Source organism: Lithobates pipiens, unplaced genomic scaffold (genome assembly GCF_037356315.1).
Source record: "Lithobates pipiens isolate NorthernLeopardFrog02 unplaced genomic scaffold, aLitPip1_a1.2 Scaffold_157, whole genome shotgun sequence".
Taxonomy (NCBI): Eukaryota; Metazoa; Chordata; class Amphibia; order Anura; family Ranidae; genus Lithobates; species Lithobates pipiens.
In genome coordinates, this window is record NW_027507746.1 from 348,337 (window position 1) to 419,991 (window position 71,655).

Genomic DNA, 71,655 nt, shown 5'->3' on the forward strand with positions numbered 1-71,655 from the left:
ATCAGTTGTATGTGATCCAGTCATTGTGTATCCTTGTGAGATTCCTCTCCTCCATGCAGCTTGTGAAGCACACTCCATGTGGACCTGTCTCTCCCATCTGATTCCAGCATGAAGGTGAATCTAATTATCATCTCCAGTGGATCTCCAGGGGGATGAGGTGACCTCCATTATTGGTTCCATCTCCCATCCATCATGTATAGTCCCAGCCATTGGGTGTGGTGATGATTGGCCCCAGCTGGGGGTATCAGTGGTTGGTGGGAGGGGTATAAAGGACAGCTCTCTCTCCCTCATTCATTGTGTTGTGTCTCTTATGAGCAGGATGGATTTTCTGGTGAAAGGTGGTTGGGTGTTGCTCCTGGCTGTGACCTATTGGTCAGGGTTTGGCTGTGATGGAGTCTTGGTGAGACATGGCCGCCAGTCAGATTGGTGGAGAAGCAACCAGCGGGCTCTACCTGGCCAGGGCTCTTCTAGATGGGGCTCAAGAGACAGGAATGCTAATCGCCCTGTTGTGGGTGTTGGGGCTCCTAGAGGTTCACATGCTGGACGTGTTGGTGGGGTTCCACGAGATTTGCTGCAGCCTGGGAGCTCCCCTATCAGCATCCAGTGTGGAGAGGACAACATGGGGGTCAATGTCCAGAGGGATTTCTATGGGATTGGGAAGCTGGTCAAACCCTCTGACCTGAGCCTGGGGCCCCAAGGCTGCAAACCCAACCCCCAGAGTACAGATACCACTGTCACCTTCCAGATCAACCTCCAGGACTGCGGCAACACAGTGCAGGTAATCTTCAAATGTTCCCCCTGTGTCCATGTATTCTAGTCAAGGGCCCCCCATAGTGTCCCCATCTTCCAGTAGTTGTGTATAGAACCTTCTCTCCGGGGTTCTTTTTTTTTTTTTTTTTTTTTTTTTTTTTTTTTTTTTTTTCCCCTCACCTGGAGTCAGCTAGTTCCTAATGACCTTGTAGATGTTCCATTGAAATAGACTAATGTACACAAAATTCTAATAATGCTGCAGCCTATCCACTCAAGTTCCCCTTCACTTCCCCACCAGCCAGAGTAGACTTCAGATCTCTGCTTACCAGAGTAAGACGTGTACCATCCCTTCAAGGCTTGATTCATAAGGCCGCTGAGTAGGGGGTGTACAGGAACTTTAAAGCCCCACCAGCTCCACTTTTGGGGAAAATGAAGGTAGAAGTTAAGACAGTGCATTTGAATAGGGTGCAGGAGGGTTAAAAACTTTGTTGGGGTTTTTTTTTCTTCCTATTGGGGATTTCCTTTCACTTCCTGCTTCGTAGCCAGAAAAGGTGAGGCAATTCCTGGCTGTTACCAGAGCAGCTGTCCCCATAGAATGCAGATGGAAATAAAAACCCAATAGGGTTCTAACCCATGCCACTTCATCAGTTACACTTTAAACCCAGTTCCTGTGGGGTCCCATCTCCTTGTTCTACCCCACCCCCCCCTCAAAAAAAAAAAAAAAATTTGCCCACACCAAGGACATGAGCAGTTCCCATATCTGGGATTGCTGCTCAGTCACAGGACACCATGTTGCAGCACTGTCGGTACCCCCTGTAGTTTGCTTTGTTGCCCAGATCTGTGGCAATACCCCTGCTCAACCATGCTGTTTGGTAGGGATCTGGAATGTGGGGTACAGATGGAGAACCACCAGGAGTGTCTGGTGGGAGAGGACCCTCCAGACCATTAGTAGGGGTGATTGTATGCGTAGCTGGACAGGTAGTGGGATCTCTGTTGTGGGGTTACTTTAAGTAGGTGCCAGCAGACTGAAGACTTGCCTTTTTGTAGACTGAGTCTTCGAAGACCAATCACCAGGTCAACATATCTCTTTATCATTTTTATTCAGGTTTACTTTTGTGGAGACTGCTGTTGGGTGCTGCTATCTTGGGTGTGATGTCAGAAGCCTCGGAGTTGCCACTCCTCCCCTGACAGCTACATGGGGCTTATGTAGGTGGAGGAGCTGGGCCAGCACAAACTTATTGTACACTCCAGAAGAGGGATATGTATTGGGTTGACTTCTGGAATGTCAATTCCACATGGAAAGGGAAAACCCTGCATGTCAACATTTGATTCACTTTGAAGTGTTTAACCCTAAAAAAAGAGAGATCCTGTTCATTTCTAAAGCATGTTTATACAGCATAGTGCATGTTTTATTTAATTTGGGCCCCCTCTATAACCTGAGATGCCTGGTTCTTCCCTCCCCCTGTAAACTGACCACGGTTTATTATGGCTGCTGAGCCATGACCCCACATCTCAGCTCAGTCCACTCCATGATCCTCTCCTCCTACTGGTAAAATTGTATGTTCCTACAATCCACTCTTACAAAATAACATTTTGGTATGGGCGTTTTCCTTGTTTATCCCCGTGATGCCAAACCTGCCTGCAGCCCCCTGACAGCAACAGAATTTTGTGACCATCTCAGTTACTTGGGAGCCACAGATCTGTCTGGGTTTCAGGCAGACTGAAACCTGGACACAACATTCCATACCCAAACTGGACAGGTGGCAACCCTAGTTCTAATGCTGGAAGTGCATGCATAATGGCTAGAGGGCAGGTAAGACTGGAGGGGGGGGGGGCTCAAATGCATAGGGGAGCACTGGACACCCAGCATATAAGTGTGCAAACTAAACCCCAATTTCTAAGGCAGACTGTCAGATGGCATAAGTTGGCTGTTTGCAAGCTGGTTGTGCTGGGAATTTTTTCTTTAGTTTTTGTTTGCAAGGTAAAGGGGTGGGGGATAGGGGTTTAGGGCCTGGCCTTCAACACTGGGGCTGGGCAATGGTGGGCTTGGGGCCTGGTCTCAGAAAATGGACTAAACAATGTCAGCTTTCCATGTTTGTAAGTCTGTCTCCTTGTCTGCACAGGTGACTCAAGACTGGCTAATCTACACCACCAACCTGGCCTACAGCCCAACCTCCTCCATTCCAATCATCAGAACCAACTCAGCTGTGGTCCCCATAATGTGCTTCTACTACCGGTGAGTCAACACTACTAGATCAGCTTACACTAGGGGGCCATGCAGGTCCCAGCTGGTGCTCAGCATCTGGTCAATGTTTGGCCAGTGTGGGCAGAAAACACAACTAGGGGTTCTTGCCAAGAGATTTTCATGTGTAATATTATCATTCCTGGTTAAGGGTGTGTTGGCAGCCTATTTGGTGTAGGGGCTGCTGAGTGTAGTAGTCTGTCACCCAGCCAGGCACACATCCGCCACCCCCCCCCCCCCATGGGGTTGATCACAAAGATATATGTATGTACATTACTGACCTTGATTCTGTTCTCTGTAGGCACGGTAATGTGAGCAGCCAGGCCATTAAGCCAACGTGGGTTCCATTCAGCACCACTGTGTCTTTAGAAGAAAGGTTGTCCTTCTCTTTGGTCCTGATGACTGGTGAGGAAGATGGGTGATCGGGAGGGAGGGGTTATGTTGGGTCTTTTACTAATCCCCCTTTCCTTATGTATACAGAGGATTGGAGTGGTCCCAGAAGTTCTCCCATCTATCAGTTGGGGGATATTCTCTACATACAGGCCTCTGTGGATACTCGCAACCAAATTGAGATGATCCTGTATGTGGACCGTTGTGTGGCCACCATATCTCCTGATGCCACGTCTTCTCCAAGTTATGACCTCATTGCAGACAATGGGTATGTTTCGGGGGGGAGAAGTGGGGTTGGGTTTCCCATATGACCCAAATTGTAAGTGACCATCTTCTGCAGGTGTCTGGTGGATGGAACACAAGCTGACGCCTCCTCAGCCTTCATCACGCCAAGGGTCCAGACAAACACTCTACAGTTCATGGTGGATGCCTTCCGGTTCCTAGGGAATGATGTATCTCTGGTGAGGACTGTTTGAATTGATTGCACAGATTGGTGCCTTCTAGGAATGTTTAACCTATTAAAACCTTCTATTCCAGATCTACTTGACCTGTTACCTGAGAGCTGCTGCTGCCACCCAGGTCCCAGATCCCATGAACAAGGCCTGTTCCTATAGTAAAGCCACAAACAGGTGAGACTTTTTAAAATGCCTGTTGGGTTGCTGACACTTCTATTTTTTGGACCCAACATGGTGAATTCCTAAAACAATGGTATGGAAAGGGCCCCACGGAGTATGTCTGTGTACCATTATGTATTTACACTGGTAAAATGGCTAGCCAGGTAAATGGCCTCATGGGGCTGAAAGTTGGCCTAAAACAGGGGTAGGCAACCTTGGCCCTCCAGCTGTGGGGTAACTCAATCACAGGCATGACTCCTAGAGGCATGATGGGATTTGTAGTTTCACCACAGCTGGAGGCCAAGTTTGCCTACCCCTGACCTAAAATCTCAGGTGCCAGCATGATCAGAAATATGGGTATGGTGTTTGGACACCTTGTGGTCAGCTGTAAATTCAATCCAAGGGGGCTCAATCTGGCACTGTAAATAGAACTAGACAAAACTTTCATTTTGTCTAGTGCCAAGGAAGGGTTGTAATCCATCAGACTTCTCTCACCTCCTGTGTTCCATTACAGAGATTTGCCTTCACTTCCTGTCCCATAGCCAGACAGGAGGTGAGAGGAAATCCCTGTAAATGAATGGAATTCCTTTGTACCCAGAAATTAGTTTTCTCGCATTCAATTATGGTAAACCGGACAAATGGTGTGAATCTCCCTAATGGGACACAGAAGGCAATAAAAACCGTAATTATCTCCACTGTGCATCTGGAGGTATGAGCCTTAAGCAGGGTTGCCACATCATCCTGTAGCAGCGGCAGCTCCTGAAGAGCATGGGTTTTGTGTGTTTGGGGTTGTGTTTTTTCTCAAGTCGTCTTCCAGGACGGCACCCTGAGAGATGACTGGTCCACCTGACAGGAAACACAATCAAAGAGGTTAAAAGCCCCCGCCCCTCCCCGTGCTCCTCAGTTTTTGATTGTGTTTCCCCACAGCGAAACCGTTTGTTATTTTTTCCTAGACCCGAAGCCTGGGGCTGGTGGTCTCCCCCTGGGAGCCAGACCTAATGCCTGGGAAGCCTCTAGGTCTGGCAGGATGTTCTCATCCTTCCTGGGGGGTTCCCCTATATTTTCCTCAGGGGGGGCAGCAGAAACTGGAAGAGCCCCCCTGAGCGCTGAAGGACCCTGGGTACAGTGGTGTACCCAGAACTTCAGGGGCCAATTTTCCTCTCCTCTCCTTACCTGTGCGGTGGCCGTGCAGAAAAGGAGCCTGGTGTCCCTTTTTGGCTCAGGGTATCTCTCTGAAGACTCCAGGTCCAGCAATCCAGAGGGTTCTTGGTGCAGCTGGAGGCAGTATCTCCCCTTTGCAGCAGAGGTGCTCAGCTTTCTGGGGAGGTTTGGCACCATCTTCCTGGAGCTTGGTGGAGGAATGACATCACTTCCTCCACAGAACAGGAAGTGAGCTCAGAGTTCGGGTCATTTCCTGTCTACAGCAAAATGGTGGCCGTATCAGCATGGAGGTAACCACAGCCTCAGCCTCACAGCTGATTTGCCAAATCGGGGACATAAATCCAGGAGGAGCAGGCGCCCACTTCTCCCACAGACCGGCTGCCTTCGCCTGTGTTAGCTGTCCGAAGAAGCTCACTGGTGCCAGCAGCATGGAACGTGAGGAGAGACCCGCAGGGTCCATGGCCATGGAGGAGACCACGGGGTGAGTCCGACCGGCCGCCGGAGGTTTAGATGGGGGAGGGTACCCCAACTCTTCTCCTCTGGGTGGTACAGTGCTGTATTGTAATGCCTGTATGTTTTTGTTTCAGGGGACGATGCCACTGCCCTTGGGGTTGCCAGCCGTCCCGTGAAATCTTCCACCCGCTCTAAGCGTTGTGGAAACTGTAATGCTAGATTACCCCCAGATCATCCTAAACCCTTCTGCTTTAAATGTATACAGAAGCTGACAGGGAAGGAAACCTCTCAGATAATGGAGAAGTTTCTCACAGTACAAACTGAGATGCTGTCCACTCTGAAAGCCTTTCAGTCCTCCCTTAAGTCTAGGGATTCAGAGGCTCACACCAGCAAGGACGCCTCCTCCCAGGAGGGCTCCGCTTCCTCTAGGGGGTCTAGACGGCGGGCAGACAACCCAAGGTATCTCCAGTCTCAGGATTCAGAGGAGGAGTATGAGTCCGAATCCCATGGGCAGGGATTCTCGGACGAGGGTGTGTTGGACAGCCAGGAGGAGGATGAGGGGGAGGACTCCAGGTCTAGCAGGCATATCTTTTCAGCCGATGACATGGAGGGACTACTGAGGGCGGTTTACGCTTCTGAAGGGATTCAGGAGCCCACGGCACAGGTCTCTGCCCAAGACAAAATGTATAGGGGCTTAATTAAACCACAGACCAGGGTTCTTCCGGTACATCCTGCACTCAAAGATATTATCTTAAGGGAGTGGAAGGATCCGGAGAAGAGGCTCCTAAAGTACAAAACATGGAAGCGTAGATGCCCCTTTACTGAGGAGGATGAGGAGAAGTTTTTCAAGACTCCTAGGCTAGACGCCTCCCTGGCACAAGTTTCTAAACAATCCGATCTTTCCTTTGAAGACACTGGGAACATCAAGGATCAGATGGATCGGAGGGCAGAAACTATTTTGCGCAGGGCCTGGGAGGCCAACGCGTCGGCTATGAGCCCCGCGTTGGCCTCAGCCTGCATCGCTAGAAATGCGGACATGTGGATCTCTAAGCTGATAGACCACATCTCCCAGACTTCCAAGTCTAAGGAGGTCTTAGATTCATTGGAGGTCGTAGGCAGCGCTGTTGCATACCTAGCGGATGCGGCCGTGGAGACGGTGCGCACAACCGCCAAGTCTGCTGCCTTACTAAACTCGGCTCGGCGAGCCCTATGGGTTAAAACTTGGGACGGGGATGGCTCATCTAAGACCCGTCTATGTGGCCTCCCTTTTGAGGGTTCCCTCCTTTTTGGTGCTGGCCTAGACCAAGCCCTTGCTAGGTCGACCGAAAAGGGGAAGAAATTCCCTACTAAACCGAGGAGGGATAGGAAGAGGTTTTTTCGTGGCCCCCAGGCAAAGAACCGCTTCTCGGAGAAAAAGGTCTCCCCTAATAGACGTTGGGGGGCTGGGAAGGATAAGCAGAAGTCAGGCATTCTCTTTTCCAGCCAGAAGTCAAGCGACAAGACCTCCAAATGACATTCCAGTGGGGGGAAGGCTTTCCCACTTTGTCCCTCAGTGGGAAAGGGTCACTCAGAGCCCCCATATTCTACAGATCATAAAAGAGGGTTACAGGTTAGAATTTCTTTCCCCTCCTCCCTCCAAATTTCTCTTGACCCACCTTCCCAGGGATCCTGGCAAGGCAGCAGGAGTCCTACAGAATATAGAAGAACTGGCCAGGCAGGAGGTCATAGTGCCTGTTCCAGAGGGCCAGCAGGGTCAGGGGTTCTACTCCCATATATTTGTGGTACCAAAGCCCTCAGGAAGATATCGCCTCATCATAAATCTAAGGCATCTCAACGTCTTCCTGCGGTACAAGAAGTTCCGCATGGAGAGTGTTTATTCTCTCAGGAGACACCTTCTCAGGGACGTGTTCATGGTAACCTTGGATTTAAAGGACGCCTACCTTCACGTCCCTATATTTCAGAACCATCAGGTCTTCCTAAGATTTGCAATTGCCTCTCCAGAGGGAGTTCAGCATTGGCAGTTTGCGGCCCTCCCCTTCGGGCTGGCATCCAGTCCAAGGGTTTTTACAAAGATCCTGGCAGAAGTAGTGGCCTTCCTGCATCTCCAGGAAGTAGCGCTGATTCCCTATTTGGACGACATTCTGATTTACAATCAGAATCGGGATCAGCTCCTTTTGGATCTAGCCAGGGTAGTGGAGACCTTAGAATCCCTGGGATGGATCATCAGCAAGGAAAAATCCTCACTGATTCCGGCCCAGACGAAAATGTATCTGGGATTCCTGGTGGATTCCGCGCAACAGAAGTTAGTTCTACCCCAGAGCAAGGTAGAGGGTATAATTTCAGCGGTCCTTTCTCTGTTAGAGGCAAAGACATCTCCATACAGAGGGATTATGAGGGTGCTGGGCCTGATGACGGCAGCTATCCCAGCAGTTCCTTGGGCACAGCTGCACTCCAGGACCCTCCAGCACTTCCTCCTTTCCTCTTGGGACAGGAAAGGGGTTTCTCTAGAAGTAGAAGTGGCCATTCCGATCGAGGTAAAGGATTCTCTTCACTGGTGGCTTCACCCTCAGAGGCTTCAGGGGGGCCTCCTTTGGAGTCAGCTTCAGCCGCTCAGGATAACAACAGACGCAAGTTCCTGGGGGTGGGGGGCCCACCTGGAGGATCTAACAGCCCAGGGTTCCTGGGACGTGAGTCAGAGAAAGACATCCTCAAATTTTCGAGAACTTTTGGCCATCGGGGAGGCATTAAAGGCTTTCGAAAGGAGGATCAAGGACCAGGAAGTTCAGGTCCTATCAGACAACGCCACGGCAGTGGCATTTGTCAATCATCAGGGGGGCACCAGATCTCCAACTCTACTGGCTCTATCTTTAGAGATCATGGGTTGGGCGGAGCATCGGATTATCTCCATTTCCGCAGTCCACATAAAGGGGTCCCTGAATGTAGAGGCAGACTATCTCAGTCGTCAGCCGATTCTTCAGGGAGAATGGGAGTTGAATCCAGAGGTATTCTCCCTGGTATGTCGGCAGTTCAGCGATCCAGAGATAGATCTGTTCGCCCGCAGAAAGAACAGAAGGGTAAAGAGATTCTTTTCCCTTGCCCGAGAGGGGGGCTCAGAGGGGATAGACGCCTTGGCCCAGGTTTGGGACTTCCGGTTGGCCTATGCCTTCCCCCCCATGGGGCTTATTCCGAGGGTTCTTCAAAAGCTGTTTCTCTCGGAAGGCGCCCTGATTCTGATAGCTCCTTGGTGGCCCAAGAGAGCTTGGTTTCCAGCCCTGCAGGGTTGGTCCATAGCCCCGCCTCTACACCTTCCTGTTCGGCGCGACCTTCTCCTTCAGGGTCCAGTTTGCCATCCAGACCCCAGCTTCTTCAGGCTGACGGCCTGGCTCTTGAAAGGCAGAACCTGCGGGAGAAGGGCCTGTCGGACAGAGTAGTGGATACTCTCCTCCTTAGTAGGAAGCCGGTCACAAGGCGTATTTACGCTAAGACCTGGGGGATTTTTTCTCGCTGGTGTCAGGTGAGAGGGACTTCACAGCAAGAGATCCCGGCCATTCTGGAGTTTCTCCAGGATGGAGCAGAGCAGGGGTTGGCAACCAAGACACTTAAGGCACAGGTCGCAGCCTTATCCTGTTTTTTGGAGAGACGCTTGGCACTAGATCCTCTGATCAAGAGGTTCCTTTTGGTCAGAGAGAGGTTGTCCCCTGTCCAGGTGTCTAGGTTCCCACCATGGGATCTTACCTTGGTGTTAGAGGGCTTAACAAGGCCCCCCTTTGAACCAATAGACCAGATCCCCCTCAGGATCCTCACCTTTAAGTTGGCCTTTCTGCTTGCTATTACATCAGCCAGGAGAGTAGGCGATATTCAGGCTTTTTCAGTCAAGGAACCATACTTTCGTTTATTTGAGGACAGGGTTATACTTAGGCAGGACCCCCTGTACCTCCCTAAGGTAGCATCCAGGTTCCATAGGTCTCAAGAAGTAGTGCTACCTTCCTTTTGTAATAATCCCCAAAATGAGAGGGAAATTTCTTTTCACTGTCTGGACGTCAGACGTTGTTTATTATCCTACTTAGAAAAAGTTAAGGAGTTTAGAAGGTCCAGCCATCTTTTAGTTAATTTTTCTGGCCAAAAGAAGGGCCAACAAGCCTCCAAAGCATCCATAGCTAGATGGATTAAGCATGCCATTGCTTTAGCCTATGAGCAGTCAGGTAATGCAGTTCCTAGGGACCTGAAAGCTCATTCCACGCGATCTCTGGCAACCTCTTGGGCAGAAAGGGCCGGAGCTTCAGTGGAGCAGATATGTAGAGCCGCTACATGGACAAGCCAGAACACCTTCCTGAGGCATTACAGGGTGGAGTTACTGTCCCCTCAGGATCTGGCATTTGGCAGGAAGGTCCTGCAAGCGGTTGTCCCGCCCTAAGGTAGGCCTGAGCTACTTGCTCCTCTCTCAGGGTGCCGTCCTGGAAGACGACTTGAGAAAATGACCAGTTACACTTACCGGTAACTGTGTTTCTGGGAAGTCTTCCAGGACGGCAGGCCTACTTCCCACCCGTTCTCTTTAGGTTTAAATTAAGGTATAGAGTGTGGTGGTGTGGTGTGGTTTTCTTCACTCTCGTGCACTGGTGTGGGTCAATACTTTGTCACAACTGAGGAGCACGGGGAGGGGCGGGGGCTTTTAACCTCTTTGATTGTGTTTCCTGTCAGGTGGACCAGTCATCTCTCAGGGTGCCGTCCTGGAAGACTTCCCAGAAACACAGTTACCGGTAAGTGTAACTGGTCATTTTTATTTTTTTTTTTTATTCCTGAACTGCAGTTTGGTTACAATCGTCTAAATTTGGACTTCAGCATCAGTCTGACTGGACTGTGAGATGTTCGACCTGGCCACAGGGAGCTGTCTCTTCTGGCAGGCATGGAACTATGGTCTGGTTAGGTGCTTAAGTTACTCTCTCTCGATGCCCGCCCAGTGGGAGTGATGCTCTTGCTGTGCTTTCTGGGAATGGGTATTTAAGATGCAGACGTCAAGTGGTTCAGGGTTCCGGTCCAGAATGATGTACTGGCTTCATGGTCCTGGTCCTCCTGACCAGCCCCCAAGAAGGCTATGGCCTGTGGTGTGGATACCCTTGATTTTGATGTCTCAGGGCTGGCTAGCCCAAGGCAGGGAAACTAAAGGAGGATTCTGAGGTGGTTGGGTGCCGTCTCCACTTTGGGAGAGACCCAGCGACTTCAAGCATTCCAGGGGAGGACTCTTCAGAAGACCACCACGTACGGGTTGGTTTCTTAAGAGCCTGGAAGGGCTGAAGTACCCAAGAGAACCCGGTCTTGTGGATATCGCCAAGCTGACTGAGATCCAGGTATCCTACAAATGTTCAAGTTTAGTTTTCCCTACGTGTTGCACAACGTCTGTGGCAGAGACTTGTTCCTGAGGAAGCACCTTGTTGGCTGCTGGGCCTTGTGAGAGGACTGTCCAACCTGAGTGATCATCCAGTTGTGAATGGCTATTCTTTGGATGCAGTCAAATTAAGCAAGTTCAACATTTTGACACAGAGTACCTGAACTTCCTTTCCAACCCTCTGATCCCAATTTAAGAGTTCTTGTCTACCTTCTACAAATCCCTTGAGTGGATTTGTCAGTCTCTTGAGTTACTGGGCCATCTACCATGTGACACCCCTAGATGTGAAATGAGAACAGGAGGTAACGGTAAGCCCAAATCTAACCAGCAGCTCCTTCAGGGGTAGTGCTACAATCCCTTTAATCTAGAATGACCAGATGTCCCTGGTTTCAGGGGACAATCCCTGGACCAAGTTTGTCCCCAGATTTGACTTCAACAGGAGCTGGGGCAATTTTCAAAGACAATCAGTACGAGCTGTTGTAATTCAGATTTTTGTTATTCTGCACTAGTTTAGGGGGTGTATTTTTATTTTTCCCCAATTATCTGTGTCCCTCTTATGATGTGCTGGTCGGAGCGGCTGGACTATTTCTTCAGCTTCTGGCACATGGCCATTCAGCTCCATTCACTTCAAATCCTGGCCAGCTGCCTGCCTGCTTATCTCCTTGCCTTCACTGGCAAAGTAATTTTCCTACGCTCCCCACCCAGTAGTAGGCGGAGGTGGCGGCGGGCAGAGGGACCTGTGAGGCCGGCGGAGGTGGTGGCGGGCAGAGGGACCTGTGAGGCCGGCGGAGGTGGCGGCGGGCAGAGGGGCAGCTCAGCTGATGTCCAGCAGCAGGAATAGAGGTGAAGTGGATCCAATCGGGGGGGGGGGGGGGGGGGCTGCCAGTTCCCCTCAAGGCTTCAACACAGGTGAGCTTTGGGGGTGTCTGTGAATAGACTACATTGCACTGTGTCTGTCTCTGGCATAATGAATCAGAACTCAGGCAGCAGCACTTATTGGTCAGAAGCTAACAAAATCAGCACCCAGCAGTCATGTGACATACTGTGACAGAACCAGCCAGAGCCATGATGGAGTGCCCCCTGCCTGTCAGTTATCATAATGCTGATCTTAACCAGTTTCCGATCACCTGATGGCAGATTTACTGCTACAGGGCGGTCACACTGCAGGATCACTTGTACACATGATCCTGCATTTCTGGGTATTGTAGAAAAGCGGGTACAGGGATCTATGTCTTCCCTTAGTAAAAGCGCCTCCTCCACAGTGAGAACACTTGTTGGGCACACATTTAACCCATTGATTGCCCTAGATGTTATCCCCCCCCTTCCCAGCCAGTGTCATTGGAAAAGTGACAGTGCATATTTTTAGCACTGATCACGATTAGTGTCAAGTGTCACTATTGAGAGATGGATGGATAGATATTCTATTATGCAGGATGTCCGATAAAGTCTTTTCATCGGATATTCCAATCGTGTGTGTTCTGACTTTTTTTGGAAATTCTGACGGACCTAGAAATAGAACATGTGTTAAATCTTTCCGATGGAATCAATTCTTATCGGGGGGAAAACCACTCGTCTGTATGCTGTTCCGACAGACCAAAAACGACGCATGCTCTGAAGAAAGTACAAGACAGCAGCTATTGGCTATTTAACTTCCTTTTTCTAGTCCCGTTGTACGTCACCATCTTGACTGTCGGACTTTGGGGCAATCGTATGTACGCAACAGTTTCAGCGGAACTCCATCCCCAACCTTCCGCGTTTATTCAGATGGGAAAACTGGTCGTGTGTGTACGCAGCATTAGTCTGATTTGTCCACCGCAATATTGCAGTTCCCGCTATGAGTCACTGATTGCTGCCATTACTAGTAAAAAAAGTCCCTGGATTTCATTTAAAAAAAATCTGGTCACCTTACTTTAATCCAGGACACACATGAATTACACGGGTTCTGTGGCTGAATATGGTGGTAATTAAATTTGGTGCCTTATCTGTATTAAATCAGCCTCGGAACCTGTGTAATGTGCCCTGGATTAAAGGGATGATGTGGTAGCCCTAAGTCCTTTCATGGGAAATGTCTAACTACCTATCCAGTGTTGGCGTTTAACCAAGCATCCAGTGCATCTTCTAAACACAGGTTGTCATGCATACTTTGGTTTGTTTTTCTCTAGCTGGTCTGCAGTTGAGGGCCCCAGCAGTATCTGCCAGTGTTGTGGGACACCGGGCACCTGTAGCAACCCTACTGGTCTGACGGCAGGAGGAAGGATTCGATTTGGAAGACCAAGAGCCTTTGGGAAGAGGGAAGCGTTGGATGGTGAGTCTTAACCATGCTGCTGCATACAACATTGGTGTGGTCACATCTATCTTGCATTACAAAAGGAGGGGGGGCCCTGACTGGCTGGGGTTATTCAACCTGGCACTGATTCTTGCACCCAGCAGGGTTCTGAGGGACCTGGGTGGCAATGAAGGTGGAAGGCTAGAACCTGGATGGCCTTCATAGTGCTGCTTCTATTCCTGTAGCGATGTTTCAGAACAGGAAGGTAGATCTCCTGCATAGCCTTTTCTTGGCAATGCGAATCTTGAGGGTTCAATCTATCCAATTTCCCCCCCCCCCCCATGTTCAATTGGTTAACATAACTTGATTCATGAGGGTCTACAGTGGACACCACCAACACTTGAGGTATCACATGAAAGCCCTTAGTTGCATTGTATAGAGATGTGTATGTGCCTTCTGACCCTCCAATGTTTCTCCTGCAGAACCTAACATGGAAGAGGAACAGGCGGTGACCACCTTGGGACCTCTGCTTGTGATTGGACCAAAACAAAGTGACCTTGCAGCTGCAGTGATGAAGGAAGAGGCCGCCCCTGCAGAGCTCTGGTGGTTGGTGGCTGTCGGGTGTGTCAGTGTTCTTGTAGTTGCAGTGTGTACAGTGTTCATTGTGAAGTCTCTAAAAAAGCCACAATATGTATTGTCTGAGAAATAAAAAAATAAATAAATGTTTGCTTATTTATAGATGGTTATACAGCATGATTTGGTCACAATTTTATATAGCACCAACAGTTTATGCAGTGCTTTACAATGTATAGGGGGGACAACACAATTACAGTACAGCAGGGCCTTGCTCATAGAGCTTACATTCTAAAGGGAGGGGGTGGTGGTACAAAAGGTAATAGATGCAGGGAATGATTTGATAGGGGTGGCTCAGGGACAGTTGGGTGGGTGTGGTATAGGCTTCCCTGAACAAATGAGTTTTCAGGGAACTCCTAAAGGTGGACAGACTGGGGCAGGGGGTTCCAGAGGATGGGAGAGGCTCTGAAGAAGTCTTGAAGGCGAGCATGGGAGGAGGTAACAAGGGAGCTAGAAAGCAGGAGGTGCTGGGAGGAACGGAGAGGACGATATCTGCAGATGAGGTTGGAGATGTAGATGGGGGCGATGTTGTGAATGGCCTTGTATGTTATGGTTAGCATTTTGAATTTTACATGGTGGGGAAGCCAGTGAAGGGATTGGCGGAGAGGGGCAGCAGTCAGATTAGTGAGGTGTATTAGTCTAGCAGCAGCATTCATAATAGACAAAAGGGGGATAGCCTGCTTAAAGAGGCAGTAACCTCTCCCACTCTGATGCTGCTTTCATTTAGTCCATTATAATTCTCAAAGTATAGCCACTGTAATCCAGCCCAAATTGCATTTTACTTGCTGTTTAAAGAAACTTTAAAAAAACTTGTTTCCAGGGATAAGGCAGCGCCATCTCCACTATTTTCTGAGTCCACAGTGGAGTGTATTTCCGCCCTTCCTGTACTGTTAACCAAGCCTCCTTCTCAATCCAATGTTTCTATGGCAACCCTGCTTCCCTGTTCATAGCTTACTTGTTTTGTTTCATAGTATTTACTTGTGCTGATTACCTAGTGTTTGCCTGTATGAGTCCCTTAGCTTCACCTGATAAGACTGCAGTACTGCTGTCCCATTCCCTGGTTTACACTGTATATGAGGTCACATGGTGTGTAGAAGGAAGCTGAGTGATTAGCAGCCTGCTGAGAGTTCAGTGCTGTGCCTAGGAAGTCCTGATAAGACAGTGCTGTAAATCAGGGGAGATCTGTGATAAAGATCTCTAAACAAAGGATTACAACAATAGTAAGGAGATATCTACAAGCAGTGTTCATTAGGGTTTTTTATGCTGATTTACAGGGGACAAAGTTGTGGGGGAGGGTTTACAACCACTTTAAGGGTCGGCCATTAAGGAGAGGGTTGCAGTACTCAAGGCGGGAAATCAAGGCGTGAACGAGTTGCTTTGTGGTGTCATTAGTCAGGAAGGGTCAAATTCTGGAGGTGAAGGCGGCAGGATTTAGGCAGCCATTGGATATGGGGGCTGAAGGAGAGGTCAGAGTCAAGGATTACACCTAGGTCCCTGGCATGTGTGGAGGGACCAATGGTTGTGTTGTCGATATTAATGGTGAAGTTAAATGATTTGGTGCCTTTCTAGAGTCAAGGGAACTAAAGGATTCTTAGGTGGTTGGGTGCCGTCTTCAGTTTGGGGGAGACCCAGTGACTTCAAGCATTTCAGGAGAGGACCCTTTAGAAGACCATGTATGGGTTAGTTTCTTAGTGAGAGCCTGGAAGGGCTGAAGTACCCAAGAGAATCCGGTCTTGTGGATATTGCCAAGCTGGCTGGAAGATCCAGTTATCCTACAATTGTTTCCCTACGTGTTCTACAACAACATCTGTGGCAGAGACTTGTTCCTGAGTAAGCACCTTGTTGGCTGCTAGGTCTTGTGAGAGAGGGACTGTCCAACCTGAGTGAACATCCAGTTGCGAATGGCTATTCTCTGGATGCAGTCAAAGTAAGCAAGTTCTTCAACATTTTCTCTTTGACACTAAGAGTACCTGAATTCCCTTTGGAAACCTCTGATCCCAGTTTAAGAGACTGTTCATCGTCTATGGTTTTGCAAATAAAATCCAATAAAGTGGATCTGTTGTCGGTCTCTCAAGTTACTGGGCCATTACCACAGGACACCCCTAGACATGCGAGGATGACTGAAGGTAATGGTAAACCCAAATCTAACCAGCAGCTCCTTCAGGGATTAGTGCTACATGTAGATCATGGGTCTTGTGTAGCAACCTCCTGCCCCACCCCTTGTCTCATGTGTTATATGAAGGTCAGAGGTTCCTCAATCTAAATGGGGACAGAAGATGTGGCTGGGTGTATTGGGTCAAAGACACAGGATACTATATAGAAGACTAATGGGGATCGTGACTCATACTGACCCTTTTATGCATCATTGAGTCCTCACTTAGGCTTCCTACATCCCTCTTAATGACTTGTTTCACATTTTAATGATCAAGAGTGCGGAGAGGATATAGAATGTAGGGTGAGTGCAAGGAGAGGGAGGGTGCAAATAAAGGACATGGCAGGGGAAAAAAGAGTGCGGAAATGGAGAGTGGATAGCGTTGAGATGACAGAATGTAGGAGTGCACAGAGAAGGAAGAGGACAATGGAGAAGAATGCATGGAGTGGACACAGTGCAGGAAGAGGAGCGACATTACAAAGAGGATGGAGTGCAGGGAGAAGGAAGGGTACTAAAAATGTAGTAGAGGCAAGGGGAGAGAATGCAGGAACAAAAGTGTATGGACAACGGTAAGAGGGAAGTCATGGCCTATGTTGGTAGCAGTGAGGGTTAATGAAACTTTTGAAGACTATTTTATTTTTATTTTTTTCCCCTGTAGGGGCTGCTGAATGATTGTGGCCCACCTGTCACCCTGCCCAGCATTCACTTCCAGACACTCCAAGAAAATGAACCAGTCCGTTTTTGTATTTTTGAGGGATTGGAGCTTGGATGGGGTTAAGGAATTGCATGGTTTGGGACTCCAGCACATGGTTCTAACACTCCAGCACAATTCTTCAGGCGCAGCTAGCACATGGCTGGGCCTAACTCTGGTTTCATCCAGGCCTTAGTAAAGTTCCTTAGTACAGGCAGGGACCGGAGGCCCCTATTGTGTAGCAAATTTCTGGTGCTAGCTGCCTTTTTTTTTTATATAAATGAAGTACTGATCCCAGTCAGACCCTGACAGCTTTGCCAACTGCAGCAGCCTGACTTTGCCAGTAACATTAGTTTCTCTCCCGCTGGGGCTACATCCATCTGACTGCCTCTCCCAACTGTGCCTGCCACTCCCTAACACCTGATGGATCCCTCCGGGAGACTTGACCAGCAGTTTCCCCTGCTGTCCTCTCCTGTTCAGGACACCCCCTGAGTTGTATGGGTTTCCTGTTCAGCTACAAACCCCTGGCCCAAGGGTGGTAACCGAAAGATGAAACTAGCTGTGAGTCACTAGCCACTCCCAGCACCACAGATCAGGTAAATTTAAAGCAGACCTAGCCAGAAGCTAGGCCTGTTTATTTTGGTCTACAAAAATCTCTCTAGCACCTACCTAAGGTAGAGTATGCTACATACCTAATGAGTCTGTTCCTCATAGTGAATATTGGAAAGTGTGGAATCCTACAGAGGGGAGAAGAGGGAATTCACAAAGGAATACTGAACATGATATCCATTAAGAGTAGACGTTTCCTTTTAGAGGATTCTAGGAAATCTAAGGTGTTGCAGGGATCAGGCAGAACCAATGTTGGCACACACTCACCAGCCAAATCCTTGGCAGTCTACAAGAGATAATTGTACAATTAACCTGAGCTATTATAGATATTACTGTAGCACCCTTGCGTTTAGGCAGGGATGTGCCTCACAAATTTACTTGCCAGGAGTAGTTATCCTAGTTATGAGGGAGAAATCAATAGATCTCTAACAAATTCTGGCCTCATTGCACTTTTCACTTCTACCACTAGGTACTTGGTGGTACTAAATGCGAAAAGGGCAACCCAAGGTCAGGTTATGGGTATATGAGGTATCTTAGCAAATGGGCAGGGGTTTTCTTGAATCCCTTGGCCAGCTGGGAGAGCCTATATATTTGGATGAGGTCAGGTGATCTATGTTCTGTACCACCTGGACAGCTGTCTGGGTGGACGTGTGTCTCATTGGCCTTTCCTGGGCACATCTGGCTGCTAGGCTGTCTGAGGGCCTATCCTGAAGCAGGAGAGAGCAACGCAGGGTTGAGATTGTGGCTTGCAGTCCAACCAAAAGTGACCGTTCTGTTTGCTGGAGAACCTGTTGTGGTCAGAGGTAGAGGGAAAGCTGTTGCCAGTAAGGGACTATCTGCCTTATTACCAGGGACCCCAATGAATAACTGAAGCACGTACCGAAGCAGCATTCCCATCAGATGGGGACATTGGAGAATCGGGAAACTTCAGTGGGACTCAAGCCAGGGACCCAGCTAGCGGAGGTAACACTTGCAGAGCAGCATTGTGTGTCAAGCTAGGGACTAAGTAGCCCAGTGTGGTGAAACTTGAGAGGTATCTAGAGTGCCAAGCTAAGGACCCAGCAGAGAAGCGGGGATGAAGTTTGAGCAAGATACCCCTGTGAAGATTGGAAGCGCTCAAGGGATTCAGTGACAGTGAATCTAGTGAGAGAGCTGGAGCTCAGTGTATTGAACTATGAGGAGAAGTTGTAGTGAAAGAACTGTAATGCCGCGTACACATGACCAAACTTTCCAGCAGAAAAGGTCAGATGGAATCATTGTGTCGGATATTACGATCATGTGTGGGCTATTGGACTTGATAATAGTAGCCCATTGTGCGTCACTTACCTGACACAGGAGCCAGCGATGTCACTGCTGTCCCCTGTAGTCCGGAGCATCCATCTTCTTCTGGGTATCGCTGCTCCGGCCACTCACAGCGCTGGAGCAGCGATGACGTCGCATACGCACGGGAGCCGCCACTGCTGCCAACGGCGATGGTGCATGCACTGTAGACGGCGATGCCTGTCTTTTTGTAAATATCTACTAAACGTGAATGTTTAGGAGATATTTCTTGGACCTACAGGTAAGCCTTAATGTAGGCTTACCTGTAGTTCAAAGTGGTTTGTAAGGGTTTACAACCACTTTAATAGAAATAAAAGCGCTTTTGCTTTTGTGCTTTCTGGCGCCCAATAACTTTATCCATCTTACACCCACTATGCCTCAAAACCCACCACATCCAGAAGGATGTCAGCTATCCCTGGCCCAAAGGTTCTCATCAGACCAAAGGAGGCCTGGGACCTTGCTACATTTAGTGCCCAACGTGGGGATAAGGTGTTGTCCTTGCAGTAGTCACCCATAGCAACCGGCTTCAGCTCCATCGCGACTCCATGGGAAGGTGGCAAGTAACATTTACACTTCTAATGGACTGTGGTGTCGTGTGTACTATCAATGTGTGCAAAAACCAACAAGTCTCACTGCTCAGGGGAGAGGATTAGCCTGGTCTTTTGACACTTGCTGCCAGTGCTGTGAAGGTTAATGCAAACTCCAAAATGCACTCCAGTACAGTTCTGTCGCGGGAAAAAACTTTGAGAAAAGGTTCTGAAACTGCTAAGGCCTGCAGCTCGCTGACTCTTCTTGCCGACGTAATGGCTAATAAGATTGTTTAGAGAACTAAACTTTTCAATGCAGCCTCATGCAAGGGTTCGAACGGTGCCTTCGAGAGACCCTGTAGAACAATATCTAGCGCCGGCTCCTGAGGAGCACGCGCTATGGGTTTTTCAAATTTAAGGTTTCACCTGAACTGCAGTTTGGGTACAATTGTCTAAATTTGGACTTCAGCATAGGTCTGACTGGACTGTCAGATGTTCAGCCTGGCCACAGGGAGCACTGTCTCTTCTGTCAGGCATGGAACTATGGTCTGGTTGGGTGCTTAAGTTACTCTCTCTCGGAGCCTGCCCAGTGGGAGTGGCGCTCTTGCTGTGCTTTCTGGGAGAGGGTATTTAAGATGCGGATGTCACGTGGTTCGGGGGTTCCGGTCCAGAAGGATGTACTGACTTCATGGTCCTGGTCCTCCTGACCAGCCCCCAGGAAGGCTATGGCCTGGGGTGTGGATCCACCCGATCTTGTTGTCTCGGGGCTGGCTAGCCTGAGGCAGGGAAACGAAAGGAGGATTCTGAGGTGTTTGGGTGCCGTCTCCGGTTTGGGAGAGACCCATTAACTTCATAGCATTCTAGGGGAGAACTCTTCAGAAGAAGACCACATACGGGTTGGTTTCTTAGTAGGAGCCTGGGAGGGCTGAAGTACCCAAGAGAATCCAGTTTCGTGGATATCGCCAAGCTGGCTGAAAGATCCAGGTATCCTACGAGTGTTCTACAAGTTTAGTTTTCCTACGTGTTCTACAACAACGTCTGTGGCAGAGACTTGTTCCTGAGTAAGCACCTTGTTGGCTGCTAGGCCTTGTGAGAGAGGGACTGTCCAACTTGAGTGAACATTCAGTTGCGAATGGCTATTCTCTGGATGCAGTCAAAGTAAGCAAGTTCTTCAATATTGACTTGGACACTAAGCGTACCTGAACTTCCTTCCTAACCCTCTGATGCCATTATAAGAGACTGCTCATTGTCTACGTTTTTGCAAATAAAATCCATTTAAGTGGATCTATCGTCAGTCTCTCAAGTTACTGGGACATCCCTAGATGTGAAGTGAGGAGAAAGAAGGTAACAGTAAGGCCAATCTAATCAGCAGCTTCTTCGGGGTTAGTGCTACAATAGATAAGTCCCAACTGGGAGAATTATTGAGGGGAACTGGCCTATTCTGTGCCATGGCCATGAAAAATCTTGAAATTAAAGTTTCTTTTGACAAAGTCTTTTCCCAAAAAACTGAAAGAGCTGCTACCTGTGTCTTTAAGGTGCTGGCTGCTAGTCCTTTCTCCATTTCTTCATGGAGAAACTCAAGTACTGAAACGACCTCATCTACCTGAAAGCCCTTAGCCACATAATAGGAATTGAACTTTTTCCAGACCTTCAGGTAAGGAAGGTCTTTATTACTCTCTCTGATAAGCCTTTGGCCCTCAGGAGGTCTTCCTCAGAAGCCAAGCGGTTAGGTGCAGCCTGTCCGCCTCATGATGGACCACTGATCCTTGAGTTAGAATGTGCTTCCTGAATGGCAGTTTCCAGGGTGGTTCTGGTTGCCAGGTTTAGCAAGATCGCAAACCAAGGTCTTTTTGGCCAAAAGGGGGTGATTAGGATCATGTTGGTCCTTTCCTCTCTGAATTTCCTTAAGACCAACAGAATTAGAGGAAATGTGGGAAAGGCATAACACAGCCGGAAATGCCATGGATGAGCTAGCGCATCTATGCCTAGGGCTTGATCTTCTCGGTGAAGAGAAAAGAACCTGCGTGCTTTCGAGTTTTGCTGGCTGGCAAACAGGTCCACCTGGGGGGACCCCCACTTTCTGGAGATCATTAGAAAGATTTCCTGGTTCAGGCACCACTCTGTCTCCGCCAACCTCCTTCTGCTGAGTAGGTCCGCCAACAGATTCTGAGAACCTTTTAGGTGGATCGCTGTTAGGGAGGCCACATTCTGTTCTGCCCAGGCGAAAAGGTGGTTGGCAAGACTCAAAAGACTCTTGCTCCTGGTTCCTCCTTGTTTGAAGATATAAGCCACCGCTGTCGTATTGTCCGTCAGGACCTGCACGTGCTGTCCCCTGATGAAAAGCCAACAGACCCAGAAGGATGGCTTTTAGCTCTTGCCAATTTGAAGACCTCTGGGCCTCTGCCTGAGACCAGGTCGTTTGTGCATTCAGACCATCCAGGTGGGCTCCCCAGCCCCAGGAACTTGCATCTGTTGTCAGATGCTTGCCTATCGGGAAAACCCAGGAGAGGCCTTTCGATAGGTTGCCCGAATTTCTCCACCACCACAGTGCTCATTTCGCTCGAGAAGAGAGCCTGATCTGTTTCTCCAGTGAAGTCTGATGCGACCAGTTCTGTAAGATGGTCCACTGAAGTGGCCTAGAATGAAACCCACTGAACTGCTGGGATTGAAGCCGTAAAAAGTCCTAGCACCGCCACAGCTGACCGAACTGAGATTGTACAGTTTGTTTGCATCTGTTTCACCGCCTCTCAAATCTTCTCTAAGTTCACCTGCGGTAGGAAGACCTTCTAAAGGACCCTCCTACGTATCCCAAAAATACCACCTCCTGGCTTGGGATTAGGTTTGACTTCTACAAGTTGAGTAGCCATCCCAGCTCCCTGAGGTGCGTTTGTGCTATCTGTAGATTTGCCAAAAGCTGTTTCCTGGAATCCACAAACAGGTCGTCTAGGTATGGGACCACGGAAATTCCCCTCAGCTTCAATGGCTCCAGGGCTTCTGCCATGATTTTCGTGAAAATTCTGGGGGAGGACAAGAGCCCGAAAGGCAAGGCCCTGAACTGTAGGTGCTAGATTGAAATTCCCAGGTTGCCTGCCAGACGAAGAAAACACTGGGGGGCTTGGGCAATCGGGACGTGTAAGTATCCATCCCTCAGGTCTAAGGAAGCCATGAAGCAGTTCGGGGCCAACAACTTGGTTATTGAGTGGATCGTTTCCATGCGAAAGTGCTTGTATCAAATTGATCTGTTCAGAATTTTCTAATTTAAGATCAACCGATATTTCCCTGAGGGTTTTTTCACCAGAAAGATGTGTGAATAAAACCCTGTGCCCTCCTGGAGCTTCGGGACCTGTACTATTACCTCCTGGCTGGATCAGCTCCTGTAATAGGTTCATCATTGCGGAGGCCTTTTCTTAATCCTTTGGGAGGGCCGTAACATAAAACCTGCTTGGAGGAGGCTCTGAGAATTCTAGCCTGTAACCCTGAGTGATTATATTCCTCACAAACAGGCTTGACAACATCATGTTCCATTGTAGGAGGAAGGTCGCCAATCTCCCCCCTACTGGAACTGGATCGTCACTTGCTTTTGGTAGGCTATTCCGAGGGAGCCCTGAACAGAACTCCTGCCCTACCTTTACCATTTTGGGGGGGTCCACAGCCTCTTGCTGCCATCCCCACCCTTTCGGGACTGCTGAACAGCACAAAAATTCTTTTTCACAGCCAGTTTCTTCTTCGCAGGGAATGCCTTTTTCTTGTCCGCAGTCCTATCCAGGATTGCTTCCAAGTCGGGACCAAAAAGAAGGTCCCTGGAAAAAGGTAGACCACACACACTAATTTTTGAGGCTGTGTAACCCAACCAGGTCTTTAGCCAGACCGCCCTTCTGGCCAAATTCACCAATGTTGGCGGCCAAGACCTGGCCGCCATCTTAATAGATTCAGCTGAAAAATCAGCCACGTATTTCACTGCCTTTAAAATTAATGGAAAGGATTCGAATAAATCTTTCCGTTATGTTCCTGCCTCAACCTGACACTTTAGCTTTTATACCCAGCACTCCAAATTTCTGACTGATGCCATCGCTGGTTTGAGGCTGGCCAATGCCGAATCCCAGGCTTTCTTCAAGAGGGAGTCGGCCCTCTTATCCATAGTGTCCTTGAATACCCCCATATCTTCGAACACCAGATCTGTATGGCATGAGGCTTGTGAAAAAGCGGCATCAACCCTTGGCTTTTTATTCCACACCTCTGATTCTTTGTCAAAGGGAAAACACCTTCTAAGGGTTTTGGAAAGGAAGGGACCCCTCTGGATCTTTACATTCCCTCTTAGCCATGTCTGACAATACTCTGTGGACTGGGAACACCCTGCCCTTGGTGTCATCCAGGCCTTGATACATTCTGTCGTCCAGTTGTCAGTCCACATTTTCCTCCTGAATGTCCAGGGTCGTATAAATCGCCTTCAAAAGCTTGTCCACTTCCTCTAAGGACAGTTTGTATCTCGAGCTACAGCTATTATCCTCCTCCTCGTCTGAATCCCTGAAGGAAGAGTGCTTGTCCCCTCGTCCTCTGACTCCACACCCTCCACTGGCTTGGAGGTGTTGGTGGTGATGACCCCCAGACTGGCTTGGAGCATTCTGAACCAGTAACGTCTTCACTGAGCCAAATGAACTTGCCATCTCGCGTACTGAAGAAAATAAGTCTTTGTAATGTTGCAAGGTTTCTTCCTCCACTAGGTCCTTGATGCACGATCTGCACAGGGTTTTCTGCCACGATTCTCTCAGTGGATTTTTACAGGAAGGGCACTTTTTCCCAGGGTTTAAGTTTTTACTTTAACCAAACTTTTTTTCCTAAAAATGACAACAAAAAAAAGGGGGGGGGGGCTCCTTACTGAAAATCCACTAAGAAGGCAGACATCAGAAACCAAACCACCAAGCAACATTCCACCACCAAGGCTACAGGGTCCGAGAGAAGTAACCTCGGACCCCTGTAAGAGCAGGCTCCCCTAGGGAGGACATTAAAGAACCAAAGGAAAAAACACAACCCATAAGGAGAAGAATAAAGGCACCTCTGTGCCCCTCTTACCTGGGCCTGGCCAGTGCTTAAGGTGCCTGCCTCCACAGTCGCTGGTGTCCTCTCCTCCATCCTGCAGAGAGCCACAGCGGGACTGAAACGAACAATCGCTTTTTAAAATTTCTGGGAAAGGCATCCTCCGTCGACCTGGAAGCGCCGGTCTATGGACCTTCCCCCCCCCCCCCCCGACCTTTTTACCGGGAGGTCGCTGGGATGACCCTTAAGAAAAACAAGCAAGCCGGGAGGTAAGCCTTCATACTCCACCCTGGAGAGAGCGCATAACCCCACCCTTTCATGTTCCCACAGGTGCTTCCACCATGGCAGAGGAAATACAATAACTGAAGCCATGGTGGAAGAGAAGGGATTTAAAGGTTGACAGGTGTTTCCTGAAGAAAGGGGCGGAGCTGCGCTCTCTCCAGGGTTGTCCTGAAAGGCGATTTGAGTAAATTCGTATTTCGGATTCGTACGAATTTTGGGAAATTCGTATGAAACTAAATCGCACATGTCTACGCTGGACCGATCACCCAGAGACCACATACAGCTTATGGTCTGGTTTAAGGTTGGGCATTGGCGTGCTAGGACGAACTTTAGAAACCCAATGAGCCCCATGGCCCTTCTCAATTGACCTGGCAATGCTGATCAGCGGAGCTGCACTGGCTGGCAGCATAATGTGCACACTGCTGGTAGCAGTAGCAGGGGTTTCATCCTCCTGCACATTGCTCTTCATCACTCTCATCCCATTTTCCAGTGTAAGACAACGTGTCAGAAGAGAGTTCTGACAGAACGTCAGACGGAATGTCTGAATCTGAAATAGTGGAGCACTCTTCAGCCGGGATGTAGTTGCACTTTCCACGCGCCTTCACTGGCATAACCACAGCATCCCCTTTCCCACAGGCACACCCCTCTCCACTTCCCACTGGCTTACCCAGCTCCGGTACTTTCTTCTCAGGTGGCTCAGACATCAGGGCGAGCAGTTGGGCCCATTCGTAGCCTCAAGGAGCGATCGGTGTGCTGGGTCCTGGGGTAGTCATTGAGGCAGGTATACCAGCTTCCTGGATGACTCTGGTGTTAACCGATGGGCTCTGGACATCACTCTCAGCTGGGATAGCAATGTTCTGTTCCCAATCAACTTGTAGGATCCGCAGGGGTAGAGTTGGAAGGACAACCTCAAACAGATGCTCTCCACAGATGATCCAAGGCATCAACTGCGTGGTCAGGACAGAACATTTTTCGCAGATCAGTCCCAGAGACTTGTTTGCCTCCAGCCGTATACAAGGCAAACTTGCCCTTTGGTGTATATCGTACTCCGGTGTCAGTCAGGACGTTTAACATTGCTCGGACCGAAACGAACACCTGGAGCATACTTTCTCCAATCCACCATCTCACTCATGAACTGCGCCATCTTTCTTTTCAACCCAGAACCAGACACGTGGCAGCACTTCCTTATCTTCCTCTGCAGAGCGGGAACTCCTCTCCTCTGGCATGCGCGGTAGACAGCGGTGCCTGTCTTTGGGCAAATATCTCCTAAACCGTGTAGGTTTAGGAGATATTTCTTGGACCTACAGGTAAGCCTTAATCTAGGCTTACCTGTAGGTCAAAGTGTGTTGTAAGGGTTTACAACCACTTTAAAGCCGCATACACACGACCGGACTTTCTGGCAGAAAAGTTCATGTGGTCTTCCTGGGATTCTGACAGACTTTTGAACGAGCGGACTTGCCCAGACATGAAGGGACCAAAGTCTGTTCGTTTTGAACGTGATGACGTACAACGGGACTAGAAGAGGAAGTTCAATAGCCAATAGCTGCCCTTGCGTTGTATTTGGTCCGTTGGATCAGCATACAGACAAACGGTTTTCCCGATAGAAATTGATTGCGTCTGACAGATTTGAAACATGTTCTATTTCTAGGTCCATCGGAATTTTTGAAGAAAAAAGTCCAATAAGGCCCCTTTTACATGTGCGGACCGTTCGTCCGTTTTTCCCCACATCCGTTTTCGGATGAAAACGGAGCACAATGCAAGTCAATGGCATTGCGGACGTTTGCGGATGACCATCCGCAAACGACCGTTTTACGTCCGTTCCGTTCAGCTCCGTTTTTCCGAACGGAAGAATATCCTATTTTCTCGTCCGTCCAAAAACGGAACGGACATAAAACGGTCGTTTGCAGACGATCCGTTCCGCGGACATCCGTTTTTGAGCAAAAAATATATATTAATGTACAGGTGACCTCTGACCCAGGTAGTGGTCAGTCACATGTACAAGCACATGCTGCTAGTGGAGAAAGTGGAGAGATAATAAGCACCGTCGGATACGTGGTAAGCAGTTTGTGGCTTGGCATGGTTAAACACATGGCATTTCATGGCATGGCATGTCACGTGGCCATGTGGCATGTCACGTGGCCATGTGGCATGTCACGTTGTCACGTGGCCATGTGGCATGTCACGTGGCCATGTGGCATGTCACGTGGTCACGTGGCCATGTGGCATGTCACGTGGTCACGTGGCCATGTGGCATGTCACGTGGTCACGTGGCCATGTGGCATGTCACGTGGTCACGTGGCCATGTGGCATGTCACGTGGTCACGTGGCCATGTGGCATGTCACGTGGCCACGTGGCATGTCACGTGGCCACGTGGCATGTCACGTGGCCACGTGACATGCCACGTGACATGCCACGTGACCACGTGACATGTCACGTGGCCACATGGTCACGAGGCCACGTGGCCTCATATTATATGTAATTGTCATGTTGGAGTTCTATCAGTTCATTGTGTCTACTGTTACTATACAGGTGATAAAATCATCACACGGTGGAGATCTAGAGACCGCTACAGACGGGAGCTAAAGGAGGAGGCAAGAGAAAGCCGGAGCGGAGCAGGACCATCAACAAAAAAAAAAAAAAAGCCCCTTTTTTGAGTCAATCGACTTCTTGAGAAGTGTTATGAACTTAAAGAGGGATTCCGCCCAAAAAAAAATATTAAAAGCCAGCAGCTATAAATACTACAGCTGCTGACTTTTAATAAATGGAAACTCACCTGTCCCGGGTTCCAGCGATGCCGGCAGCCGAGGCCGATCGACCGCTCGGGCCTCGGCTGCTGCTGCCGCCATTCAAGGTGAGGGAATCAGGAAGTAAAGCAAATCGGCTTCACTTCCCGGTTCCCTACTGCGCATGCGCGAGCCGCACCGTGCAATGGGAATGGTCCGCGCTGTCACTGGGACCCGTGTGTGTCCCAGCAGACAGCGCGGCAGAGCAGGAAATGGCGTAGACTCCCGTGGGAGTCTATGCCCGGAAGTGGGTGAAAATACCTGTCTTTGACAGGTATCTCCACCCCCCTCCCCCCTGAAAGGTGTCAATTGTGACACCGGAGGGGGGGGGGGGGGGTTCCGATCAGCGGAGGTTCCACTTTAGGGTGGAATCCCGCTTTAAGAAAGTAAATACATTATTTCTCCCCTATATTAAATTATTTGGCCGAGTAAAACAAAATGATATACAGGAGGCACACAACGTCTCATATCCGTGTTCATCCTTTCCAAACGGGGTTGCAACTTTTCTAATAAAAATTCAAACGTTGGTAGAGACATTCGCGTAAAATTAAAAAAAATTTGCGGGAACTGTCGCAGATCTGCATAGTGCAGAGCAAAAAACCCTTCAGTGGGCCTCTTCAGCAGCATGGGATGTGTCCAGTACCTGCGTCTTATTGCAGATTTGTTCCTGCTCATGCGTTTCTATCTCCTCAAATAAGATAGCATGACAAATAATGTCACATGCTCAAAAAATCTGTCCAAATCCATTGCTAAATAAGCACATACACTACAGGAATCAGGAAGCACAAAGCCAGCTGAAACCACAAAGCAGCATGGGAAGCACAATGCATGCTGGGGAAAACAAGGAATCATGGGAAAATCCACATAATTCATGAAAAAATGATTGCATACAGTTCTAAAAAAGTGGATAAAAACGGATGAAAAACTGACAAAAACGGATGAAAAACTGACATAAACGGATGAAAAACGGATGAAAAACTGACATAAACGGATAGAAACTGATGAAAAACTGACAAAAAATGGATGAAGAAGGACATAAACTGATGAAAAACGGATGAAAAACTGAAATGAAAAGGATGAAAACTGACAACAACTGATAAAAAACGTGACTGAACTGATCTAATGTACGGTCAGCATGTGTGAAAGGGGCCTAACCCACACACGATCGTAATATCCAACAGAATGATTCCGTTTGACCTTTTCTCCTGGAAAGTTTGGTCCTGTGCATTACAGTTCCTAACAGTTCTTTCACTTCCACTACAACTTCTCCTTGTAGTGCTTCAATACACTGAGCTCCCAGTCTCTCACTAGACCCACTGACTCACTGTCACTGAATCTCTCCTCCAATCTTCACGGTGGCATCTTCCTCAAGCTTCACTCCCCGCTTCTCTGCTGGGTCCCTAGTTTGGCACTCTAGATACCTCTCAAGTTTCACCACGCTGGCCTGCTCCATCCCTGGCTTGACACACAAGGCTTCCCTGCAAGTGTTACCTCCGCTGGCTGGGTCCCTGGCTTGATTCCCACTGAAGTTTCCCGATTCTCCAACATCCCCATCTCCCGCTTCGGTACTTGCTTCAGTTATTCATTGTGGTCCCTTACTAGCGACAGCTTTCCCTCTACCTCCGACAGGATCTCCAGCACAGAGAACGGTCACTTTTGGTTGGACTGAAAGCTGCAACCTTAACCCTGCGTTGCTCTCTTCTGCTTCAGGATAGGCCTTCAGACAGCCTAGCAGCCAGATGTGCCCAGGACAGGCCCAATCTCCAGCCTAGTAGACCGGACAATACAACACATGTCCACCCAGACAGCCATCCAGGTGGTACAGAACATAGATCACCTCACATATATAGGCTCTCCCAGCTGGTCAAGGGATTCAGGAAAACTCCTGCCCATTGGCTGATACCTCATATACCCATAACCTGACCTTAGGTTGCCCTTCTTGCATACAGTACCACCAATTAGCCGGCCACGTAGTGGTAGAAGAGAGAAGTGCAACAAGGCCATAATTTGTTGGTGATCTATTGATTTCTCCCCATTAGCTAGGATAACTACTCCTGGCAAGTAAATTTGTGAGGCGCATCCCTGCCTAAACACCAGGGTGCTACAGTAATCTCTCTAATAGCTCGGTGTAATTGTACAATTAGCTTTTGTAGACTTCCAGAGATTTGGCTGGCGATTGTGTGCCAACATTGGCTCTGCCTGACCCCTGTAACTACACTGGCCACCTTTGCTTTCCTGGAATCCTCTAAGGAAACTTTTACATGGAAGTAATGTTCAGCCTTCATTTGTGAATTCCCTCTTCCCCCCTCTGTAGCATTCCTCACTTTCCAATAGTCTCAATTACTATGAGAGTCAGACTCATTAGGTAGGTGCTAGAGATTTTTGTAGACCAAGTAAATTTAAAGCAGCACTAGCCAGAAGCTAGGCCTGTTTATTTGATCTGTGGGGCTGGGAGTGGCCAGAGTAGGCTGGTGACTCTCAGCCAGTTTCATGTCAACTTCCCTCTGCTTCTACAAAGAAGGTGAGGGGGAAGAAGGTTGGAGCTTTCTGGGTCAGAGGAGCCATGACCAAACCTTAACCCAGATTGGCAGGCCTCCTTTAATAGCCAGGGTCATCCCAGCTGGGTGATACAAAAAAAAAAAAAAGGAGCGCAAGTCTGTCAGTGCCTTGGGAGGAAGCCCCCAGTTGGGGGGGGGACCTTTGGCCAGGGGTTTGGAGCTGAACAGGAACACCATACAACCCAGGGGGGTGTCCTAAACAGGAGAGGACAGCAGGGAATACTGCTGGACAAGTCTCCAGGAGGGATCCATCAGGTGTCAGCGAGCGGCAGGCACAGTTGCGAGAGGTAGTCAGATGGATGTAGCCCCAGCGGGAGAGAAACGGTTACTGGCAAAGTCAGGCTCCTGCAGTTGGGAGAGCTGTTGGGGTCTGCAAGGGGCTGACTGGGATCGGCAATTCATTAAACAAGGCAGCTAGCACCAGAACTTTGCTACACAATAGGGGCCTGTGGTCCCTGCCTATACTAAGGAACTTTGCTAAGGTCTGGATGAAACTGGGATTAGGCCCAACCATATGCTAGCTGCGCTTGAAGAATTGTGCTGGGAGACAGAGATAGTGTCCCAAACCATGCAAGAATCTTTCTTGGCATCCCATGAATTCCTTAACCCCCATCCAAGTTCTAATCCCTCAATAAAAATATAAAAACCAAAACCTGATGGACTGGATCATCATCTTGGAGTGTCTGGAAGTGAATGCCAAGCTGGGCAGGGTGACAGGTGGGCCACAATCATTCAGCAGCCCCTACAGGTTAAAGTCAGTCTTCAAAAGTTTAACTCACTGATGGAACAAACACTGCTACCGACATAAGCCATGACTCTTACTATTGTCCTTCCACTCTTCTTCCTGCTTTCTCTCCACTTGCCCCTCCTACATGTTCAGTATCCTCTTCTCCCTGCACTCCATCCTCTTCGCAATGTCGCTCCTCTTCCCGTGCTCTTCTCCATTCTGTCCCCTTCTCATTCTAGCCTCTCCCTGCACACCATCTCTTCGCACTTCATTTTCTTATATTTGTCCTCTGCATGGTAACTCCCAACACCATCCACTCCCAACACCATCCACTCCCAACACCATCCACTCCCAACACCATCCACTCCCAACACCATCCACTCCCAACACCATCCACTCCCAACACCATCCACTCCCAACACCATCCACTCCCAACACCATCCACTCCCAACACCATCCACTCCCAACACCATCCACTCCCAACACCATCCACTCCCAACACCATCCACTCCCAACACCATCCACTCCCAACACCATCCACTCCCAACACCATCCACTCCCAACACCATCCACTCCCAACACCATCCACTCCCAACACCATCCACTCCCAACACCATCCACTCCCAACACCATCCACTCCCAACACCATCCACTCCCAACACCATCCACTCCCAACACCATCCACTCCCAACACCATCCACTCCCAACACCATCCACTCCCAACACCATCCACTCCCAACACCATCCACTCCCAACACCATCCACTCCCAACACCATCCACTCCCAACACCATCCACTCCCAACACCATCCACTCCCAACACCATCCACTCCCCCTCATTTTTTTAGCTGCACCCCCTCTCCTGCCATTTCTCCCTGCACTGTCCTTTATTTGCACCCTCCCTCTCCTTGCACTCACCCTACATTCTCCATCCTTAAAAATTTGAAACAAGTTTTTTTTTTTTTTTTTTTTGAGAGGGACGTAGGAAGCCTAAGTGAGGACTCATGATCCCCATTAGTCTATATAGTATCCTGTGGCCCTATACACCCAGCTACAACTTCTGTCCCCATTAAGATGGAGGGACCTCTGACTTTCATACAACACATGAGACAAAGGATATGGCAGCCTCCTACCCCAAGAGACCCATGATCTAGATAGTTAGAGCCCTTAGAAAAGGGCCAAATCATACCATAAAAACGGTCTATAAATAAGCAAAAGACCATATTAAATTATCATTTTTTTTATTTCTCAGACAATATATATTGCGGCATTTTTAGAGACTTCACAATGAACACTGTACACACAGCGACTACAAGAAGACTGACACACCCGACAGCCACCAACCACCAGAGCTCTGCGGGGGCGGCCTCTTCCTTCATCACTGCAGCTGCAAGGTCATTTTGTTCTGGTCCAATCACAAGCAGAGGACCCAAGGTGGTCACCGCCTGTTCCTCTTCCATGTTAGGTTCTGCAGGAGAAACATTGGAGGGTCAGAAGGCACATACACATCTCTATACAATGCAACTAAGGGCTTTCAGGTGATACCTCAACTCCTACTCAAGTGTGCAGAGGTGGTGTCCATTGTAGACCCTCAGGAAACAAATTGTTATGTTAACAAAGTGAACACTATGGGGGAAGAGGATGGTTTGAACCCTCAAGATTTGCATTGCTAAGAAAAGGCTATGCAGGAGATCTACCTTCAGATTCTAGTTCTGAAAGCTCTATGGGAATAGAAGCAGCACTATGAAGGCCATCCAGGTTCTAGCCTTCCCCCTTCATTGCCACCCAAGGGGGGGGGGGGGGGGGGGGAATCAGTGCCAGGTTGAACAACCCCAACCAGTCAGGACCCCTCCCCCTGACCCACCTGTTATGCAAGATGCAGATATGGCCACGCCATTATTTTATGCAGCAGCTGCATGATTAAGACTCACCATCCAAGGCTTCCCTTTTCCCAAAGGCTCTCGGTCTTCCAAACCGGCTCCTTCCTCCTGCTGTCAAACCAGTAGGGTTGCTGCAGGTGCCCGGTGTCCCACAACACTGGCAGATACTGCTGGGGCCCTCAACTGCAGACCAGCTAGAGAAAAACAAACCAAAGTATGTAAGACAACCTGTCTTCAGAAGATGCACTGGAAGTGCGGTGAAAGGCCAACACTGGATAGGTAGTTAGACATTTCCCTTGAAAGAGGACTTAGGGCTACCTCATCATCCCTTTAATCCAGGACACATTACACAGGTTGAGGCCAATTTAATGCAGATAAGGCACCAAGCGAGTTTAATTACCATGATAATCAGCCATAGAAACGAATTAATGTGTTTCCAGGATTAAAAGGAATGATGTGGCAACCCTACATAGGGGTCATCCCTTCAGATGCACACTGGAGATAGATTACATTTACTTTATTGTAATGCTTTCCATGTCCCGTTAGGAAAATTCACACCATTTGTCTGGTTTACCATAATTCAAAGTGAGAGAATACCAATTTTTTGGGCTGGGGGGTGTCAGGAATTCCATTCATTTTCAGGATTTCCTCTCACCTCCTGTCTGGCTATGGGACAGGAATTAAAGGAAAACCTCTGCAAGCGGTGAGAAAAGTCTTTTATAATCCTCCCTGGCACTATCCAAAATAAAATTAGTCTATAGTTCTACGTGAGTGCCAGTTTGATCTCTTGGCTGAAATTTACAGCTGACCCCAAGGTGTCCAAGCAGCAGATTCAGAGAACCATACCCACATTTCTGATCATGCTGGCATCTGAGATCTTTAAGGCCAGGGGGTAGGCAACCTTGGCTCCCCAGCTGTGGTGAAACTACAAATCCCCATCATGCCTCTAGGAGTCAGCAACCCAACTGGCATTTTAAATAGTCTCACCTGTTTGCGTCTTTACTATAGGAACAGGCCTTGTTCATGGGATCTGGGACCTGGGTGGCAGCTGCGGCTCTCAGGTAACAGGTCAAATAGATCTGGAATAGAAGGTTTTAGCTGGTTAAACATTCCTATAAGGCACCAATCTGTGCAACCAATTCAAAGTCCTCACCAGAGATACATCATTTCCTAGGAACCGGAAGGCATCCACCGTGAACTGTAGAGCGTTTGTCTGGACCCTTGGAGTGATGAAGGCCGAGGAGGCATCAGCTTGTGTTCCATCCACCAGACACCTGCAGAAGATGGTCACTTACAATTTGTGTCATATGGAAACCCAACCCCTCTCCCCCCCCCAAAATAAATAAAATAAACCCCACTACACATACCCATTGTCTGCAATGATGTCATAACTTGGAGAAGAGGTGGCATCAGGAGATATGGTGGCCACACAGCGGTCCACATACAAGATCATAGCAATTTGGTTGTGAGTATCCACAGAGGCCTGTATGTAGAGAATATCCCCCAACTGATAGATGGGAGAACTTCTGGGCCCACTCCAATCCTCTATACATAAGGAAAGGGGATTAGTAAGAGGCCCAACAATAACCCCTCCCTCCCGATCACCCATCTTCCTCACCAGTCATCAGGACCAAAGAGAAGGACAACCTTTCTTCTAAAGACACAGTGGTGCTGAACGGAACCCACGTTGGCTTAATGGCCTGGCTGCTCACATTACCGTGCCTACAGAGAACAGAATTAAGGTCAGTAATGAGTCAAATGTAATTTAATGTCACAAATTCATATTACTCTTATCCTGTCCATTACCGACTTGGAGTACAGGGTCAAATCCTGGTTACAATTACACTGTCCAGCAAGTTACTAAAGGACGGCTGTCTGGTTGGTTCCATTCCTCTGGGACAGTGACCAAATGAAGTCGGATAGTAAAGCCATTAATTGGACATGATCCCTGAATATTTAAGCAACCAGGAGCAGCTACTATATCTGTCCCCATATTCTCTTTAGAACCTTGTTAGGCAACACACCCCTAACCAGGAAAGGTAATACTGTACATGAAAATCTCTTGACAAGGACAGATGAAGGTTAAACCCTTATTTGTGTTTTTCTGCCCACTCTGGCCAAACATTGACCAGATGCTGAACATCGCATGGCCCCCTACTGCAAGCCGATCCAGTAGTGTTGACTCACCGGTAGTAGAAGCACATTATGGGGACCACAGCTGAGTTGGTTCTGATGATTGGAATGGAGGAGGTTGGGCTGTAGGCCAGGTTGGTGGTGTAGATTAGCCAGTCTTGAGTCATCTGTGCAGAGAAGGAGACAGACTTACAAACATGGAAAGCTGACATTGTTTAGTCTTTTTTTTAGATCAGACCCCAAGTCCACCATTGCCTGGCCCTGGTGTTGAAGGCCAGGCCCAAAAGCACCTCATTTACCTTGCAAACAAAACTAAAAAGAAAATGACCAGCTTAACCAGCTTGCAAACAACCTATTCCATCTGACAGTCTGCATTACAAATCAGGGTTTAGTTTGCGCACATTTTCTATATGCTGGGTGTCCAGTGCTCCCCTATGAATTTGAGGGGGGTCCTTCCATTATGCATGTGCTTCCACTGTGGAGGCTCTCAACCACTTATAGCAGTTTGACCACTCACTGTCCACTGCAGCATTACCAGTCCTTGAGGCACAAAAAAAAAAAAAAAAAAAAAAAAAACAGGCAGGGCTGAGAACTCCCGCTGACGTCAGCCAGGGGGAGAGACCAGAGGAGACATGCAAGTCCATCCAATTAGAGGTAGAATTTTTTTTTTTCTGTATAGGACATACCAGTGGGCACATGTTATTTTCTGAGTAGATTGTAGGGACATACTATTTTAGTAGTAGACGGGGAGGATCATGGAGTGGACAGAGTAGAGAGGCGGGTCATGGCTCAGCAGCCATAATAAACAGTGTTCAGTTTACAGGGGGGAGGGCAGAACCAGGCATTTCAGGTGATAATTTAGGGTTAAACACTTCAAAGTGAATCAAAACGTTTACATGCAGGATTTTCCCTTTCCATGGGGAATTGACTTGCTAGGTAAATTCACATTCCAGAAGTCAACCTAGTATAGCCCTCTCCCCTTCTGGAGTGTACAGTTTGTGCTGGCCCAGCTCCTCCACCTATATAAAACCCATGTAGCCGTCAGGGGAGGAGTGACAACTCCGAGGCTTCTGATATCACACCCAACAACAGTCTCCACAAAAGTAAACCTGAATAAAAATATGACAAAGCTTTGTTGACCTGGTGATTGGTCATCCAAGACTCAGTCTACAAAAGGCAAGTCTTCATTCTGCTGGCACCTACTTAAAGTAACCCCACCACAGAAAGTTCCCAATACCTGTCCAGCTACGCATACAATCATCGCTACTAATGGTCTGGAGAGTCCTCTCCCACCAGACACTCCTGGTGGCTCTCCATCTGTACCCCGTGTAGCACTAACCCCCGAAGAAGCTGCTGGTTATTTTTGGGCTTACCGTTACCTTTCGTTCTTGTTTCACGTCTACGGGATGTCCCGTGGTAGGTGGCCCAGTGACTCGAGACTGAGAATAGATCCACTTGAATGGATTTTATTTGCAAAAACTCAAACCATTGAACAGTCTTTCAACTTGGGATCAGAGGGTTGTGAAGGAAGTTCAGGTTCTCTCAATGTCAAAGTCTATAAACGTTAAGGAACTTGCTTACTTTGACTGCATCCAGAGAATAGCCATTCGCAGCTGGATGATCCCTCAGGTTGGACAGTCCCTCTCACAAGGCCGAGCAGCCAACAAGGTGCTTATTCAGGAACAAAGTCTTTGGCACTGACGTTGTTGCAGAACATGTAGGAAAATTAAGCTGTAGAACACTTGTAGGATATCTGGATCTCTCAGCCTGCTTGGTGATATCCACAAGACCGGATTTTCTCGGTTACTTCAGACCTTCCAGGCTCTTGTTAAGAAAACCAAATTCGCACATGGTGTTCTTCTAAAGAGTCCTCCCCTGGAAGGCTTGAAGTACAATGTGTTTCTCCCGAACCAGAGACGGCACCCATCCACCTCAGATTCCTCCTTTAGTTTCCCTGCCTTGGGCTAGCTAGCCCCAAGGCATTGAAGCCACGTGGATCCGCACCCCAGGCCATAGCCTTCTTGGGGGCTGGTCAGGAGGAACAGGACCAAGTAGTCAGTACATCATACTGGACTGGAACCCTGAACCACATGACATCTGCATCTTAAATACCCTCTCCCAGAGGGCACAGCGAGAGGCCCATTCCCACTGACCTGGCTCCGAAAGAAAAGTAATTTAAGCACCTGACCAGACCATAGTTCCACACCTGCAACCAGAGACAGTGCCCCCCTTTGGCCAGGCTGAACATCTCATAGCCCAGTCAGACTGACACAGAAGTCAAATTTAGGCAAATAGACCCAAACCAAACTGTAGCTTGGGTAAAGTTTTAACTTTGAAAAAAAAAAAAAAAAAAACATATCGCAGGCTCTTCAGGAGCCCGCCGCTACACCCGCATTCCAGATCCCTACCAAACAGTACTGTTGAACAGGGGTATTGCCACAGATCTGGGCAACAAAGCAAACTATGGGGAGGGGGGGGGGATGTACTGACAGGGTTGTAACATGGTGTCCTGTCACTGAGCAGCAGTCCCAGATATGCAAACTGCCTGTCCTTTGTGTGGGTGGTGGCAGTGGTGCAGAGATTTGAAGTCTACTCTGGCTGGTGGGGAAGTGAAGGGAAAAAAAAAAAAACACTTAAGGGTCCTTTCACACGGGGCGGATCAGTTCTGATCCGCCCCGTGGATATCCGTTTGCTCAGCGGGGATCACTCCGCCGATCCCCGCTGAGCAGGGAGATGACAGGTCTGTCTCTGCACACTGCGCAGGGACGGACCTGTCACAGCGCCGCTCTCCCCTATGGGAGATCGGATGACGACGGACCGCAGTGCCCGTCGTCACCCGATCCGATGACGGATGGAAAAATAGCTTTTTCCTCCGTCACACTTTCGGATCGGAGCGGGTCGCATGTCAGCGGAGATGTCACCGCTGACATCCGACGCTCCATAGAGCTCTATGGAGCACCCATTCAGGACCGCCTGAAAAACTGACAGGCGGGCCTGAACGGGACGTTAGTGTGAAAGAGGCCTAAGAGTGGATAGGCTGCAGAATTATTAGAATTGTGTGTATTAGTCCTTTTCAATGAATCATCATCTACAAGGTCATTAGGAACTAGCTGACTCCAGGTGAGAGGGAAAAAAAAAAAAAAAAAAAAAAAAAAAAAAAAAAGCAGAGAAGGATCCATACACAACTACTGGAAGATGGGGGACATTGACTAGAATACATGGACACAGAGGGAACAATTGAAGATTACCTGCACCATGTTGCCGCAGTCCTGGAGGTTGATCTGGAAGGTGACAGTGGTGTCTGTACTCTGGGGGTTGGGTTTGCAGCCTTGGGGCCCCAGGCTCAGGTCAGAAGGTTGGACCAGCTTCCCAATTCCATAGAAATCCCTCTGGACATTGACCACCATGTTGTCCTCTCCACACTGGATGCTGATAGGGGAGCTCCCAGGCTGAGGCAGATCTCGTGGAACCCCACCAACACGTCCAGCAAGTGAACCCCTAGGAGCCCCAACACCCACAACAGGGCGATTAGCATTCCAATCTCTTGAGCCCCATCTAGAAGAGCCCTGGCCAGGTAGAGCCCGCTGGTTGCTTCTCCACCAATCTGACTGGCGGCCATGTCTCACCAAGACTCCATCACAGCCAAACCCTGACCAATAGGCCACAGCCAGGAGCAGCACCCAACAACCCTTCACCAGAAATCCCATCCTGCCCATAAGAAAGACAACACAATGAATGAGGGAGAGAGAGCTGTCCTTTATACCCCTCCCATCAACCACTGATACCCCCAGCTGGGGCCAATCATCACCACACCCAATGGCTGGGACTATACATGATGGATGGGGGATGGAATCACTAATGGAGGTCACCTCATCCCCCTGGAGATCCACCAGAGAAGATGACTAGATTCATCCTTATGCTGGAATCAGATGGGAGAGACAGGTCCATATGGAGTGTGCTACACAAGCTGCATGGAGGAGAGCAATCTCACAAGGATACACAATGATTGGATCACATACAACTGATACTACACCATAATACTAATGTCACTCACACCAACAGGAGAGATTTATTGTAGGGTTCAATAGCACAGGCATGGTGGGAACCCCTCATAATGGGCACAGCAGATGTACAGACCTGGAAACTCAGCACAGGAATGGTGGAAACTCCTCTGTAGCAAGGTCACAGGCCTCCTTCGGTCTAAAGAGAACCTCCAGGACCAGAGATAGCCGACATCCTTCTGTATATGGTGTGTTGTGAGGCATGGTGGGTGCAAAGCAGTTAGATTCATTGGGCGCCAGACACTTCTTGAATGCAAAATACATTTTATTTCTCTTAACAGAACTTTGGGAGAGAGGGTTAGGTCCAGGACACCCTTAAGTAGTTGCAAGATTCATTGGCAGACTCCAAGACTTCAACAGGAGGACAGCCATGCAGGGAAAGTCATCCAGCGAGACGCCACATCTGCATGTGTGAGAATGCTGTCTCCTATGGCAACGGTCTTTAACAGTTCCTAACACAAAGCGTAACAGTTCACTTCCACTACAATCGCTTCTTATAGTTCTTCTTTAATAGGGATGGAGGTGTGTTGTGGGGCCATCAGGAAGTCTATCATCATAGACGTTGATCTATAAGGCATTTGCCCCGAATTGCCTGCCCCTTTATGGGGGATATATTATTATATATTTCTTTTATGGTTTTTCATTAATCATTATTGGTATTTAGTCCTTGTGGTGCAGTTTCTGTGTATCCTGGTGGGGTCTGGGGCTGATTGGCTGTCCTGGCTGTCAATTACCCGGGAGCTGCAAGGGCATGTCAGGGCCCCCCCCCCCCTTACCCTACGTCCGCTTCGGTGGATGCGGGGGGAGATCAGGTGGGTTTGCCCTCCGTGCGTCGGCGTCATGCCCCCCACGCCACGCACGTGATGTCCGCTGGGCGATCCGGCGCCAGCGTTGTGTTTTCTATCTGGGCAAATTACTACAATCTGTTTTTCTCTTTTTTTTTTCACCATGGATGTGGCTTCCATTTCCTTTTCTTTCTTTTCTTTTCATTCTTTGTCTTTCCTTTTCTTGATTTTAGTCTTTAGACATTCCACAACACCGGCGCTCGTCTTTAATATTTGTGATTCTGGGTTCTAGTAACTCTCTAGTTATACTTCATACACATTTTATAGTACGTTCCTATTAATTGTATAATCCATATCACTAAACATCACCGGTGCGGATTATCACCAGAACATTTCATGGGGATCTCTCTGTGTGCCTGGCCTTCCCTCATTGAGATCTTCCCTCAGCTCCCGGACTTGACCTATTTGGTGGGCTGCAGCTACTGACCCCTTGTGGTTTACACTCCATTGGCATGTGAGTATGCATTGGGGGATGAGTGATGCTCTCTCTTCCCCCACATGTATACCCTCCCTTTTAATAATGCCCACTGTACTCCATTGATTGATCCATATATATATATATATATATATATATATATATATATATATATGTATATATATATCATTTTTTTGTAGATTTTGGGGCAAATTGCCCCTGAAGACGAAACGCGTCGGGCTCACAATATGCACCATAATAACCATTTTTCTAATAAGGTCTTTTATACCAATATGGCTTTATCCAGCAGTTGCCTATGTGCACTTGTGTGCATGTGTGACTATGTGCATTTTAGAATGGTTTTATCATCTACTAAGGATCATTGCCCTGCGTCACACATGGGCTGTTACCTTGTTCGCTATGTATCTATCATTGTGTATACATTATGTGACTGTTATCCTACAATTGGACTGTTATCATATCATCATTTATTTTTTTCACCAATAAAATTATTTTTTACAATGGTGACTGATCATTTGGCCCCACCTGCCCACCTCATTTAAAGTCCCAGCCCCCTTCTTTTCTTGTCATTCTTCAGCCCACTGAGCTCCCGGTTTCTCTCAGTAGACTAGATGATTCACTGCCACTGAATCCCTTGAGCTCCTCCAATCTTCACGGTGGTATCTTCCTCAAGCCTCACCCCCCGCTTCTCTGCTGGGTCCCTGGCTTGGCACTCAAGTCACTTCTCAAGCTTCACCCCCGCTGGCCTGCTCGGTCCCTGGCTTGACACACAAGGCTGCTCTGCAAATGTCACCTTCACTGGTTGGTTCCCTGGCTTGATACCCAATGAAGTTTCCAGATTCTTCACCGTCCCCGGTTGGTGAGAATACTGCTCCGGTACTTGCTTCAGTTACTCATTGTGGTCCCTGGTGATAAGGTGGTTGGTCCCTTAGTGGTGACAGCTTCCCCTCTACCTCTGATCATGACAGGTTCTCCGGTTGGCACAACCGTCACTTCTGGTTGGACTGCAACACAATCCACAATCCCAACTCTATGCTGCTCTCTCACTTCTAGATAGGTCCTCAGACAGCCTAGCACCAGATGTGCCCAGGATAGACCCAAACTCCAGCCATGCAGCCCAGGCAATACAACACACGTCCACCCAGATAGCCGTCCAGGTGGCACAGAACATAGATCACCGGACTCCACCCGAATATATAGGTTCTCCCAGCAGGCCAAGGGATCAAAGAAAACCCCTACCTATTGGCTGAGATACCCCATATACCCATAACCTGACCTTACATTGCCCTTCTCGTATCTAATGCCACCAGGTACCCGGCCACCCAGCAGCAGAAGAGAAAGTTCAGCAGTGCCAGACTTAGGGAGAAATCAAATGATCCCTAACAATTAGCCAAGGTAGATACTCTTGGCAGGTAAATTTAGGAGCAACCCTGCCTAAACTCCAGGGTGCTACACCTCATAATGGACACAGCAAGTGTATAGACCCAAGAACTCAGCATATGGATGGTGGGAACTCCTCATAATGGGCACAGCAGGTGTACTGACCCAAGAACTCAGCATAATGGACACAGCAAGTTTACAGACCCAAGAACTCAGCATATGGATGGTGGGAACTCCTCATAATGGGCACAGCAGGTGTACAGACCTGGGAACTCAGCATATGGATGGTGGGAACTCCTCATAATGGGCACAGCAGGTGTACAGACCTGGGAACTCAGCATATGGATGGTGGGAACTCATCATAATGGGCACAGCAAGTGTACAGATCCGGGAACTCAGCACATGGATGGTGGGAACCCCTCATAATGGGCACAGCGGGTGTACAGACCCCAGAACTCAGCATATGGATGGTGGGAACTCCTCATAATGGGCACAGCAAGTGTACAGATCCGGGAACTCAGCATATGGATGGTGGTAACCCCTCATAATGGGCACAGCAGGTGTACAGACCCCAGAACTCAGCATATGGATGGTGGGAACTCCTCATAATGGGCACAGCAAGTGTACAGATCCGGGAACTCAGCATATGGATGGTGGGAACCCCTCATAATGGGCACAGCAGGTGTACAGATCCAAGAACTCAGCATATGGATGGTGGGAACCCCTCATAATGGGCACAGCAGGTGTACAGATCCAAGAACTCAGCATATGGATGGTGGGAACCCCTCATAATGGGCACAGCGGGTGTACAGACCCCAGAACTCAGCATATGGATGGTGGGAACCCCTCATAATGGGCACAGCGGGTGTACAGACCCCAGAACTCAGCATATGGATGGTGGGAACTCCTCATAATGGGCACAGCAGGTGTACAGATCCAAGAACTCAGCATATGGATGGTGGGAACCCCTCATAATGGGCACAGCAGGTGTACAGATCCAAGAACTCAGCATATGGATGGTGGGAACCCCTCATAATGGGCACAGCGGGTGTACAGACCCCAGAACTCAGCATATGGATGGTGGGAACTCCTCATAATGGGCACAGCAAGTGTACAGATCCGGGAACTCAGCATATGGATGGTGGGAACCCCTCATAATGGGCACAGCGGGTGTACAGACCCCAGAACTCAGCATATGGATGGTGGGAACTCCTCATAATGGGCACAGCAGGTGTACAGATCCAAGAACTCAGCATATGGATGGTGGGAACTCCTTATAATGGGCACAGCAAGTGTACAGATCCGGGAACTCAGCATATGGATGGTGGGAACCCCTCATAATGGGCACAGCAGGTGTACAGACCCCAGAACTCAGCATATGGATGGTGGGAACTCCTCATAATGGGCACAGCAAGTGTACAGATCCGGGAACTCAGCATATGGATGGTGGTAACCCCTCATAATGGGCACAGCAGGTGTACAGACCCCAGAACTCAGCATATGGATGGTGGGAACTCCTCATAATGGGCACAGCAAGTGTACAGATCCGGGAACTCAGCATATGGATGGTGGGAACCCCTCATAATGGGCACAGCAGGTGTACAGATCCAAGAACTCAGCATATGGATGGTGGGAACCCCTCATAATGGGCACAGCAGGTGTACAGATCCAAGAACTCAGCATATGGATGGTGGGAACCCCTCATAATGGGCACAGCGGGTGTACAGACCCCAGAACTCAGCATATGGATGGTGGGAACCCCTCATAATGGGCACAGCGGGTGTACAGACCCCAGAACTCAGCATATGGATGGTGGGAACTCCTCATAATGGGCACAGCAGGTGTACAGATCCAAGAACTCAGCATATGGATGGTGGGAACCCCTCATAATGGGCACAGCAGGTGTACAGATCCAAGAACTCAGCATATGGATGGTGGGAACTCCTCATAATGGGCACAGCAAGTGTACAGATCCGGGAACTCAGCATATGGATGGTGGGAACCCCTCATAATGGGCACAGCAGGTGTACAGATCCAAGAACTCAGCATATGGATGGTGGGAACTCCTCATAATGGGCACAGCAGGTGTACAGATCCAAGAACTCAGCATATGGATGGTGGGAACTCCTCATAATGGGCACAGCCAGTGTACAGATCCGGGAACTCAGCATATGGATGGTGGGAACCCCTCATAATGGGCACAGCAGGTGTACAGATCCAAGAACTCAGCATATGGATGGTGGGAACCCCTCATAATGGGCACAGCAGGTGTACAGATCCAAGAACTCAGCATATGGATGGTGGGAACTCCTCATAATGGGCACAGCCAGTGTACAGACCCTCAGCAGAGCAGAGGAATGGTGGGAACCAAGAGGTGTCAGCACAATGCATGTCAATGCACATTATGTTTAATGCTATACCATTTATTTAGAATGAAAGCCAAAAGCCATAAGGCACAGGCGTTTCTTAATTGTCATATAGTACATCTCACCCATCTTTAGAGGGGCGGCTGCATTTGTTGTCTTTTTTAGGTGTTTTTCCTTTATTCTCACCTGGTGATCCTGCCAGGGATACACATCCTGTCCTAAGGTGATAACACTCACTGACTGTATTATATGTTTACAGGAGCCACGTTATCACATGGGGACAGGACTACAAAACACCTTCTCCTTTCCTCATCTTTATAACATGGGGGCGGTGTTCTGTAGTCCACAGAGATAGCTGGGAACCATGTAATAGATAAGAGGAGGGGACTGAGAAGGTTGGGTTCACTGAAGGGGAAGGACATGAGAAGGATGAAGGCACTAAAATGGAAGGGCTTAAGAAGGATAGATAAACTGAAGGTGAGGAGCATAGGAAGGATGGGTGCACTGAAGGGGAGGAGCCTAAGAAGGATAGGGGCACTGAAGGGGAGGAGCCTAAGAAGGATGAGTGCACTGAAGGGGAGGAGCCTACGAAGGATAGGTGCACTGAAGGGGAGGAGCCTAAGAAGGATGAGTGCACTGAAGGGGAGGAGCCTAAGAAGGATGGGTGCACTGAAGGGGAGGAGCCTAAGAAGGATGAGTGCACTGAAGGGGAGGAGCCTAAGAAGGATAGGTGCACTGAAGGGGAGGAGCCTAAGAAGGATGAGTGCACTGAATGAGAAGGGCCTGAGAAGGATTGGTGCACTGCAGAGGAGGAGACTGAGAAGGACAGAGTGCCTTGAAAAAGTATTCATACCCCCTTGAAATTTTCCACATTTTTTTCCAAGTTACAACCAAAAAATTAAATGTATTTTATTGTTATTTTGTGATAATTGTGATGTATTTTGTAATAAACCAACACAAGTCAATACTTTTGTAGAACCCCTTTTCGCTGCAATTACAACTGCAAGTCTTTTTGGGGGTGTCTCTACCAGCTTTGCACATCTAGAGAGGACATTTCTGCCCATTCTTCTTCTTTGTAAAATATCTCAAGTTCTGTCAGATTGGATGGAGAGCGTCTGTGAACAGCAATTTTCAAGTCTTGCCACAGATTCTCAATGGGATTTAGGTCTGGACTGTGACTGGGCCATTCTAACACATGAATATGCTTTGAGCTAAATGATTCCATTGTAGCTCTGGCTGGATGTTTCGGGTCGTTGTCCTGCTGGAAGGGGAACCTCCGCCCCGGTCTCAAGTTCTTTGCAGATTCTAACAGGTTTTCTTCTAAGATTGTCCTGTATTTGTCTCCATCCATTTTTACATCAACTCTGACCAGCTTCCCTGTCCCTGCTGAAGAAAACCATCCCCACCACATGATGCTGCCACCACCATGTCTCACGGTGGGGATGGTGTGTTCAGGGTGATGTGCAGTGTTAGTTTTCCACCACACATAGCGTTTTGCTTTTAGGCCAAAAAGTTCCCCTTCTTCCACATGTTTGCTGTGTCCCCCACATGGCTTCTCACAAACTGCAAACAGGACTTCTTATGTCTTTCTTCTTGCCACTCTTCCATAAAGGGCAGATTTGTGGAGAGACGACTAATAGTTGTCCTGTGGACAGATTCTCCCCCCTGAGCTGTGGATCTCTGCAGCTCCTCCAGAGTTACCATGGACCTCTTGGCTGCTTCTCTGAAGAATGCTCTCCTTGCCCGGCCGGTCAGTTTAGGTGGCTGGTGTGGTTTTTTTTTGGGGGGAGATGGCAAACAACCTTCCCCCCTGGGCTGCCGGTGGAGTGGCACTACCTCCCCTCCCTGTGGTACTGACACACTCCCCCACCACCACTCGCTGCCCTTACCTTGGATGCAGGAGGTGAGAGCGTGGCAGGCTCCGGGAAAGCTGCTCTGGGGTCCTCTCCCGATTGGCCAGGAGGAAGATCAGTGTTGCAACAGCGAAATTTAATTCGCTGTTGCAACACAACTGGGTGGGCTTCAGGCTCAATGCTCTGCGTCCCCAATCCACCCTGTTTTGAAGCCTATTAGACTCTCTGGCTTTTTTTTTTTTTTTTTGCCATTGACGTTCATTCGAGACTATGCACATACTTTGGGAATGTGCCAGTATCAGTCCTCATGATGTTCTAACACTTTGCTTTTAAAATCATTTGTTCTCAACATCAACTTCATCGTGTGTATAAATATTTTCTGTTATTTTGTGTATGTTGTTGTAACTATACAATGATTTTGACTGAGTTTGCTCTGAGTCAGGCATGTACTGGCCATCGGGACTACCGGTGGGCCGATGGCTCAGTGGGCCACTCTGATGTAAGGGGGCTGCTGATGGGACACTCTGATGTAAGGGGGTGCTGATGGGACACTCTGATGTAAGGGGTGCTGATGGGACACTCTGATGTAAGGGGGGTGCTGATGGGACACTCTGATGTAAGGGGGTGCTGATGGGACACTCTGATGTAAGGGGCTGGTGATGGGACACTCTGATGTAAGGGGGCTGGTGATGGGACACTCTGATGTAAGGGGGTGCTGATGGGACACTATGATATAAGGGGGCTGGTGATGGGACACTCTGATGTAAGGGGGTGCTGATGGGACACTCTGATGTAAGGGGGTGCTGATGGGACACTATGATATAAGGGGGCTGGTGATGGGACACTCTGATGTAAGGGGCTGCTGATGGGACACTCTGATGTAAGGGGGCTGCTGATGGGACACTCTGATGTAAGGGGGCTGCTGATGGGACACTCTGATGTAAGGGGGCTGCTGATGTGACACTCTGATGTAAGGGGGTGCTCATGGGACACTCTGATGTAAGGGGGCTGCTGATGGGACACTCTGATGTAAGGGGGCTGGTGATGGGACACTCTGATGTAAGGGGGCTGCTGATGGGACACTCTGATGTAAGGGGGTTGCTGATGGAACACTATGATATAAGGGGGCTGGTGATGGCACACTCTGATGTAAGGGGGTGCTGATGGGACACTCTGATGTAAGGGGGCTGCTCATGGGACACTCTGATGTAAGGGGGTGCTCATGGGACACTCTGATGTAAGGGGGCTGCTGATGGAACACTCTGATGTATAGGGGCTGCTCATGGGACACTCTGATGTAAGGGGCTGCTGATGGGACACTCTGATGTAAGGGGGCTGCTGATGGGACACTCTGATGTAAGGGGGCTGGTAATGGGACACTCTGATGTAAGGGGCTGCTCATGGGACACTCTGATGTAAGGGGCTGCTGATGGTACACTCTGATGTAAGGGGGCTGCTGATGGGACACTCTGATGTATAGGGGCTGCTCATGGGACACTCTGATGTAAGGGGCTGCTGATGGGACACTCTGATGTAAGGGGGCTGCTGATGGGACACTCTGATGTAAGGGGGCTGGTAATGGGACACTCTGATGTAAGGGGGTGCTGATGGGACACTCTGATGTAAGGGGGTGCTCATGGGACACTCTGATGTAAGGGGCTGGTGATGGGACACTCTGATGTAAGGGGGCTGCTGATGGGACACTCTGATGTAAGGGGGCTGGTAATGGGATACTCTGATGTAAGGGGGTGCTGATGGGACACTCTGATGTAAGGGGGCTGCTGATGTGACACTCTGATCTAAGGGGATGCTGATGGGACACTCTGATGTAAGGGGCTGCTGATGGGACACTCTGATGTAAGGGGGCTGCTGATGGGACACTCTGATGTAAGGGGGTGCTGATGGGACACTCTGATGTAAGGGGGTGCTGATGGGACACTCTGATGTAAGGGGGCTGCTGATGGGACACTCTGATGTAAGGGGGCTGGTGATGGGACACTCTGATGTAAGGGGGTTGCTGATGGAACACTATGATATAAGGGGGCTGGTGATGGCACACTCTGATGTAAGGGGGTGCTGATGGGACACTCAAAATGTAAGTGTGCCGGTCTGGATGAAGTCCAGGGCCGAATTTCTGTCCCAGTCCAGCCCTGCTCCTATCCAGGCACACACGGCGGGCTGTACGGGCAGCATCTAAGCCTCTTGATCACAGCGCTGGCTGGCAGTGGCTCTGTGTTCGGCGGCCGCTCTGTAACATGGCCCCACCCCCTCAGATCGGCTCATGTGATAGGTGGAACGTTCATTCTATCTACTATCACACGAGCTGGTCTGGGGGGGTGGGGCCATGTTACAGAGCGGCCGCCGAACACAGAGCCACTTCCAGCGCTGTGATGCGCAGTAGAGAGCAGGGGGTGCAGCCGCAGCTAAAAGTGGCCCCAGGGCAGGCAGCCTACCGGGAAATCTCCCGGTATCCCGGTATCTCCATGCAGTGGCTGAATGCTTGCAGGTGGGAGAGGAGGTGGGAGAGGAGAATCAGGCAATCAGCGGCTGCATGAAGGAATATAGAAAGATCATTTCCTCTATATGCAGCGCCCCTGCTGATCCTCCTATCCAACTTCTTTTACTGCCCCCCCCCCCCCAGTTCACCTCGTGCTCCCTGCCCCCCGTGCTCTCCTCCCCCACTACACTCTCCAGCGCCCCCCCCCCCCACAGTTCTCTCCACCCCTGTTCTTTCTGCCCCCCCAACCTGCTCTCCAGTTCTCCCCATCCTTCTCTAGCCACCACCCCACTGCTCTTCACCCCCCTGCTCTCCCCCCTCCAGTGCTCTTCACCCCCCTGCTCTCCCCCCAGTGCTCTCCCCCCCAGTGCTCTTCAACCCCCCTCTCACCCCCGTGCTCTTCACCCCTAGTGCTCTTCACTCCCCTGCTCCCCCCCCAGTGCTCTCCCCCCGCGCTCTTCACCCCCCCCGCTCTCCCCCCCAGTGCTATTCACCCCCCAGTGCTCTCCCCCCGCGCTCTTCACCCCCCCCCGCTCTCCCCCCCAGTGCTATTCACCCCCAGTGCTCTTCACCCCCGTGCTCTCCCCTCCAGTGCTCCCCCCTCCCCTGCAGTGCTCTTCTCCCCCCCTAGTGCTCTCCACTCTCCCCAGCACTCTCCCCCCTGTTCTCCGCCCAGTGCTCTTCGCTTCCCCCTGTGCTCTCCTCTCTGTTCTTCCCCCCCACAGTGCTCTCCAATCCCCCCCAGTGCTCTCCCCCCCAGTGCTCCCCCCCCTGTTCTCCCCCCCAGTGCTCTCCACTCCCCCCAGTGCTCTCCCCCCTGTTCTTTCTCACCCACCACTGCTTTCCAGCTCTCCCCATCACTCTCCAGCCCCCACCCCAGTGCTCTCCAACCCTCCATTCTCACCACCCCTGTTCTTTCTGGCCTCCTGGTGCTCTCAAGCTCCACCCATTGCTCTCCAGCCCCCCCCCCCCCCCAGTGCTCTCTACCCTCATGCTCTCCACTCCTGTTCTTTTTGGATCCCCCAGCACTCTCCATTCTCCACCCCTGTACTCTCCACTCCCCCCTGCATTTTGCTACCACCCATGTGCTCTCCAACCCTGCCAATGCTCTCCACCTCCCAAAATGCTCTCAAGTCCCCGTGCTTTTCCCCCTGCTTTTTCTGGCCCCCACAGGTGCTCTCAAGCTCCCCCCCCCATTGCTCTCCACTCTCCCCTACTCTTTGTACCCCCCCAGTACTCTCCAGCCCCCGTGCTCTCCACCCCTGTTTTTCTGCCCCCCAGTGCTCTTCGCCACCCCACACTCTTAGCCCCCTCAGTGCTCTCAGCCTACCATGCTCTCCACCCCTGTTCTTTTTGCCCCCCCAGTACTCTCAAGTTCCCCCCAGCGCTCTCCGCTCCCCACCCTTGTGATCTCCACTACCCCCTGCTCTTTGCCCCCACCCATGTGTTCTCCAACCCCGCCAGTACTCTCTGCTCCCCCTTCTCTCCAGCTCCCACCCAGTGCTCTCCACTTCCCCAGGACCAGAGGACAGGCTGACTGGGGCCAGAAAATGAGGACGGCTGAGGGTGCAGGTGGCCAGGGACCATTCCATCTCACAGCAAACATCCTCTGGAAGGAGCACCGTCCCCATCCAAAATGAGAACAGACCCTGCCTGCTGCTGCCCCTCATGGATATCCTGCTGGCATGCAAGGTACCGTACCGAGCATCAACAACACACCTTCCCACAGACAGGGACTGCAGACTGGGACATGAGGCACAGGAGGGGATGCATTCATGGGCACAGTGAGGCTGCATTCATTGGCACAGTGAGACTGCATTTGATGAGCACAGTGAGGCTGCATTCACGGCACAGTAAAGCTGCATTTGATGGGCACAGTGAGGCTGCAATAATGGGCACAGTAAGGCTGAAATGGTGGGCACGGTGAGGCCGCATTTGTGGGCACAGTGAGACTGAATTCACTGGCAGAGTAAAGCTGCATTTGGTGGGCACCCACCCCCCTTACCTTAGTGTATTCTTTCTGTGGAAGGTGGTCCCATCCCCCACGTTCTGAGTTCCTGGGGTCTCCCTTGATTGTCCACTTACCACTTTTAACTGGAATTTGCATATATATATATATATATATATATATATATATATATATATATATATATCCCTATGTGATTTCATATCTATATATAATACACTCTTCATCAAATGTGCTTTAAAATGAATGGTTTTCCTTTTCATGAACAAGAAAATAATGACGTTATGCTGTTGGGCTGGTATAATAATGATGTGGGGCTGGTATGAAATTTTTTCCAGGGCTGGTTTTTACTCCCAGTCCGGCCCTCTCTCTGAGGGGTGTAACTTTGCGAAGTTTTGACATTGTGGGTTTGCACAGTAGATCCCGAAGACGGAAGACCCCCGGAGCTGTGCAATAAACTATTTTAACCCTTGTGTGTTGTGGTTTTTTTTGTACATTTTTTTTCACAGGTGAATGGGTAGGGGTACATTGTAAGCCCCCCGCACGCAGACCCCGACAACTAACGGCCAGGGTTGTCGGGAAGAGGCCCTTGTCCTCATCAACATGGGGACAAGGTGCTTTGGGGTGGGGGGGCTGCGCGGCCCCCCTTCCCCAAGGCACCCCCCCATGTTGAGGGCACGCGGCCTGGTACGGCTCAGGAGGGGGGGCGCTCGCTCGTCCCCCCCTTTCCTGGCCGGCCGGGTAGCGTGCTCGGACAAGGGTCTGATGTGGACCTGGGGGCGACCCCCACGCCGATTTTTTTCGGCGTTGGGGTTCCCCTTTAAGTCCATACCAGGTGGCGGGGCCAGCGACATCTCCTTCGCGGGCCCCGCCTACCTGGAGACGCGCTCAAAATGAGCGGACTTTCCTCCGCGTGTGTGGGCGAGTCCGTTCATTTCAAAAGTACGGCGGACTTAGTACGCCGTATTAGTCCGCTGAAAAAGTGCCGTGTGTGGGCAAGTAGCCCGTTCGGAAAGTCCGGCGGACAATCCGGCGGGAAGTCTGCTGGACTAAGTCCGCCAGATAGTCGGCTACGCGTGTACGCGGCATTACTGGTAACTTGTTTTCCAGAAGTCTTTCAGGAAAGCACCTGAGAGATAGTGACTCCTCCCACCGAACCTTAGGAAACACCTTCTTCCTCCAGACTTTAAGGCCCCTTTCACACATGCGGACAGTATGTCCGTATTTCATCCATCCGTTTGCGGATGAAATACGGACATACATGCATTCCTATAGGATAGCGTGTGTCTGCGGATGAACTTCCGCAGACACCCGCTATTGTCCGCCTCCACAATTGTCCGATTCTGCAGACAGAGGAAAATCCTATTTTTCTATTCGTCTGCAGAGCGCATCGGATGAACACGGACAGACGCGCCGTGCTCATCCGATCCCCCATAGAGGAGAGTGGAGAGCTGACAGGGCGGTCCCTGCACAGTGTGCCGGGACCACCCTGTCCGCCGCCGGCTTAGCGGGGACAACGGAGCGATCCCCGCTGAGCAAGCGGATCATCACGGGGCAGATCATTACTGATCCGTCCCGTGTGAAAGGGGCCTAAAGGAGGCACCTCCCTACCATACCTCAGTTTTAGAAGAGAACCTCCGGCCCTGGCCGGAACGCATAAACACATACGTTAGTCACAACGTAGTATAACAAAATACAATAAGGTGGGATGTTGCTGTCCTGAAAGACTTCTGGAAAACAAGTTACCGGTAATTCTAACATGGTTTTTCCCAAGGTGTCTTTCAGGACAGCACCTGAGAGGATAACAGAGATTTATCCCCTTAGGGCGGGACAACAGCTTGCAGGACCTTCCTGACAAACGCCTGATCTCTGGCAGATGTGAGGTCCAGCCTATAATTTTTCACAAATGTGTGAAAACTCAACCATGTTGCCACCTTGCAAATCTGTTCAGGGGTGGCACCAGCTCTCTCTGCCCAAGTAGCCGCCAGAGCTCTGGTTGAGTGTGCACAAATTCCTGCTGGTGGAGACAAACCTGCATGGGAATATGCCTCTGAGATGGATCATTTCAGCCATCTTGCTAAAGAAATTTAGAAGCTTGGCAACCCTGTCTGTACAAATAGCGAATCTGAATGTCTGAAGAACTTTGTCCTTTCTAATGCCGTGTACACACGATCAAACAATCGGGTGGAAAAGTCCGGCAAACTCAAGTCCGCTGGACAATACCCCCGTGTGTAGCCTCCGGCGGACTTTTTTTACCCGAAAGTACGGTGGACTTAGAAAGTATTTTTGCACTCCAATCTTCCCGCCGGACTTGCATTTCGGCGGACAATCCGGCCGTTGGTATGCCAGTCCGCCGTACTTTTGAAATGAGCGGACTTTTTCCGTGCGGAGAAAAGTCCACTCATTTTGAGCGCGTCTCCAGGTAGACGGGGCCAGCGAAGGAGGCGTTGCTGGCCCCGTCACCTGGCATGAACTTAAAGGGGAACCCCAATGCAGAAAAAATTGGCATGGGGGTCCCCTCCATGTCCACATCAGACCCTTGTCCGAGCACGCTACCCGGCCGGCCAGGAAAGGGGGGACGAGCGAGCGCCCCCCCTCCTGAGCTGTACCAGGCCGCGTGCCCTCAACATGGGGGGTGCCTTGGGGAAGGGGGGCCGCGCGGCCCCCCAACCCCAAAGCACCTTGTCCCCATGTTGATGAGGACAAGGGCCTCTTCCCGGCAACCCTGGCCGTTGGTTGTCGGGGTCTGCGGGCAGGGGGCTTATCGGAATCCGGGCAATGTACCCCTACCCATTCACCTGTAAAAAAAAAAGTAAAAAAAACACAACACACAAGGGTTAAAATAGTTTATTGCACAGCTCCGGGGGTCTTCCGTCTTCGGGGGTCTTTGGGGGTCTTCCGACGGAAGTCGGAAGAAGAGGGCAGCGGTGAGGAAGAAAGTCCGGCGAGAAGACCCCTGAAGACGGAAGACCCCCGGAGCTGTGCAATAAACTATTTTAACCCTTGTGTGTTGTGGTTTTTTTAACTTTTTTTTTTTACAGGTGAATGGGCAGGGGTACATTGTACCCCATACTCATTCACATAGGGTGGGGGGCCGGTAACCGGGGGCCCCCTTATTAAAGGGGGCTCCCGGATTCCGATAAGCCCCCCGCCCGCAGACCCCGACAACCAACGGCCAGAGTTGTTGGGAAGAGGCCCTTGTCCTCATCAATATGGGGACAAGGTGCTTTGGGGTGGGGGGTCCGTGCGGCTCGCTCGTCCCCCCCTTTCCTGGCCGGCCGGGTAGCGTGCTTGGACAAGGGTCTGATGTGGACCTGGGGGGGACCCCCACGCCGATTTTTTCGGCATTGGGGTTCCCCTTTAAGTCCATACCAGGTGGCGGGGCCAGCGACGTCTCCTTCGCGGGCCCCGCCTACCTGGAGACGCGCTCAAAATGAGCGGACTTTCCTCCGCGTGTGTGGGCGAGTCCGTTCATTTCAAAAGTACGGCGGATAGTCCGGCGGACTTAGTACGCCGTATTAGTCCGCTGAAAAGGTGCCGTGTGTGGGCAAGTAGCCCGTTCGGAAAGTCCGGCAGACAGTCCAGCGGGAAGTCCGCCGGACTAAGTCAGCCGGATAGTCGGCTACGTGTGTACACGGCATAAGTAACACAACAGAGTCCTCCTGACATCCAACCTGTGGAAAAGGGTCTCATTCTCCCCTGCTGGGTTAGAGCAGAAGGTTGGAAGTATGATGTCCTGAGCACAGGGCAGGACTTAGGGTGCTGGGGGCCCCTGGGCTTGAGTCACTTTCGGGCCCTACCTTCTATATTAATTTGCCGCCATCTGGTGCCATAACGATATAATCGATCCAATCGTTATTTGAAGTGCCAAGCTCCTTTTAAAAGGTGACTGGTACAGTAGACAGTGTTAAATGCTAAAAAAAAAATGAAATAATCTATTACTGATTGAAGCTTGAAAAGCTTTTTTCCAATAAATAAATAATGATTAAAAAAGTTCAAAGTGATCAAGTGTTTATTGCAATGCACAAATGTCTTGGTCAGAATGAGAACATAAAACACTTATTTACCTGGAAAACATATTGAAAAACAATCAACTACCTTGTAAGGTTGCAATCATAACAAATCAATTGCAAGAATATAACAAAATAACTCATTGAACAAAGTGCAAGATAAATTGTGTGTGTGTGTGTAGTACATAAGTGAGTGTTGTAGTGAAAAATCTTAACTATGCACACAAATTAGAAATGTACAGTCAATAAAATAAAATAAAAACACCCCAAAACACATTCTACTCCTCCTGAGTATTACAATACCACATGTGGGGGAGTTTTCCACAGCCTGGCCACATAGAGAGGCCCAACATGCAGGGAGCGCCATCACGTGTTCTAGAAGAATAAATTACACATCTAACTTTTTGACTACCTATTACAATTTTGAAGGCCCTGGAGCACCAGGACAATGGCACGTGACACTCACGTGGCACTGATGACATGTGACACTAATACGTGGCACTGATGACACATGACACTAATAACAGATGGCACTAATATGCAGCACTGATGACATGTGACACAGATGACACTAATATGTGGCACTGCTGACAGATGGCACTAATACGTGGCACTGATGACATGTGACACTGATAACAGATGGCACATGGCACTGATGACAGAAGGCACTTATACGTGGCACTGGGGACAGGTGGCAATAGGGACAGGTGAGTGAGTGAGTGACTTGTATAGCGCTAGCTATGCGAACTGAATCGCCTCAGGGTGCTTTCTTGCATGGTCCTTTACCCCATAAGGTCCCGACATGCTTACAAACACATACAACATTGACATACACATATTAAGGCCAATTTTTTTAGACAAGGTCTAATTAACCTACCAGCATGTTTTTGGAGTGTGGGAGGAAACCGGAGTACCCGGAGGAAACCCACGCAGGCACAGGGAGAACATGCAAATTCCAGGCAGATGGTGCCGTGGTCAGGATTCGAGCCAACGACCCTATTGCTGCTAGGTGAAAGTGCTAACCACTACACCACTGTGCTGCCAGGTGGCACTGGCAGCACTTTATTTTCCACTTTTTTTTTACTCACAACAAGCTGCACGTCGCTCTCCCTCCTCACAGGCTGTCTCTGTGTTAGGGGGAGAGCCGGCAATGAGAGATGATCTCATGGACACTCAGATCAGTGCTAAATGGCCGCTGTGATTGGCCATTTAGCATGATCTGTGATTGGCTGTGTCCAAGGGATGGCACTGGGGACAGATGGCACTGGGGACAGGTGAACCTGATGACACGTGACACTGATGACAGATGGCACTTATACATGGCAGTGGCACTGATGACAGATGGCACTTATACGTGGCACTGGGGACAGGTGGCACTGGGGACAGGTGGCACTGATAACACGTGACACTGATGACAGATGGCACATATATGTGTCAGTGGCACTGACAGATGGCACTTATACGTGGCACTGGGGACAGGTGGCACTGGGGACAGATGGCGCTGGGGACAGGTGGCACTGATGACATGTGACACTGATGACCGATGGCACTTATATGTGGATGTGGCACTGATGACAGATGGCACTTATACGTGGCAGTGGGGATAGATGGCACTGGGGATAGATGGCACTGGGGACAGGTGGCACTGGGGACCGGTGGCACTGGGGACATGTGGCACTGATGACACGTGAAACTGTGTACGTGGCAGTGGCACCGATGACAGATGGCACTTATACGTGGCACTGGGGACATGTGGCACTAGGGACAGGTGGCACTAGGGACGGGTGGCACTGGGGACAGGTGGCACTTATACATGGCAGTGGCACTGATGACAGATGGCACTTATACATGGTAGTGGCACTGATGACAGATGGCACTTATACATGGCAGTGGCACTGATGACAGATGGCACTTATACGTGGAACTGGGGACAGGTGGCACTGATGACAGATGGCACATATACGTGGCAGTGTCACTGATAGATGGCACTTATACGTGGCACTGGGGACAGATGGCACTGGGGACAGGTGGCACTGATGACACGTGACACTGATGACAGATGGCACTTATACGTGGCAGTGACACTGATGACAGATTGCACTTATACGTGGCACTGGGGACAGGTGGCACTGGGGACAGATGGCACTGGGGACAGGTGGCACTGATGACACATGACACTGATGACAGATGGCACTTATACGTAGCAGTGGCACTGATGACAGATGGCACTTATACGTGGCACTGGGGACAGGTGGCACTGATGACAGATGGCACTTATACGTGGTAGTGGCACTGATGACAGATGGCACTTATACGTGGCACTGGGGACAGGTGTCACTAGGGACAGGTGGCACTGGGGACAGGTGGCACTGTGGACAGATGGCACTGGGGACAGGTGGCACTGGGGACAGATGGCACTGGGGACAGGTGGCACTGGGGAAAGGTGGCACTGGGGACAGATTATCATGGCACTAGTGACAGCACTTTATTTTCCAGTTTTTTTTTTTTACTCACGAGCTGCACGTCGCTCTCCCTCCTCACACGCTGTCTCTGTGAGGGGGAGAGCTGGCGATGAGAGATGATCTCATGAGATCATCTCTCATTGAACACTCAGATCAGTGCTAAATGGCCGCTGTGATTGGCCATTTAGCATGATCTGAGATTGGCTGTGTCCAAGGGACACTGCCGACACAGAACTTCCCAGATGCGTGCCCGCGGCACGCATCAGGGAAGTAAACAAGAGGAGGACGTCCAGGGACGCCCTGCCAGCAATTGCTATAGCAGACTACAGCACGGACGCCTAGTGTAAAGAATTAACAGGCAGGACTCGCGGGGCCCCCTATTGGACGGGGTCCATGGGCTTGAGCCCTGTCAAGCCCTATGGAAAGTCTGGCCCTGCCTGAGCACGATTCTGTACTAAAGCTTCCTTTGGGAAGAACTTTGAGGTTCCTTAATTGATAGAGCATTTAGCTCACTGATTCTGCGTGCAGAGACAATGGTAATCAGAAAAACGGTCTTCAATGTGAGATATCTGAGGGGCGTTTCTTCCAGAGGCTCAAAAGGACCCTTTGTTAGAGACTGCAGGACTACCGACAGATCCTATTTGGGAAAAACCGTAACCGTCTAGACCTTTTAAGAGCTTTAAAGAATCTGATTACCAGCAGATTTGAGGCCACAGATATTTCTAAGAATACTACTAGTGCAGCAACCTGCACTTTCAGGGTACTAACTGCTAGCCCCTTGTCTGTTCTATTTTCTAAAAACTCTAGAATGGAAACAAGGCCCCCTGGGTCCTGGGCAGATGAAATACACCATGTATTATAAACCTTCCAAACCTTAGAATAAATGTCTCTCTGCCCACCAAAGAATTTCCAAGGCTATAGTACTTGCAGCAACTTGCTCCTTGTACACCCCTGCCTGTTTATATAAGCCACAGCCGTGGCATTGTCCGTTAGTATCTGAACATGCTGAGAATGAAGATCCTGAGCAAATGACTCTAGAGCTAAGGCAATCGCCTTGAGCTCTCTCCAGTTTGAGGACCTTGCAGCCTCTTTTTTGGACCAGCTTCCCTGAGTGAAACTCTTTCCTAGGTGGGCCCCCCACACCCAGGAACTGGCATCGGTTGTCAGTCTTTTCTCAACCGGAAAAGCCCAGACTAACCACTCTGATAGGATATCCTGCCTCTTCCACCACCATAGTGGTCTTTTCACCTGAGTTGGAATTTTTACCTCTGCTTCTAGGGATACAACCTTGTGATCCCAAGATCTCAGAAGAAAGGCCTGCAGACACCTGAAGTGTAGCCTTGACCACTGAACGTCCAGTATTGATGAAGTCCGAACACCTAATGCTGACATAACTTGTATTACCGTCAGATGCTGGTTGGTCTGCAGTATCGACACCACATCGTGAATCTTGTCTTTCTTGTCTAAAGGAAGAAAGATCTTTTGATCCACAGAACTGATTAGATATCCTAGAAACCGAATCTCCTGAGATGGGTCTAGGGAAGATTCTTGGAGGTTTAAAATCCCCCCAAGAGCCACCAAATGGCTGTGTGCTCTGCCTAAATTGTTCTGTAATTCTTCACTTGATGGGGCGAAATATAGCAGATCATCCAAATAAGGAATAACTGCGATTCCCTGAAGACGAAAAAGAGCTAATGCTTCTTCCATCACCTTGGTGAAAATTCGGGGTGAGGATGACAGACTGAAGGGTAAAGTTCTGAACTGTAGATGATGAATCACGTCTTCCATCCTCATCGCCAACCTGAGATACTTCTGAGACTAGGGTGAGAACGGAATATGCAGATATGCATCCTTTAAATCTATTGACACCATGAAGCAACATGGGGTCAGTAGGTTCCTGACTGAAAAAAATCGAGTCCATCTTGAACCTTCTGTACTTGATAGATTAGTTTAGAGGCTTTAGATTGAGAATCGATCAAAATTTTCCTGTCGGTTTTTCACCAGGAAGACATGAGAATAGAACCCCTCCTGCCGCTCCTTTAGTGGCACTTGGATTACTACACCCTGCTGCATCAGTTCCTCTAAAGAGAACTTCATGGTCAGGGCCTTTACTGGATCTCGTGGGGTATTTGTCATCAAAAATCTTTTTGTTTTGTTTTTTGGTAAATTCGAGTGTGTAGCCTTGTGAGAGTGTGGTCAGAATAAACGGATTTGATTCCGAATTCAGACGAAATTCAAATCAAATTCGAAATATGACATTTTGCGACCCAAATTTGGGGCCACGTATCTTGTGCCACTTATATCTAGAAACACCAAATTAGGTATGCAAACAACGAGTTTCGGAAGATGGTCATATATATATATATATATATATATATATATATATATATATATATTATTATTATTATTTTTTCTATTCTATTAAATTATATTTTTTTTCTATTCTGTTCTAATCTTTTCTATTTGAATTAGAAATTTTGGAAGATGGTTAGTTACTTACTTATATACATCTGTCACATCAACTTTTCATACTTGCAGTGTACCGGTGCAAAAAAACACACACATCTTATTTCATTTATATTTATAGTATCAATGAAGTTGTCAGCATGCTTGATTGAAGAAATCACGGATGTCGATCGCAAGACAAGTACATATGCTGTATGTCATTGTTAACTTGCCACAAGTTGTGTATTGTATTTGTCCACTTGCCACGTCACCTGCCACAAGTTGTATATAGTCCACTTGCCATGTCACCTGCCACAAGTTGTGTATTGTCCACTTGCCACGACACCTTCCACGAGTGCCACGTGGCCAGCCACGAGTGCCACGTGACCGGCCACAAGTGCCACGTGACCAAGTTGTGGATTGTCCACTTGCCATGTCACCTGCCACCAAGTGACCCCAGATATGGGCAATATGCCAAGTACTTTTCTGCAGCAGAGAATGACATTTTGCGATCCGAATTTGGGGCCATGTATCTCAGGGCCACTTATAGCTAGAAACCCCAAATTAGATACAGGGTCAGGGGAGCTTGGCTTTTTCTCACCATGCCAGTGGGGCATGATCAGGGATGCATGCACTGTCCTGTCACCAATTGAGGAGGCCACGAGGATGGTGAGCAGTGACTAGACATGTGCATTTCATTTCGTTCCGAATTCGGACGAAATTCAAATCAAATTTGAAAAATTACATTTTGCGTCCTGAATTTGGGGCCACGTATCTCTGGGCCACTTATATCTAGAAACCCCAAATTAGGTATGCAAACACAGTAGACGTAGCACTACAACATCTCCAAATCGAAATGATTTCTAGCACTAAGTGACCCCGAGATACGTGGCCCCAAATTCGGGTCACAAAATGTCAAGCACTTTTCTGCAGCAGAGAATTACATTTTGTGACCCGACTTTGGGGCCACATATATCGGGGTCACTTATAGCTAGAAACACCAAATTTGGTATGCAAACACAATAGAACTAGCACTACAACATCTCCAAATTAGGGTTTTCTAGCACCAAGTGCCCCGAGATACATGGCCCTAAAGTCGGGTCGCAAAATATTTTCGAATCCAGTTGAAATAGTTTCCAATGAGGTTGAAATCATTTCGATTTGGTGATTTTGTAGTGCTAGTTCTACTGTGTTTGCATACCAAATTTGGGGTTTCTAGCACCAAGTGGCCCCGAGATACATGGCCCTAAAGTCGGGTCACAAAATATTTTCGAATCCAGTTGAAATAGTTTCCAATGAGGTTGAAATCATTTCGATTTGGTGATTTTGTAGTGCTAGTTCTACTGTGTTTGCATACCAAATTTGGGGTTTCTAGCACCAAGTGGCCCCGAGATACATGGCCCTAAAGTCGGGTCGCAAAATATTTTCGAATGCGGTTGAAATAATTTCAAATCATGTTGAAATCATTTAAAATCCGGTAGAAATATTTTTGAATTTGGTTGAAAACGAAACGAAATCCGAAAACGAATTTAACGAATTTAATGAATATAACTAAAAGAAACTAATTAATTAACAAATTAAAACTAAACGAAACTAAACAAATTTTTCCCTTTTGCACATGTCTAGCAGTGACAGTGCATGCATCAGTGACACTGTACCTCTTGTCCACCTCTTGAAGCATACGCTGCCTGGAATAATGGACAGGGCACTTGAGGCAGAACAGAGGCAGGAAGAGGAGGACTTCCTTGCCTCTCAAGGCCCCTTTTATCCAGACAGTGTTCCTGCTGTGCCACCCATCACACAGGAAGAGGACGAGGATGGAGGAGGATGATTGTGTCAGCATGGAGGTGGAGGCTGGCACTCAGCATCAGCAGCAGCAGTCTTTTAGGGATGATTTACAGTCCCAAGAAACACGTGGACTTGAACGTGGCTGGGAGGAGGTGTTTGCGGATCATGTCGTCCTTAGTGACCCAGAGGACTCCAGACCGAATGCCTCAGCTAATCTACGCTGCATGGCCTCCCTGATCCTGCAAAGCCTGCGGAAGGATCCTCGTATTCTTCGGATCAAGGAGAGGGACCATTACTGGCTGGCCACTCTCCTTAATCCACGGTACAAGGGTAAGGTTGCCGACCTTATCTTGCCATCGCAGAGGGAGCAGAGGATGAAACATCTCCTGGAGGCCTTGCAGAAAGGTCTGTGCAATGCGTTCCCAGAGACTGGTAGGTTACAAACTCCTGGTCTTGGAAAACGTGTTGCTGAGGCTTCGGTCAGAAGGAGCGGTGGAGAAGGTGGCCATCTGACCGCTGGGTTCAGACAATTTTTTAGTCCGCAGCCCCAAGGTATGATCGGTTCCAGCAACCATCGCCAGCGTCTGATTTACATGGTGCAGGAATACCTAGGGGCAAGGTCAGACTTGGACACCTTTCCCACCGAAAATCCTCTGGCTTACTGGGTCTCGAGGATGGATCACTGGCCAGAGCTTGCACAGTATGCAATTGAGCTACTGGCCTGTCCTGCATCCAGCGTTCTTTCGGAACGCACCTTCAGTGCTGCTGGTGGCTTTGTAACCGATCACAGGGTGTGCCTGTCCATCGACTCGGTTGATCGACTGACCTTCATAAAGATGAATCAGTCTTGGATCACCACCAGCTACCAAGCACCTGAAGCTGATGTAACAGGGGCATGTAATTACAATTTTTGATGCAGTGCTTTGCAGAAGGGCTCATTTCTACACTCCGACTAGAGTATCTGGGAGAGGTTGCAGTGTCATGGCACCAGCAAGCAGTACCTAAGGCCCAATTTTTCTGCCCCTGCTTAACAGGGGCATGTAATTACAATTCTTGATATAATATTTCACAGCAGGGCACGTTCCTGCGCTCCCCGAGAGTAACTGAGGACTTATAGTGTTGTGGCACCAGCACCACCACCACTAAAGGCCTAATTTTTATACCACTGTGCAACAATGGCATGTAATTACAATTCTTGATATAATCGTTCACAGCAAGAGTCACTTTGAGGGCTTTACAGTGTTGTGGCAACACCAACACCTTAGGCCCCCATTTCTGCAGAGCATATAGGGCAGGCCCCTACTTTCAAACATCCAACTTACAAAAGTCTCCTACTTGCAAACGGAAGGAGACAACAGGAAGTGAGATGAAAAAAGACGGACGGCCAAAAAAATTATACAGGGGTGATAACCCTTCCCTATGTTTTCCAAAAACCTTAAAAATTGATTTTTTGACTGGAGCTACACTTTTAAAATGTACCAGTTCAAAATTACAAACAGGTTCTACTTAACACAACAAACCTACACAGTCCCTGTCTTATTTGCACCGCTTGTATACTGCTCTTCTGAGTATATAGGGCCTTGGGGCCCCACGCCTTTCCTTTTTTTAATTTGGGTACAGGGTTCCCCTTAATATCCATACAAGACCCAAAGGGGCTGGTAATGGGCAGGCCATTTTTCTCAATGACCAGATATTACATTAAACCTCATTAAAACCGCAAGCAGTTTTAAATGACTTTTTTTCCGTTAAATGTCATTTTGTGCAGGGACTGTTCTAAACACGGGAAATATGTGGCACTTCACAGGCATACTATAGACACCCCCCGGCACCGTATTTAAAGGAATATTTCACTTTTTTTCTGTTCAAAATTTTTATTGTATAAAAACACAAGAATAAAGGTTACAGTCAGACACATTCAAGACTAAAGATACCGCGCATGACATTAGTTTAACAGGGATATAAATCAAAAACATAAACAAAGAAAGCATAACTTATTAGACACTGAGCTTACATAGCAAAGAGTATTACGCCAGCTTTCTTCACGTTAGAACAAGGAGACTAATGAATATCATTAAGTAGGAGCTGGTATCGGGGGAAAAAACCCCCCCACCAAATTGCAACATAACCAACAAAACTATTACGTCGGGGTATAAGAAAACATATGAACAGCAAATTTGTCAGCACACAGACCTTGTTCATGGCACAAAAAGAACTTAAAGCGGTTCTTCACCCTAAAGGGGAAGTTCCGCTAGTATTATCCCTCCCCCCCTCCGGTGCCACAATCGGCACCTTTCGGGGGGGAGGGGGGTGCAGTTACCTGGATAATCCAGGTAACTGCACCCACTTCCGGCCAGACCGCCGCATGGCTCCGCCCACCCCCGCATGGCTCTGCCCCCCCCCCCCCCGTTGTGTTCTGGGAAACACACAGTTCCCAGAGACACAGCGGGGAACCAGCGCAGCGCGACTCGCGCATGCGCAGTAGGGAACCGGGCAGTGAAGCCCTCTTGCTTCACTTCCCGATTCCCTGACAGAGGATGGCGGCGGTGGCTGCAGCGAGACGAGCGATCGCTCGTCATCTGCCGCCGACATCGCTGGAACCTGGGACAGGTAAGTGTGATATTATTAAAAGTCAGCAGCTGCAATATTAGTAACTGCTGGCTTTTAATATTTTTTTTTTTTGTGCAGCTCCTCTTTAAATATATTGCATGAAGCCATGGACTAAGAAAAAAAGAAGAAAAGAAAAAAGAAAAAGAGAGTAGAAAAAGGAAGAAAAGGACAGAGTGGGGAGAAAAAGGTAGCTTATAGAGAGGGGTCCGAGTGGAAGTGGAAGTAAGGGGAAGGAGGGGGATGGTCGGTGACGGTAGGAGCGCCCGAGGCCCCCGGGAGCCATTAGAACAAACAGTCAGAGTATGAACTCATTTCATGGTACAAGGAGGGTTTGGTCAAAATCTTGGGGGAGAAAATTATCCACCCATGGGGCCCAAATTCGCGAGTGGCGAGGGACACGGTCCAGTAGCGTCGCTTCGATCTTGCTATGGATCATGGCACGAGTCACTCTATGTTTAGTTTCAGCAATATGAAGATTCGGGGTCTTCCAAGCTTTAGCAATAGTCTGCTTTGCAGCCGTAGTTAATTGGAGGAGGAGACGGCACTGCGACTTGTTATAGTCTTCCGGGATATAATTTAGGAGCGCTATGGCCGGGTCGGGGGCTAAGGTATCCTGTAACAGGGTCGAAGCAATTTGGAAAATTGCCAGCCAAAAGCGCTGTACTATCGGGCATGTCCACCATATATGAACATGTGTACCCCCCTCCCCACAGCCTCGGAAACACACTGGAGAGTAATTTGGCAGGAATTTGGAGATCCTAGCTGGGACTAGATACCACCTCATGAGCACTTTATAGTTAGCTTCTAGAGCCACTATGTTTTGAGTAGACAACTTAGTCATAGCCCACACATGGGACCAGCTTTCCGTATCAAAGGTCAGGTGGAGGTCCTTGGACCACTGTGCAGCATAGGAGGGAAGGGTTGTAGAGGCATTGTTTAGGTGGGCATAGATAGCTGAGATAGTACCCGGGGCATGAGGGTCTGAGGAGCAAGTTTTCTCGAAAAAGGACATATTGGTGAGAGATGTGGCGGATCCAATTATTGATTTAACAAAGTGGGCTATTTGGAGGTAACGGTAGAATTCAGAGGGAGGTAAGCCATATTGGGTCTGAAGGGCTGGGAAGGAACTAAGAGAGATATCAGTGACAACATCAAGTATGCGACAGAGACCCGCTTGGGACCATAAAATAAACGACCCAGGCTCCGCCATAGCTGGGTGAAAACGGGGGTGGCCGAAAAAAGAGAGTAAGGGGGTATGCCGGGAGGCCAGCCCAAAGGAGCCACGCAAGCCGTCCCAAATTTTTAGAGAGTGCTTCGTGACAGGATTGGTTATAAGGCCACGTGTCAAAGGTGGGAGCCATAATAGGTTGTGCATCAGTAAAGGAAACACCTCTATCGCTTCCAAACTGACCCATAGGGGTATTTCCTTAGTAGCATGAAACAGGGTCACCTGAGCCAACTGGGCAGCTTGATAATAACGAGCAAAATTAGGTATACCAAGGCCCCCCCTACTTCTATCCCTGAGGAGAACAGATCTCGGAACCCTGGGTTTAGTTGAGCCCCAAATGTACCTAAACACCCGAGATTGTATAACACGGTGGAAGTAGGACGGGACTGGGATGGGGAGAACCCTGTAAAGGTAGAGGAGTTTAGGCAGTAAGGTCATCTTAATGGCCGCAATTCTACCTATCCAGGAGACCCAGAGGGGTTTCCAGGTTTCTAACAAAGAGGTAAGGTGCGATAGCATGGGAATATAGTTAGCATGAAAAAGTTTGGAGGGATCTCCGGTCAGTTTAATTCCCAAGTATGGGAGAGTAGAAGCGGACCAAAGAAAGGGGAAGTTACTTTGTACATGTGCCAATTCCGAGGGAGAGAGGGACACATTTAGCGCTTTAGATTTCTGTTGATTTACCTCGAGGCCCGAGATGATTGCAAATTTATCTAGAATAGAAATAAGGTTCGGGAGGGTTGTACGGGGGGAGGTCACAAAAAGGAGGGCGTCATCGGCAAATAAACATAGTTTATGAGAGGTGGATGCTACTTCGAGTCCTTTTATATCAGGGGAGCTTCTGATCAGGGCAGCAAGGGGTTCAATAGTCAAAGCAAAAATAAGGGGGGAAAGGGGACAGCCCTGCCTTGTTCCTCTCTCTATGGGAAAGGCATCTGAACGGAAGCCCGAATATTTAATGTAGGCTTGTGGTTGATTATAAAGGGCATTTACCCATTGAAGAAAATGAGGGCCGAACCCCCAGCGTTTGAGAATATAATCTAGGTAGGGCCAGGACACCGTGTCAAACGCCTTTCTTATATCAAGAGATAATAGGTGCATCGGAATTTTACGAGACCTGGCTAGGTGTTGAAGTAAAATTACCCGTCTAACATTATCACTAGCCTGGCGTCGAGGCATAAAGCCAACCTGGTCTTTGTTGACCAATTTACCAATTATCGGGTTAAGGCGAAGGGCTAAGATTTTGGCTAGGAGTTTAATGTCCAAGTTCAGCAAGGAAATAGGTCGGTAGTTAGACCATAAGGAATTATCAGTGTTAGGTTTGGGAATCATGGCTATTATGGCTGTTAGAGTGTCACGACCAAACGTCCGATTCAGTAGAAGGGCATTGAAGGATCTACAAAGGAGAGGGGTCAGAATGGGGGCAAATTTCTTATAATATGTGGCAGACAGCCCATCTGGGCCAGGTCTCTTATGCGGCTTAAGGGTCTTGATAGCTGCAAGTATTTCTTCTGTTGTAATGGGCGCTTCCAGAGACTCCCTATCTGTGTCAGTCATAGATGGCAAGGAGAGATCTTGAAATAGTTGATCAGCCGTCCTTTGAGAAAAAGTAGATTTAGCTTTATATAGGGTTTCAAGGCGACCACGGAATTCCTGGAGTACTTTAACAGGGTTGCTCGTGTATATGTTCTTACCTATTTTAAGTCTAATGGGAGCTTGGGCTCTGTCAGGGCGTCTAAGGCGTATAGCCAATAGTGTATCCGGCTTATTAGCCTTCACATAGAGAGTATGATTGGATCTACGGATAGCCTTGTCAGCCGACTCAGCCAGCAGCAGATCCAACTCAACTCTGGATTTTTCCATCAACACTCGGTTACGATCCGTTGGGGAGGACTGGAACTGTAGAAAGTCTTGATGAAATTTCTGCTCCAACTCAGCCAGGCGGAGTGTTTTAATTTTCTTAATTTGTGTGGATACCGAAATACAGGTGCCTCTAATTACTGGCTTATGTGCTTCCCAGAGTAGCGTAGGAGAGATGTCAGGGGTAGAATTATTTTTTACATAATCTTTAAGGGCAACCTGTATGTCCAGAAGGAAGGACTGGTTGGTGAGGTGAGCTTCGTTAATGCACCATGAACGATCTCGGGATTGCGGAATCAGAGAGGATATAGAAGTTATTACTGCGCAGTGGTCTGACCACGAAATGGGGTGAATAGAGGAATCAATCAGAATTGGGGAAGAAGCTACCGACAGGAAGATATGATCAATTCTGGAAAAGGAATTATGAGGATAGGAATAAAAAGTGTAGTTTTTCTTGGACGGGTGACATTCACGCCAAGAATCAAGTAGGGAGGCTTGTTGTAGTAGTTTCCGAAACCGTAGGGACAGAGCGTACTGTTCAGGGGCATATGGGGATTTATCCAGATGGGGTTGCAGAACTAAATTAGAATCCCCACATAAAAGCAGAGTGCCCTTACAGTGGGTCCGTAAGACCTGAAGCAAATGTGTAAAAAAGGGGATGGGGTTGTTATTGGGGGCATAATAGGAGACCAATGTAGTTTCTACATCCTGAAGTAGGCCTACTAGAATTATATATCGTCCCTCAGGGTCTTTAATTTCTGTGAGTACCGAGAAGGGGAGGGTACGGTGAATAGCTATCAGTACACCACGCTGTTTCGTGGCTGCAGATGCGGTAAAAACCTGGGGATATTGGGAATTGAAATATTTGGGGGTTGCGTTACAGGAAAAATGGGTTTCCTGAAGGGCTACTATGCCTGCCTTCAGGGACACAAACGTCTTGAAGGCCTTGACCCGTTTGTTAGGGGAGTTTAATCCCTTAACATTTAACGAAACAATGTTTATGGGGGTCATCGGGAGGGTATTTTAAAGATATTAAAAGGCGTCCCCAGGACCTCGCCGCCCCACCGACACACGACCAAAGGGGAAGAAAGGGAAGGGGGGGAAAGAATGGAGAAATAGAATAGAGAAAAGAAATTTGTAAGGCAAAGACACAGAAAACTCGTGGTGGGGAAAACAGAAAACTGTTGCCCGACCAAATAGTGTGCAAACTCCCCAGCCAGCCAGCCAACTGGAGGGTCTGCATACCTTACTAGGGGGAAGCAGTGACAGTTCCCCGCCACAACCGGAATCTATTGAAAACAAATCCAAGAGGTCTTAATATGGCAATGTGTTATCACATTAGGTCAGCCAGTAATAGAAAACTGTAAACCATAGCATGACTAGTTAAGCACTCCTACAGACAAATTAACTGTGAGTGAAAAAGTAATCACATACAAGGCAAAGGAGCAAGTTATTTAGATCCCATAACAATGTTCGTGTAAGAAACATTAATTCGTGTAATAAACAATAAAAAGGAAGGTCTATATATATATATATATATATATATATATATATATGTATGAAAAAATAAAAAAAACAGTAATAATAAAAAAATAAAAAAATAATAAAAAAACAATAAAAGGAAAAGTTCAAAAATAACAGGGTTCGAGCCTGTGCAACCCTAGAGGGTGATAGGAGACTGCATGGGCCCCCCCCAAAACATGGAAAGGGGGAAAGTCCAACACGGAACAGTCTCCTTAAGCCCCGGTGGAGGAGTTAGGCAGAAAAAGAAAAAAGATACGAACGTGTTCGGTCCTCACACCAGGATACCTTCGGTAACACTCAATACAATAATGAACGACAGGATTCAGCGTGGTGAATATAACGGACGGTCAGAGGCAGTCTCACGAGGCGGTCGAGCTGGGGTCCCTTTTCGTACAGAGGAGGGAGCTGGTGGAGGTCTTCTCGGAGTAGCAGCGTAGGGGTGATTAGAAAACCGGGCTGGGGTTCGAGGTAAGGCCACCTCAGAGGGTTGGGGTGGAGCAGCCAGACGAAGGGATTCCAGAAGACTCTGGAGGGCTTCAGGTGAGGTACAGTTGTGTTGCTGCCCTTGAAATGAAAACTGCAAAGCGAAAGGGAATCGCCACGTATATTTCACCTGGTGCTGTTGCAGAATCTGTAGTTGCGGTTTCATCGCGCGGCGTTTTGCGATCGTTTGAGGGGCCAGATCAGAGAAGAGTTGATAAGTGTGTTCTTGAAAGACAAGGTTGTCCTTCGTACGTGCAGCAGCCAATAATTGTTCCTTCGTACGAAAGAAGTGGAGTTTAATGATGATGTCCCGTGGAGGGCCATCGGGCTGTCTCCGGGTGAGGGCCCTATGTATCCGATCGAATTCCAATCGTTCGATCGGTATAGAAGGCGACAGTTCTTGAAAGAGAGCAGTAACAAAAGATTGGATATCATCAACAGTTTCTGGTATACCTCGCAAGCGAAGGTTTGATCGACGGGATCTATTCTCCGCGTCTTCCAGGCGAGAGAGAAGGGTGGTATTTTCTTCTCGCAGGGCCGTTTGTTCCCGGACCTGCTCTTGTAATGTGAGCTCAATATCGTCAACTCTGGTTTCCAGATCCGATGTACGTTGGCCTAGTTCTCTAATCTCCCTGGTCAGTTTATTGGTGATCTGATCCGAGGTTGATTTGAGTGCCTTGTGGAGCATGGTCTCCATCAGGGATAAGAAGTCCGCCTGAGATAACCCAGAGGGTGGAATAGCAGGGGGGCCATCAGCGTGGTCATCCTCCTCATCGCTATCTGTGTGGCCAGTACCGTCAGGGGAAGCAGCACGTTGCAGAGCTAAGGCCTTCGCCGCCATCTTGGACGAGGCGCGGGCTAAGGCTTCTTTGATCGGCTTAGGCTTGTTCTTGCCTCGCTGACCCGTCAGAACCATACCGTAGTGGTCAGGGAGCTTTCCGGAGGTAATATGTCGAAAAAGCGGGGTTGCAGGGTGGCTCAAACCCGCAATAATAGTCCGGTGTTGTGGCGGGGAGTGCGGAGCTCTAGTGGAACACGTCTTCCATGCAGAGCCTCGCGCATGCGCCCCCATATTTCACTTTTTTTTCACTTTAATCGTCATTAAAATCAGTGCTCCTGAAAAAACGTCAGTTTTAAAAAAAAATTAGGCATTGACCCATGTCCCCTGAGGCAGGAGCCAGGTCCCCAAACCCTGTTTAGGACAATATCTGGCATATTAGCCATTAAAATTAGCACTTTTTATTTCGAACTTTCAAGTCCCATAAACTTCAATGGGGTTTTAAAGTTCGCACAAATTTTTGGTACGTTCGAAAGCTCTGGTGTGAACCGAAACGGAGGGTGTTCGACTCATCCCTAATTGGCATGTATTAAAAGGGGAATTTACCAGTGATAAAATGATTATTCTGCCATTTTATAAAACTCTGGTTTGGCCACATCTGGAGCATTCCGTCCAGTTCTGGTCACCAATCCTGAGAAAGGTTGTACTGGAGCGAGTCCAGAGAAGGGCAGCTAAATTAATATGGGGACTGGAGGACCTCATTTATGAAGAATGGCTACAAGCGCTAAATGTATTCTCCCTGGAGAAGACACTTGAGAAGATATGATAGCGTTATACAAATCAACGGTGATCCCAGTGCAAGTATGTGTAAGAGGACTCTGGGCCACACAAGGAGACTGGAAGAGAAGTGGTTTAACCTTAAGATGCGTAGGGGTTTTTCACAGTCAGGGAAGAAGAAGAAGAACCGGGCCTAGAGGTTTTTCACAGTCAGGGAAGAATAAGAACCAGGCCTAGGGGTTTTTCACAGTCAGGGAAGAAGAAGAATCGGGCCTAGGGGTTTTTCACAGTCAGGGAAGAAGAAGAAGAACCGAGCCTAAGGGTTTTTCACAGTCAGGGAAGAAGACCAATGCTAGTAAAAGAGCTGGGAGAAGATAGCAGATGCCCGGCATAAGTAACGAAGAGCGGGGCAAGACCCCTGAAGTCGGAAGAAGACCCCTGGACGATTTAGGGGGGCCAGAATCTTGGGGCCTCCTTATTAAAGGGATCTCCCGGATTCTGATAAGCCCCCCATCCGCAGACCCCGACAATCATCAGCATGGGGACAAGGTGCTTTGGGGTGGGGGGTGCCCCCCTTCCCCAAAGCACCCCCCCCATGTTGAGGGAACGCAGCCTGGTACAGCTCAGGGGAGGGGGGGGGGGCGCTTGCTCATCCCCATCCCCTTTTCTGACCGGCCGGGCTGCATGCTCAGATATGGGACTGGTATGGACTTTGGGGGGAACCCCACGCCATTTTTTCAGCATAGGGGTTCCCCTTTAAATCCATACCAGGCGACGGGGCTAGCAAGGTGTCAATCTCGCCGATGGAGGTGACTTTCGCTAGTCCCATCTACCTGGAGTCACATTCAAAATGAACGGACTTTACTCCGTGTGTGGGCAAGTCCGTTCATTTGAAAAGTCTGGTGGACCTCCGCCAAAAGTCCGGCGGATTGTCTGCTGGACCTAGTCCGCCGGAAAAGTCCGGTCGTGTGTGGGCAAGTCCGTTTGTTCGGAAAGTCCGGCGGACTTACCAGCAGAGGTCCGCCGGACTTTCCGAACAAGCGGACTTGCCCACACACGACCGGATAGTATGATCGTTTGTACGCGGCATAAGAAGTCATCATGTGGAGGACACAGCAAACATGTGGAAGAAGGTGCTCTGGTCAGATGAGACCAAAAAGCACCGCACCGCACATCACCCTGAACACACCACTGTGAAACATGGTTGTGGGAGCATCATGTGGTGGGGATGCTTTTCTTCAGCAGGGACAGGAAAGCTGGTCAGAGTTGATGGGAAGATTGATGGCCAAATACATGGTAATCTGACAGAGCTTGAGCTATTATGCAAAGAAGAATGGACAAAAATGTCCCTCTCTAAATGTACAAAGCTGGTAGAGACATCCCCAAAAAGACTTGCCGCTGTAAATGTAGAGAAAGGAGGTTCTACAAAGTATTGACTTTATTTGTAAAAAAAATCTTAAAACCATTTATCATTTTCCTTCCACTTCACAATTATGTGCCACTTTGTGTTGGTCTATCACATAAAATCCCAATAAAATACATTTACATTTTGGTTGTAACATGACAAAATGTGGGAAATTTCAAGGGGTGTGAATACTTTTTCCAAGCACTGTATCCTTCTTAGTCCCCTCCTCTGCACCTTTTCAGGTCCTACTCATTCAGGGCACTCATCCTACTCGATCCTATCCCCTTCAGTGCACC

At 49.0% G+C, this 71,655-nt stretch overlaps 2 protein-coding genes across 2 annotated transcripts; one reads left to right on the plus strand and one right to left on the minus strand.

Annotated features, from left to right (window-relative positions):
• The first annotated feature begins 310 nt into the window (after nucleotides 1-310).
• On the plus strand, nucleotides 311-13,971 carry LOC143981443 (zona pellucida sperm-binding protein 3-like). Its single transcript, XM_077479286.1, has 8 exons — nucleotides 311-778; nucleotides 2,874-2,986; nucleotides 3,294-3,397; nucleotides 3,473-3,650; nucleotides 3,723-3,843; nucleotides 3,920-4,011; nucleotides 13,156-13,298; nucleotides 13,742-13,971. The coding sequence occupies exons 1-8, from the start codon at nucleotides 311-313 to the stop codon at nucleotides 13,966-13,968; spliced, it is 1,446 nt and encodes a 481-aa protein (XP_077335412.1). The 3' UTR covers nucleotides 13,969-13,971.
• A 17,845-nt stretch (nucleotides 13,972-31,816) lies between these two features.
• Nucleotides 31,817-38,305, minus strand: LOC143981442 (zona pellucida sperm-binding protein 3-like). Its single transcript, XM_077479285.1, has 8 exons — nucleotides 37,837-38,305; nucleotides 34,643-34,755; nucleotides 34,074-34,177; nucleotides 33,823-34,000; nucleotides 33,609-33,729; nucleotides 33,443-33,534; nucleotides 32,507-32,649; nucleotides 31,817-32,043 (listed from the first exon to the last, which is right to left on the minus strand). Exons 1-8 carry the CDS (start codon nucleotides 38,302-38,304, stop codon nucleotides 31,817-31,819), a joined length of 1,446 nt encoding a protein of 481 aa, XP_077335411.1. The 5' UTR covers nucleotide 38,305.
• Nucleotides 38,306-71,655: the final 33,350 nt, after the last annotated feature.

Excerpts from the sequence above, each read along its gene's own strand:
- LOC143981443 (XM_077479286.1), top strand. The coding sequence starts at position 311 with ATGAGCAGGATGGATTTTCTGGTGAAAGGTGGTTGGGTGTTGCTCCTG. Across the intron at positions 779-2,873 it reads ACTGCGGCAACACAGTGCAG|GTGACTCAAGACTGGCTAAT; the intron begins GTAATCTTCAAA and ends TTGTCTGCACAG. Across the intron at positions 3,844-3,919 it reads TAGGGAATGATGTATCTCTG|ATCTACTTGACCTGTTACCT; the intron begins GTGAGGACTGTT and ends CTTCTATTCCAG.
- LOC143981442 (XM_077479285.1), bottom strand. The coding sequence starts at position 38,304 with ATGGGCAGGATGGGATTTCTGGTGAAGGGTTGTTGGGTGCTGCTCCTG. Across the intron at positions 34,756-37,836 it reads ACTGCGGCAACATGGTGCAG|ATGACTCAAGACTGGCTAAT; the intron begins GTAATCTTCAAT and ends TTCTCTGCACAG. Across the intron at positions 32,044-32,506 it reads GAAAAGGGAAGCCTTGGATG|AACCTAACATGGAAGAGGAA; the intron begins GTGAGTCTTAAT and ends TTTCTCCTGCAG.